Source organism: Pseudorca crassidens, chromosome Y (assembly GCF_039906515.1).
Source record: "Pseudorca crassidens isolate mPseCra1 chromosome Y, mPseCra1.hap1, whole genome shotgun sequence".
In the NCBI taxonomy this organism is placed as follows: Eukaryota; Metazoa; Chordata; class Mammalia; order Artiodactyla; family Delphinidae; genus Pseudorca; species Pseudorca crassidens.
This window is the reverse complement of record NC_090318.1, coordinates 18324380-18396468: the sequence shown is the minus strand read 5'-3', so window position 1 is coordinate 18396468 and position 72089 is coordinate 18324380. Positions and strand designations below refer to the sequence as shown.

Genomic DNA, 72089 nt, shown 5'->3' with positions numbered 1-72089 from the left:
GTTTAAGCTCTCCTCCATGTTTGGTGCCATTCCTTACATTTGGTGCCGAAACCCGGCAGGGGTACCCAGCCCCACAAATTACTGCGGGGCCACCCCTCCCGACCAGGGACCTCTGCTCACCCACCCGATCCGGCAGAAATGGGGTAAGTTCCTCCTTCGTTCCCCTCGAACCGCGGGGTCCCTGCCCACCGGACTCCCTGTCCTTAACCGCGACCATGTCAGGGACTCCTCCATTTTCCCTCCGAGCATCAGGTGGTTGCGGAGACGTCCCAACCGCCTGACTGCTCTCCGATCCGCCGTGACCAAAGATTGAGACCAGAGAGTCTCTCTCTTTCTCTGTTCACCCGGGGACAAACTGGAGGTCATGGGGACTTCAGAATCCAAACCAGATCCGAAGGCACCCCTGGGGTGTCTCCTGGCCAACTTTACAAAACTCGGCTTTACTCAAGATTCCGCTGCAGGCGGCTCATATTTTATTCCACCGAGGCCTGGCCATGGTACCCTCTAGACAATCAATCTAAATGACCTCCTGAAGGGACTTTCAATTTCAACACCCTCCATGATTTAGATAACTACTGCCGCAGGACGGGTAAACGGTCCGAGGTGCCCTACCAGGCCTTCTGGTATTTACGCTCCCGCCCTTCCCTCTGCCTCGATTGTTCCACCTCCCAGATCCTCCTTGCCAAACAGACATCTCCTACAACCAAGCCCCTAATTTCCTTTGACGATGACCCCTCTCCACTAGCCGACCCACCCGAATCTCTCATCTCTCCCCCCTCCAGAGCTCCTCTCCAACCCCCACCCTACCCTGGGCCGGCCCCTCTCCCTCCCAAGCCTACTCCATCGCCCCCCACCGCTCCCCCACTCCCCCCGGCAACCTCCCCCTGTCTCCTCCTTCCCCTGCTTCCTCTCCCTCCATCTATCTCTCATCACCCCTCTCCTCGCCAGTCAGCTCACACACCTGCTCTCACCACCATGACTCCCAGGACACAGACCTTCTCGGTCCCTTAAGAGAGGTGGCCAGAGTGGAAGGATTGGTTAGAGTTCATGTTCCCTTTTCCCTCCAAGATCTCTCTCAAATAGAAAAGCGATTAGGCTCCTTTACTGCCAACTCCTCCCGCTACATCAAAGAATTTCGCTACCTCTCTCAAGCTTACGATCTAACCTGGCACAACATCTTTGTCAACCTATCTTCTACTCTGACCCCCAATGAGAGGGAAAGAATTCAAACTGCTGCCCAAAACCACGCAGAACAGGTCCACCTCACTGATAATTCTATGCCCCTCGGAGCCACTGCCATTCCTGGCACCGATCCGGGCTGGAGTTATCAGGACGGCCAAGACGGTCGCCGCAAACGCGATCTAATGCTTTTCAGCTGGTATGCAGGCTGCCTCCCACAAGATTGTCAACTTTGAAAAGCTAAAAGAGATAACCCAAGAGCCCAATGAAAATCCGGCCGTTTTCCTCAACCAACTTACAGAGGCCCTAACTCTCTACAACCGCTTGGACCCTGGCACCCCCGCAGGCGCAACGGTCTTGGCCACCCACTTTACCACCCAATCAGCCCCTGATATCAGAAAAAAACTTAAGCAGGCAGAGGACGGCCCCCAGACTCCCATCGGAGACCTGGTAAAAATGGCCTTTAAAGTCTATAATGCCCGTGAAGATTTGGCAGAATCCAGCCAAGAGGCTCGGATGCACCAAAAGGTGGCCCTCCAAACCCAAGCCCTCAGAGCCACCCTGCAGCCGGCCATCTCCCATGGACAGCATCCACGGGACCTGCCGAAGGAAACCCCACCAGGGGCCTGCTTCAAGTGCGGAAAAGAGGGGCACTGGGCTCGTCAATGTCCCAATCCCCGGCCTCCTTCCAAGCCCTGCCATGGCTGCGGGCTACCAGGCCATTGGAAAAGTGACTGCCCTACGGCCGGTCCTCCCTCAGCACCTCCACATGGAGGGTGGACTGACCCGACGGCTCCACCACTCGAACTCCTGGGATTGGCTGACGATTGACAACACCCGGACTCGAAGACCCCCATCACCCTCGCCGAGCCCAGGGTAATGCTACAGGTAGCGGGTGAGTCCATCTCATTCCTGGTGGACACGGGGGCTACCTATTCGGTCTTGCCTACATATTCCAGGACAGTTTTTCCTTCCCAGATCTCGGTTATGGGCACTGACGGTAAGCCGTCCTTCCCGCTCCAGACCGGCCCTCTCTCATGTTACATCGAGAGGCTCCCTTTCACTCATTCTTTCTTAGTCATACCGTCCTGCCCGGTTCCTCTGCTAGGTCGTGATGTTGTCTTCCAATTAGAGGCCTCTCTCCAAATTGCCAGACTTGATCCTAAGGCCTCCTCCTCTCAACTCCTGCTCCCCCTCCTCAGTCTGGCAGTGGAGCCCTCTCCCTCCTCTCTTCCTCCTCCCATCTCCCCCAACCGGATAGACCCCCAGGTCTGGGATACATCAAACTCTACAATAGCGACACACCACACCCCTGTCCTAATCTGTCTTAAAGACCCCCTCCAAGTTTCCATCCAGGCCCCAATTCCCCATTTCTGAAACTCAGCTAAGGGACTTATGACCTATTATCACCAAACTCTTAGACCAGCGGCTCCTCAACCCCACGGACTCTCCCTGCAACACCCCCATCCTGCCTGTCTGCAAGGCCTCAGGTGATTACCGCCTGGTCCAGGACCTCCAACTAATCAATGAGGCGATAATTCCCCTCCACCCAGTTTTGCCAAACCCATACACTTTGCTCTCCCATATCCCCCCACCCACCACCCATTGTTGGTCCTAGATCTCAAGGACGCCTTCTTTTCTATCACCCTGCACCCTGATTCCTACTTCCTTTTTGCTTTCACCTGGACAGATCCGGATATCCAGGCTTCCCGCCAGCTTACCTGGACAGTTCTTCCCCAGGGCTTCCGCGACAGCCCCCACCTCTTTGGCCAGGCTCTGGCGCGGGATCTTGCTTCCTGCCCTCTCATGCCCACTATAGTCCTCCAATATGTGGATGACCTCCTCCTCTGTAGCCCATCTCTCAGCCTCTCAAAACAGCACACTGCTGACCTCCTCAATTATCTCGGCTCTCGCGGCTATCGGGTCTCTCCAGCCAAGGCCCAACTGTCTACACCCTCAGTAACCTACCTGGGGATTCACCTTACCCCCACAACAAAGAACCTGACAGCTGACCGCACCCAGGCCATCCGCAACCTCCAATCTCCAGTGACAGCTGACCAGATTCTCTCCTTTCTGGGCCTAATAGGATTTTTCCGACACTGGATCCCTAACTTTGCTATTCTTGCTAAGCCCCTATATTTAGCTGCTAAAGAAACCCCCCAAGGACCCCTTACCTCTCCCTCCACTGTTTGACTGGCCTTTCTCACCCTCAGAGACACCCTGATATCCTCCCCTCCCCTTTCTCTGCCTAACCCAGACCGTCCTTTCCACCTCTTTGTAGATGAACGGATTGGAATAGCTACTGGACTTCTTGCCCAGCCTGTAGGGCCTTCCTATCGCCCTGTGGCCTACCTCTCCAAACAACTTGACCCAACCATTCGGGGACGGCAACCATGCCTCTGAGCTTTGGCAGCAGCAGCCGAGCTGTCCAAACAAACACTCAAACTGACCCTGGCCCGCCCGCTGACTGTATTTTCCTCCCACCGACTGGCCGACCTCTTCGGCCATAAGTCTCTCTCTTGGGCCCCTCCCGCATCCAGGAATTCTACCTGCTGTTCATTGAAAACCCTGCTATCTCCCTCGACCTCTCCCCGCGCCTAAACCTGGCCTCCCTCTTGCCTATCTTCGATTCCGGGACCTCCCCTTTCCACTCCTACCCCCAAGTCATAGAGGCCCTCAGCCCACCGAGGGAGGGACTCTTTGATACTCCACTGTTAAACCCGGACTGCACCATCTTCGTAGATGGCAGCTCAATACTCGGTCCCGACGGACACCACCAGGCAGCCTATGTGGTCGTAACCATCTCAACCATTATCGAGGCCAACCGCCTCCCAGAAGGGCAAAAGTGTCAATATCTATACAGATTCTAAATACACCTTCCTGATTGCACACAGCCATTCAGCTCTTTGGAGGGGGCACGGACTTTTGACCACCAAGGGTTCCCCGGTGGTCAACGCCTCCCTCATCGCAAAATTCTGGAGGCCCTCCAACTGCCTGAGGAGGTGGCAATCATCCACTGCAGGGGCCACCAGTCTCCTTCTAACCCAATAGCACAAGGTAACTCAAAGGCCGACTCCGTGGCCCGTGAGCTCACTAAAGAGGCCCCTCCAGCTCCGATCTTGCTCCTCACCACCTCAATCTGACCTGCATATGACCCCCACGAAGAGACAGCCCTACTATCCAAAGGGGACCACCAGGCCGAAAAAGGATGGATTTTTATGGACAACAAAGTTGCCCTCCCTTCAGCCCAAGCGGCCAGCCTCCTATCAGACATTCACAAGTCCCTACACATTGTCCCGAAGGTGATGTTCCATTTCCTAGATCCCCTCTTTTACATGCCTGGACTCAGAGATGCCATCTCAAAAACTCACGTGGCTTGCCAGACTTGCGCGTCTGTCTCTCCACAAGGAGGTCTATGGCCCCGAATCCCTACTCACCAGATGTGCGGACACCAACCTGGTGAGGACTGGCAGATTGACTTCACCCACATGCCCCCCTGTAAATGCTTCTGATATTTGCTCACTCTCGTTGACACCTTTTCAGGTTGGATCGAGACCTTCCCAACGGCCCGAGAAATGGCAGATATGGTCACCACCATCCTTCTCCAACATATCATCCCCCGATTTGGCCTGCGGATCTCCATCCAGTCGGACAACGGACCCACCTTCGTCTCTCAGGTGGTTCAGCAGGTATCCGAGGCTCTTCAGATCACCTGGAGACTCCACATCCCCTACCACCCCAAGTCATCCAGTAAGGCTGAGCATGCCAACAGAATCTTGAAAGACCACCCCACCAAGCTGTCCCTTGAGGTCTGTATCTCATGGCCCGATCTGCTCCCTCTTGCCCTCACCCGAATCCGAGCCTCACCTCGGACCCCTACTGGTCTCAGTCCATTCGAACTGCTCTATGGCTGCCCTTTTCTCCTCCATAACCTACCAACCCCAAACCCACCCCTAGCTTCCTACCTCCCCTACCTGTCTCTGCTTCACCACCTTCTCCATGAACATGCTGACCACAACCTGCTGACGGTCACTGCCTCTGAAACTTCCTCTCTCCCTCTACAACCCAGCGATAGCATCCTCCTCAAAGAATTACACCCCCAATCTCTCAAGCCATGGGGGACAGGCCCCCATACGGTGACCAATCCCATGACAGCTAAACTCTTGGGACACCCCTCCTGGTACCATGTCTCCCGCCTTAAAATGGCCCCAGCTCCAGAGGCTTGGATGGCCCTACTGCTGGGTCCCACGAGACTACAGCTTGTCCGTCACCCTGTCTCTCCTCCTGCTGCTCCTCCTGCCACCCAGGACTCACCAGATATCTCTATGGCGCTTCCAGGTCCACGGGACATGGCAAGCTAAAGGTCAGACCCACGCCCGAGTCCTGGGCACGGGAGACTGCCAACGAGATGGGTGCCAGGCCCTGGTGACAGTCCAGATCCCCATCTCTAACATTGAAGGTGTTCCCCTGGGTTGGTCCACCCCCACTGTCTGCTTCACTTACGATCAGACAAGAGACTACTGTCAATGGTGGGGTGAGACCTATGGGGGGTGCCCCTATCACTCATGTAACATCCATGTGGCAAAACTAGATACCAGGAGCTCGCTCCGAAAATCCCACCTGCTCACCACAAATGGCAAGGGTCAATTATTCATCAACATCAAAGATCCCTGGGACACCAGATGGGTAAAAGGGGTACAAGGAAAAATCTATCAGTGGGCAACTGATGCCTACCCCCGTGGGCTCTATCAGGGTCTTCCGCTCATATGTCAGAGTGATACCTGAAATTATCCAGCACTTGAGCAAACAGGCCACCATGGTCCAGGAGATGGAACAGGCCCTAGAATGCCAACTACCCCACCCTGAGCACAAGACGGACCCTTTTCCTTGGTTGGCCCTCATCTGCCAAGGGGTGCAAATGCTTAATCACACCGGAATAGGCAACATCTCTCACTGCTTTCTATGTGCCACACTTGCCCGACCACCATTAACTGCTGTCCTACTCGATCAGCCCTTCACCTCTACCCTCCCTAGTTCCTCCCAGAACTTATCTTTTCCCCCATTAAGAGTCCCCATATTCCTTGATTTAGGAAAAAAGAACCTCACAATTTGCTATGGCAGCCGCCCAAACTTAACTGATGATGCACTCCCTTGCAATTCATCCCTCCCTGTAACTACGCCAATGGGGGCCCCACCAGGCTTGTTCTTTTGGTGTAATGGCTCCCTTACAAAAGAGGTCAACTCTTCCTCCCCCTTCCCACGTATCCCTGTCACCCTTGTTCCACAACTCACATTATATGGCCACACCGAATTTCTCTCACTTACCACACAAATTTTTGGCTGACAAAAAAGGGCCATCTTTCTCCCTATGGTCACAGGCATTTCCCTCGCCTCCTCTCTCGTCGCTGCGGGCATCGGGGGAGGAGCCCTAACACACAGTGTCTCAACATCCCGCGACCTAGAAAAGAAACTCCAGCTAGCCATTGAGAACTCTGCCACCTCCATCACCTCCCTCCAGTGTCAGATCACCTCAGTAGCCCGAGTTGCCCTCCAAAATCGACGCGCCCTGGACCTTCTGACAGCCGACAAAGGAGGTACCTGCCTCTTCCTACAGGAAGAGTGCTGCTACTACATCAACGAGACAGGGGGCGTTGAAGACAATGTAGATGCTCTCCGATGCTTAAAAGAAGAACTCTAACGCAGGCAGTGACAATCCACCTCCCCCATCCCCGTTTGGTGGCAGTCCACCCTCTATACCTGGCTGACACCAATCCTAGGCCCCTTAATCCTTATCTGCATCCTATTCATGCTTGCGCCCTGTTTCCTCAGGGTTCTCTGCAGTCGCATACAAGAAGTCTCTCGGGTCGTGGTAAATCAGATGCTCCTCCACCCGTATACCTTACTACCCACAGAACCCCCCGTGGCCGCCCTCCCCTAACCTCCAGACCGCTGGCCACCCAACTCCCTTACGGCACCCCTGTACGGCAGGAAGTAGCCAGAGACAAAACGTTGCCCCATTACACCAAAGAAGTCAGGATGTAAGGCCAGCAGGTCCAGGGAAGGGCCCAGGGAGCCAGACGGAACCCCCACCAAAGTGGCTGATGCAACCGACACCTGACATTGCCACACCACTCGGCCCCGGTCTTCCCACTTCCCGAGGGGCAGAACCAACGGCTCTGAGGCTGATGCAACCAACACCTGACATTGCTACAACACCCGAGAGATTACCAAAAAAGGGCTGCTTCACACAGCAAGCGCCTCCCCTGCGTCCACCCCTATAAATTTTGTTTGTGCCTGCACCCGGGCGCGACTCCTCTGGCCCCTTTCTCTCGGACCAGTGAACCTCGCCTGGGAGCATTCCCAAATAAAGCTTGTTTAAGCTCTCCTCCGTTTTTGGTGCCGTTCCTTACAATCAATATGTATGCTCCTATTCCCATTTTCTTAATTGTTTTGGGTTTGTTATTGTAGGTCTTTTCCTCCTCTTGTGTCTCTTGCCTAGAGAAGTTCCTTTAGCATTTGTTGTAAAGCTGGTTTGGTGGTGCTGAACTCTCTCAGCTTTTGCTTGTCTGTAAAGGTTTTAATTTCTCCATCAAATCTGAATGAGATCCTTGCTGGGTAGAGCAATCTTGGTTGTAAGTTTTTCTCCTTCAGCACTTCAGATATGTCCTGCCACTCCCTTCTGGCTTGCAGAGTGTCTGCTGAAAAATCAGCTGTTAACCTTATGGGGATTTCCTTGTGTGTTATTATTATTATTTTTTTCCCTTGCTGCTTTTAGTATGTTTTCTTTGTATTTAATTATTGATAGTTTGATTAATATGTGTCTTGGCGTGTTTCTCCTTCGATTTATCCTGTATGGGACTCTCTGTGCTTCCTGGACTTGATTAACTAGTTCATTTCCCACATTAGGGAAGTTTTCAACTATAATCTCTTCAAATATTTTCTCAGTCCCTTTCTTCTTCTCTTCTTCTTCTGGGACCCCTGTAATTCGAATGCTGGTGCATTTAATGTATTCCTGGAAGTGTCTGAGACTGTCCTCAGTTCTTTTCATTGTTTTTTCTTTATTCTGCTTTGCAGTAGTGATTTCCATTATTTTACCTTCCAGGTCACTTATCCGTTCTTCTGCCTCAGTAATTCTGCTATTGATCCCATCTAGAGTATTTTTAATTTCATTTATTGTGTTGTTCATCGTTGCTTGTTTCTTTAGTTCTTCTAGGTCCTTGTTAAATGTTTCTTGCATTTTCTCTATTCTATTTCCAAGATTTTGGATCATCTTTATTATCATTATTCTGAATTCTTTTTCAGGTAGACTGCCTATTTCCTCTTCATTTGTTAGGTCTGGTGGGTTTTTATCTTGCTCCTTCATCTACTGTGTGTTTTTCTGTCTTCTCATTTTGCTTATCTTACAGTGTTTGGGGTCTCCTTTTTGCAGGCTGCAGGTTCGTAGTTCCCATTGTTTTTGGTGTCTGTCTCCAGTGACTAAAGTTCGTTCAGTGTGTTGTGTAGGCTTCCTGGTGTAGGGGACTAATGCCTGTGTTCTGGTGGATGAGGCTGGATCTTGTCTTTCTGGTGGGCGGTTCCATGTCTTGTGGTGTGGATTGGGGTGTCTGTGGCCGTATTATGATTTTAGGCAGCCTCTCAGCTAAAGGGTGGGGTTGTGTTCCTGTCTTGCTAGTTGTTTGGCATAGGGTGTCCAGCACTCTATCTTGCTGGTCGCTGAGTGAAGCTGGGTTTGGTGTTGAGATGGAGATCTCTGGGAGATATTTGCCATTTTATATTACGTGGAGCTGAGAGGTGTCTTGTGGACCAGTGTTCTGAAGCTGGCTCTCCCACCTCAGAGACACATCACTGACTCCTGGCTGTAGCACCAAGAGCCTTTCATCCACACAGCTCAGAATAAAAGGGAGAAAAAGTAGAAAGAGAGAAAGAAAGGAAGAAAGAAAGGAAGGAAGGAAGGAAGGAAGGAAGGAAGAGGATAAAATAAAATTGTGTAATATAAAATAAAATAAAGTTATTAAAATAAAAATTATTAAGAAAAAAGATTTTAAGTTAAAAAAAATGAAAATAAATGGATGGACAGAACCCTATGACAAATGGTGAAAGCAAAGCTATACAAACAAAATCTCACACAGAAGCATACACATACACTGTCACAAAAAGAGGAAAAGGGGAACAAATAATAAATCTGTTCTCAAAGTCCACCTCCTCAATTTGGGATGATTCGCTGTCTATTCAGTTATTCCACTGATGCAGCGTACATCAAGTTGATTGTGGAGATTTAACCTGCTGCTCCTGAGGCTGCTGGGGAAAATTTACCTTTCTATTATTTGTTTGCACAGCTCTCCAGGTTCAGCTTTGGATTTGGCCCTGTCCCTGCGTGTAGGTCACCTGAGTGTGTCTGTTCTTTGCTCAGACAGGACGGGGTTAAAGGAGCAGCTGATTCGGGGTCTCTGGCTCACTCAGGCCAGGGGTAAGGAGGGGTACAGATGCAGAGTGAGCCTTCAGTGGCAGAGGCCAGTATGATGGTGCATCAGCCTGAGGTGTGCCGTGCATTCTCCCAGGGAAGTTGTCCTTGGATCACGGGACCCTGGCAGTGGTGGGCTGCACAGGCTCCTGGGAGGGGAGGTGTGGACAGTGACCTGGGCTTGCACACAGGGGTCTTGGTGGCAGCAGCAGCAGCAGCAGCTTTAGCGTCTCCCCTGATGCCCGCAGCGTCCCTGGGGTCTGCGCTCTTAGGCGCGGCTCACACCCATCTCTGGAGCTCCTTTAAGCAGTGCCCTGAATCCCCTCTCCTCGCGCACCAGGAAACAAAGAGGGAAGACAAAGTCTCTTGCCTCTTTGGCAGGTCCAGACTTTTTCCCGGACTCCCTCCCAGCTAGCTGTGGTGCACTAACCCCTTCAGGCTGTGTTCACGCTGCCATTCCTCTCCCTGCGCTCCGACTGACGCCCGAGCCTCAGCTCCCAGCCCTGCCCACCCTGGCGGTGAGCAGACAAGCCTCTCAGGCTGGTGAGTGCTGGTTGGCACCGATCCTCTGTGCGGGAATCTCTCCGCTTTGCCCTCTGCACCCCTGTGGCTGCTCTCTCCTCCGTGGCTCTGGAGCTTCCCTCCTCCGCCACCCACAGTCTCCGCCCACGAGGGGGCTTCCTAGTGTGTGGAAACCTTTCCTCCTTCACGGCTCCCTCCCACTGGTGCAGGTCCTGTCCCTATTCCTTTGTCTCTGTTTTTTCTTTTTTCTTTTGCCCTACCCAGGTACGTGGGGACTTTCTTGCCTTTTGGGAGGTCTGAGGTCTTCTGCCAGCATTCAGTATGTGTTCTGTAGGAGCTGTTCCACATGTAGATGTATTTCTGGTGTATCTGTGGGGAGGAAGGTGATCTCCACGTCTTACTCTTCTGCCATCTTTTCAACGTCTTCTCTGAGTTCACTCAGTTTTGACAACTTTTTTCTTAACTCTAACTACAAGTGGAATTCTCTTTCTTTAGTAATTTCTTTGCAGTGTAGTTTGTTCTAATTAGCCATGGCAGTATGACAGCTGCCATGTGAAACACTTTACTCTCATTACATTAAAAATCTTTTAATTACATTACCCTGTCAAATATGAACTGCTAGATTAGAAAGATCAATAGGTTAGAAATTACTCCTTCCCAGAATAATATTATAACCTGAAAGACATTTAGGAATCACTCTTTTATTCTGTTCTTTGTATTAAAAATATGTCCTGAATACTGGAGATTTCATTAATTACCAAGATAAACATATCTTGAAGTTTGAAACAAAAAAAGCACATCCAATTGATTAAGAATATAATGTTGATCTAAAGTAGTCATATTTTAAAGATTGTTGAAGAAACTCCATTGTTCTCTTCCACAGAAATTGCATCATTTTATAAGCCCAGGAACAGTGCAAAATGGCTCCAATTTCTCCACAGCCTCAACAACACTTATTTACTGTTTTGTTTTGTTTTATAAGAGCCATCCTAGTGGTTGTTAGGTATTATTTCACTGCAGTTTTCACTTGCACTTATCTGATTATCAGGTGTTGAGCATCTTTCCTTAAGCTTGCTGGACATTGTATATCATCTTTGAATGGATATCTTTACAAGTTTTTTGCCCATCCTTTAATTGGGTAATTTGATTTTTTGTTGTTTACTTCTGAGTGTCTTTTGATTGGGAAGTTTAATCCATTTCCATTTCAAGTAATTTCTGAAAGAGAAGGACTACAATTGCCATTTTGTTGTTTCTTAGTTGTTTTGTAGCTTTTTTATCCCCCTTTTCCTCTTATTGCCTTCCTTTGTGTTCCATTGATTTTTTATAGTGAGATGATTTGATTAGTTTATTCACTTTTGTGTGTATTCTGTAAATATTTTCTTTGTGTTAATCACAATTACAAAAAAATCTTAAAGTTACACTGATAACAATTTTAAATGGATAACATTTATTTTAAACTGATAGCAATTTCAATCACAAAAACTCTAATCCTTTTCATTTCTACCACTAACCTCTTTTTATTATTGATGTCATATATTACATCTTTATATAACTATCAACATATTTATCATTTTCAAAATATTTCTATCATTTTATCATTCTATGCAGCAAAATTACAATATTTGTCCACGTGTTCACATTTACTGAAGAACCTTATATTGATATTTATACTGAGTTGCTATATACTATCTTTTTGTATCATCTTGAAGGACTCTCTTTGACATATTTTGTAGAGGAGCTCTAATGTAATGACACCATCAGATTTTGTTTATGTGGTGAAAGTCTTCATTTTTTAAGGGCAGTTTTGCCCTAAATAGTATTCTCTGTTTACAGATTTTTCTTTCAGTATGTTGAATAGACCATCCTACCCCCTCAGCATGGCAAAGTTTCTGCTAAGAAATTCACTGATAATTTTATGGAATCTCCTTTGTGATAGGTCAATTATTTTCTTGCTGCTTTTAAGATTATCTCTTTAACTTCCAACACTTTGATTACACTGTGTTTTGTGGGAATCTCTTTGGATATATCCTACTTATGGTGCATTAAGCCTCCTAAATTTGTGTCTCCATTTCTTTCTTCAGATTTGGAATATTTTCAGCTATCATTTCTCCAAATAAGTTCTAATTTCCTTTCTCTCTTTCCTTCTGGGATTCCAATAGTGCATATATTTGCCCACTTGATAATGTCCCATCAGCCCTTTTTAATTTTCCTCATTCTTTTTTGTTTTGCAGATCTGATTTAATTACTTTAAGTGATCTGTCTCAAGTTCAGTGATTCATTTACCTGATCAAATCTGCTGTTGCTCCCTCTAGTGAATTTTTTAGTCCATTTATATTTTTTAGCTCCAGAATTTGTTTGGTTCTTTTTTAATCACTTTGTTGATATTCTCATTTCATTTGAGCACCATTTTCCTGATTTCATTTTGTTGTCTACTTGTGTACTCTACTAGCTCACTGACTATTTTAAGACAGCTGTTTTAAAATTTTTTGTGAGGTATTTTGGGGTCTGAGTTTCTTTAGGTTTGGTTTCCAGAGTTTCATTTTGTTACAGTGACTGGGCCATATTACCCTGTTTCTTTGTGTTCAGTGTAATCTTTTGCTGACTTTGAGCATTTGAAAACTCAACCCCTTCTCCTGACTTTGTGCAAATGAAAACTTTCACCAATGTCTTTTCTGATTTCTTGATCTTCTTCTGATGTCTGCCTGTGGAACTGTGGCTTTAAAAGGGGGTGGTGTTTGTCTCTATTTTCATTTGTCTTCACAACTATGATTCCCACATGGTCAATTGGCCTCCCAATGCTCCAAGTCAGGTGAGACAGGAATCAATCCCTGGTGAACACCCAGTCAGAATGTTGGATGCAAGGTCTACTTTGTTGTTTCCATTCTGATGGAAAAGCCTTAGTATGAGTAGTTTTCTCCCAGTTGCACCATGCTGTGCACCACCTAGGTGGATTAGTCCACACAAAACAGGACTAATTTTCTACCTCTTCAGCTGGAATTTCTTCTTGATTTTACACTGGTTTGGGTACCATAGCTTCTCAAGTCATCTCTAGAGCATTCATAAAGTTATTCTTTTTCATACATTGTTGTTAACTCACTGTCTCAGTGGGGGAACATGAACCCATATATTCCTACCTTACCAGCTTGCTGATGTCACCTTTCAGCACATAATATTGAGAGAAGATTATTTCATTAAATCGCTTACTATGCCTATTTTAGAACCCAAACTTTAATTAGATAATATCCAGGAAATAACTAAATGATGAGGAAATGTCATTCAAAGGTACAGATTAGAAAATGAACTGCATACTAGAAATAGAATAGTTACTTCATACTTGGATCATAGTTATACCCCCTAAAATAAAATGGAAAGAAATAATTCATAAAATAGTAACTAAAACAAACCAATAAAATATGTGAAAGGAGTGAATTTAATAAAATTAAAATATTACATAAAGTTTTAGAGTTCAAGGCTAATAACTGCTATGAAAATGTTTTAAGAGTAAGAGATTGGTTAGCATGTATGTATCTACTGTATCATTGGCTTAATCTGGAGTGGTGGGAGGAACCCTGTTAAACAACCTTACTTCTTTCCTTTCTAGAAAGCTACCTTTTGAAAATGCAACTAAATTTGAGAAAAATATCAATAAAAATATTTAAAGCAACTCCAACTTATCTAAACACTACAGTAATAAATAAAATTTTATTGATATTGACTAATTTTGTAAGTAACAGAAAATAGTAGCAAATAAACTAAATGTATTTGCTTACCAGGTATATTGACAGTTATCTGGTACAATGGATCAAGAATTTTTTTCAAGTGTTGATTTTGAATACTAAGCAAGATTTAGTAAATAAGGAAAAACACAACAGATATTTTTACCCTATTTTTCTCTGTTCATAGATGCTAATGCACGAGACAACAGTATTATACATTTCACTGACACATTCTCCCTCAGAAATTAGAATTTCAAAAGTTCTTATAACAAGAATAATCATCAAGATAATTAGATTCTAGTTCAGTTCAGTAGGTAGCAGTTATGTAGAAAACCTAGTGTTACAATTTCCTATAAAAAGGTATATAAAAATTGTAAATTTTTAGACTCCAAGATAACTATTTTGTGTAAGCTTCAATCAAAGTGTGCTATAGCTGTCACATGTGATTATATAGTTTAATAAGGACATGAAAATTCAATTTTATAAAACAGTGACTCTGGCTATTTATTTTCATTAAAAAAATTACTGAATAACTGTCATCATAAGAAATTTACAAGCTAAAACATTAAAAATTTTAACAAATATCTGGTATTTTGAGTCTACCTACAAATTAGTTTATAAAATGGTTATTACATATGGTACAAATATATGGTGAATCTTCACAAAAGATACCCTGAAAATGGTAATTGCAAGGATAAATTTGTGAGATATTTTTCCTTTTGTATAAATCTCACAGAATTGACTATTGAAGAAAATATACTAGCAATGTATTGTGTATACATAAAGTAGAAAAAGTAAAATGCATGTCAATAATACAAACTGAGGGGAAAACTAAATATACAATTTTTTTAAACATCTTTATTGGAGTATAATTGCTTTACAATGGTGTGTTACTTTCTGCTTTATAACAAAGTGAATCAGTTATACATATACATATGTTCCCATAACTCTTCCCTCTCGTGTCTCCCTCCCTCCCACCTTCCCTATCTCCCTCCTCCAGGTGGTCACAAAGCACCGAGCTGATATCCCTGTGCTATGAGGCTGATTCTCACTAGCTACCTTACGTTTGTTAGTGTATATATGTCTATGCCTCTCTCTCACTTTGTCACAGCTCACCCTTCCCCTTCCCCATATCCTCAAGTCCGTTCTCCAGTAGGTCTGTGTCTTTATTCCTGCCTTACCCCTAGGTTCCTCATGACATTTTTTTTCTAAATTCCATATATACGTGCTAGCATACAGTATTTGTCTTTGTCTTTCTGACTTACTTCACTCTGTATGACAGAATCTAGGTTTATCCACCTCATTACAAATAGCTCAATTTCGTTTCTTTTTATGGCTGAGTAATATTCCATTGTATATATGTGCCACATCTTCTTTATGCATTCATCCGATGATGGGCTCTTAGGTTGTTTCCATCTCGAGGCTATTGTAAATAGAGCTGAAATGAACATTTTGGTACATGACTCTTTTTGAATTTTGGTTTTCTCAGGGCATATGCCCAGTAGTGGGGTGGCTGGGTCATATGGTAGTTCTATTTGTAGTTTTTTAAGGAACTTCCATACTGTTCTCCATAGTGGCTGAACCAATTCACATTCCCACCAGCAATGCAGAAGTGTTCCCTTTTCTCCACACCCGCTCCAGCATTTATTGTTTCTAGATGTTTTGATGATGGCCATTCTGACTGGTGTGAGATGATATCTCATTGTAGTTTTGATTTGCATTTCTCTAATGATTAATGATGTTGAGCATTCTTGCATGTGTTTGTTGGCAGTCTGTATATCTTCTTTGCAGAAATGTCTATTTAGGTCTTCTGCCCATTTTTGGATTGGGTTTTTTTTGGTTATTGAGCTGCATGAGCTGCTTGTAAATTTTGGAAATTAATCCTTTGTCAGTTGCTTCATTTGCAAAGATTTTCTCCCATTCTGAGGGTTGTCTTTTGGTCTTCTTTATGGTTTCCTTTGCTGTGTAAAAGCTTTGAAGTTTCTTTAGATCCCATTTGATTTTGTTTTTATTTCCATTTCTCTAGGAGGTGGGTCAAAAAGGATCTTGCTGTGATTTGTCATAGAGTGTTTTGCCTATGTTTTCCTCTAAGAGTTTGATAGCTTCAGGCCTTACATTAGGTCTTTAATCCATTTTGAGTTTATTTTTGTGTATGGTGTTAGGGAGTGATCTAATTTCATACTTTTACATGTATCTGTGCAGTTTTCCCAGCACCACTTATTGAAGAGGCCGTCCTTTCTCCACTGTACATTCCTGCCTCCTTTATCAAAGATAAGGTGACCATATGTGCGTGGGTTTATCTCTGGGCTTTCTATCCTGTTCCATTGATCTATCTTTCTGCTTTTTTTGCCAGTACCATACTGTCTTGATTACTGTAGCTTTGTTGTATAGTCTGAAGTCAGGGAGCCTGATTCCTCCAGCTCCGTTATTCGTTCTCAAGATTGCTTTGGGTATTCGGGGTCTTTGGTGTTTCCATACAAATTGTGAAATTTTTTGTTCTAGTTCTGTGAAAAATGCCAGTGGTAGTTTGATAGGGATTGCCTTGAATCTATAGATTTCTTTGGGTCGTAGAGTCATTTTCACAATGTTGATTCTTCCAATCCAAGAGCATGGTATATCTCTCCATCTATTTGTATCATCTTTAATTTCTTTCATCAGTGTCTTATAATTTTCTGTATACAGGTCTTTTGTCACCTTAGGTAGGTTTATTCCTAGATATTTTATTTGTTTTGTTGCAATGGTAAATGGGAGTGTTTTCTTGATTTCACTTTCAGATTTTTCATCATTAGTGTATAGGAATGCCAGAGATTTCTGTGCATTAATTTTGTATCCTGCTACTTTACCAAATTCATTGAGTAGCTCTAATAGTTTTCTGGTAGCATCTTTAGGATTCTCTATGTATAGTGTCATGTCATCTGCAAACAGTGACAGCTTTACTTCTTATTTTCTGATTTGGATTCCTTTTATTTCCTTTTCTTCTCTGATTGCTGTGGCTAAAACTTCCAAAACTATGTTGAATAAGAGTGGTGAGAGTGGGCAACCTTGTCTTGTTCCTGATCTTAGTGGAAAGGCTTTCAGTTTTTCACCATTGAGGATGATGTTGGCTGTGGGCTTGTCATATATGGCCTTTATTATGTTGAGGAAAGTTCCCTCTGTGTCTACTTTCTGCAGGGTTTTTATCAGAAATCAGTGTTGAATTTTGTCAAAAGCTTTCTCTGCATCTATTGAGATGACCATATGGTTTTTCTCCTTCAATTTTTTAATATGGTTTATCACATTAATAGATTTGCGTATATTGAGAAATCCTTGCATTTCTGGAATAAACACCACTTGATCATGGTGTATGATCCTTTTAATGTGCTGTTGCATTCTGTTTGCCAGTATTTTATTGAGGATTTTTGCATCTATGTTCATCAGTGATATTGGCCTGTAGTTTTCTTTCTTTGTGACATCATTGTCTGGTTTTGGCATCAAGGTGATGGTGGCCTCATAGAATGAATTTGGGAGTGTTCCTCCCTCTGCTATATTTTGGAAGAGTTTGAGAAGGATAGGTGTTAGCTCTTCTCTAAATCTTTGATAGAATTCGCCTGTGAAGCCATCTGGTCTTGGGCTTTTGTTTGTTGGAAGATTTTTAATCACAGTTTCAATTTCAGTGCTTGTGATTCATCTGTTCATATTTTCTATTTCTTCCTGACTCAGTCTTGGCACTTTGTGCATTTCTAAGAATTTGTCCATTTCTTCCAGGTTGTCCATTTTACTGGCATAGAGTTGCTTGTAGTAATCTCTCACGATCTTTTTTATTTCTGCAGTGTCAGTTGTCATTTTCCTTTTACATTTCTATTTATTTCGGTCTTCTCCCTTCTTTTCTTGATGAGTCTGGCTAATGGTTTATCTATTTTGTTTATCTTCTGAAAGAACCAGCTTTTAGTTTTATTGATCTTTGCTATTGTTGCCTTCATTTCTTTTTCATTTATTTCTCATCTGATTTTTATGATTTCCTTCCTACTGCTAACTTTGGGGTTTTTTTGTTCTTCTTTCTCTAATTGCTTTAGGTGCAAGGTTAGGTTGTTTATTCGAGATGTTTCCTGCTTCTTAAGATGGGCTTGTATTGCTATAAACTTCCCTCTTAGAACTGCTTTTGCTGCATCCCATAGGTTTTGGGTCATTGTGTCTCCATTGTCATTTGTTTCTAGGTATTTTTTGATTTCCTCTTTGATTTCTTTAGAGATCACTTTGTTATTAAGTAGTGTATTGTTTAGCCTCCATGTGTTTGTATTTTTTACAGATATTTTCCTGTAATTGATATCTAGTCCCATTGAGTTGTGTTCAGAAAAGATACTTGATACAATTTCAATTATCTTAAATTGATCAAAGCTTGATTTGTGACCCAAGATATGATCTATCATAGAGAATGCTCCATGAGCACTTGAGAAAAATGTGTATTCTGTTGTTTTTGGATGGAGTGTCCAATAAATATCAATTAAGTCCCTCTTGTTTAATGTATCATTTAAACCTTGTGTTTCCTTATTTATTTTCATTTTGGATGATCTGTCCATTGGTGAAAGTGGGGTGTTAAAGACCCCTACTATGAATGTGTTACTGGCGATTTCCCCTTTTATGGCTCTTAGTACTTGCCTTATGTATTGAGGTGCTATGTTGGGTGCATAAATATTTACAATTGTTATATCTTCTTCTTGGATCGATCCCTTGATCATTATGCAGTGTCCTTCTTTGTCTCTTCTAATAGTCTTTATTTTAAAGTCTATTTTGTCTGATATGAGAATCGCTACTCCAGCTTTCTTTTGGTTTCCATTTGCATGGAATATCTTTTTCCATCCCCTTACTTTCAGTCTGTATGTGTCTCTAGGTCTGAAGTGGGTCTCTTGTAGACAGCATATATATGGGTCTTGTTTTTGTATCCATTCAGCCAATCTGTGTCTTTTGGTGGGAGCATTTAGTCCATTTACATTTAAGGTTTTATCGATATGTATGTTCCTGTTCCCATTTTCTTAATTGTTTTGGGTTCGTTATTATAGGTCTTTTCCTTCTCTTGGGTTTCTTGCCTAGAGAAGTGCCTTTAGCATTTGTTGTAAAGCTGGTTTGGTGGTGCTGAACTCTCTCAGCTTTTGCTTGTCTGTAAAGGTTTTAATTTCTCCATCAAATCTGAATGAGATCCTTGCTGGGTAGAGTAATCTTGGTTTGCAGGCTTTTCTCCTTCATCACTTTCAGTATGTCCTGCCACTCCCTTCTGGCTTGCAGAGTTTCTGCTGAGAGATCAGCTGTTAACCTTGTGGGGATTCCCTTGTGTGTTATTTGTTGTTTTTCCCTTGCTGCTTTTAATATGCTTTCTTTGTATTTAATTTTTGACAGTTTGATTAATATGTGTCTTGGCGTATTTCTCCTTGGATTTATCCTGTATGGGACTCTGTGTGCTTCCTGGACTTCATTAACTATTTCCTTTCCCACATTAGGGAAGTTTTCAACTATAATCTCTTCAAATATTTTCTCAGTCCCTTTCTTTTCTAAATATACAATTTTAAGCTTTTTATATAGTATATGAAAATATAAAATACCTCCTGAAGGGAGATTGTGATACGTTAAAGATGTATACTACAAACCTCAAAGCAAGAGCTAGCATAATTAAACACAGAGTTACAGCTAATAAAAGAGAAAAAGAGAATAAATGGAATGAAACATACTTGCTTCATTTTAAAAGAAGAGAGATTATGAGGAAAATGGGAAAAACAACAAAAGGAGAAAACAGAAAATTATATGAATAAGCACATTAAGTGTAAATGGTCTAAATGCCCTGATAAAAAGGCAGAGCTTTTTGGATTGGATTTTTTTTAAATCAAAATATATACTGCCTGCAAGAAGCATACAATACATATAAAAACGTGGATAATTAGTAAGGATTAAGTAAAAAAAGAAACACGGGTTAATAATAAAGGCATAGAAGGCAAAGCATGTCCTCCTAGTCCTAGTCATTAAAGAGTTGGGTGGTTATATTAATATCTAAGTAGATTTCAGAGCAAAAAAAACCCCTGAGAATAAAGGATGTCAATTACTAATAAAAGAGATCAACTGATGCTCCCAAATCAGCTCTGGTAAGAAGTGCAATCTTCTGGATTAGAATGGCTTTGTCACTTCTTTGGGTTACTTAACCTCACGAAGCTATGGTCTCCACACCTATAAAATTACTATGATATGAGAACCTACCTGAAAAAACCTGAGAAAGTGGTGTAAATAAACAATACACCAACGGCATGTAGAAGTTTTGGGGACGTAGTGACATCACCATCACCATCATCACCATCTCTTCATCTCTTTGTCAAACAGAATGGATGGGACTGACTGATTAATAGTATCTGGCAGTGGGATGAGGGAGAAGGAATTGCCTTAACTGACACTGGGTATCTCATTGGTGAAGGTTGAAAGAATGTTTTTCGAAGCAGCATGTGGGGAGAAAAATAAAACATAAGTGTAAACGTGTTAGGTGTTTTTTTTTAAGAGATAACATTTTATTTTATCTTAATTTTTTAACATCTTTATTGGAGTATAACTGCTTTACAATGGTGTGTTGGTTTCTGCTTTATAACAAAGTGCATCAGTTATACATATACATATGTTCCAATATCTCTTCCCTCTTGCATCTCCCTCCCTCCCACTACTGGGCATAGACCCTGAGAAAAGCATAATTCAAAAAGAGTCATGTACCAAAATGCTCATTGCATCTCTATTTACAATAGCCAGGACATGGGAGCAACCTAAGTGTCCATCAGCAGATGAATGGATAAAGAAGATGTGGCACATATATACAATGGAACATTACTCAGCCATAAAAAGAAACGGAATTGAATTATTTGTAGTGAGGTGGATGGACCCAGAGTCTGTCATACAGAGTGAAGTAAGTCAGAAAGAGAAAGACAAATACCATATGCTAACACATATATATGGAATCTAAAAAAAAAAAAAAAAAAAAAGAAACATCTTAGTTTTGAGATGTCTGCTGACAAAGAAAAAACAGAAGGGTGCACCTTGTTCCTTTAAAATTTATTGATTGATGTTTGCATTACAACAGAGTTATAAACTTTTACTCTGAAACACTTAGAAAATACAGATCACAAAAAGAAGGAAGCTAAGCATTGCCTAGTCCCCTCCATCAATAAAAACAATAGTAATAAGAAGTCTCTCAACAATTTATAAAAATAAACAGGGTGATCAAAAAGTAAATGAAAGAAAGTTCTTTTTCTAAAACATAAAAATTCCAACTAATAGATGAGTATCAGAATTAACATATTAGCTTTTAGCAATTTTGATGAAATATAGATCCGGAGCAGCATCATCAAAGTCTGCTAAAACTAGTGGCTGAGAAATTCTGAGGAGAAACAATAATTGTGAACAACAATATTTGCCTCTTGGACTGATTAGATAGACATGCCCAGATAAACAAAAGGACGGAGATAATTGCTTGCTAGCCAGCCTGATCTACAAGAAATACAAATGGAATGTATCTTTGCAACGAATAGATCAGAAAGGTAACATCTGAACTAATCAACTATACTATCACAAAAGAGAGAAAATAATGTATCTCCTAAAGGGATGAGACTGAAAGTACACTGTAGCTACAAGTAGAGAAGAGAGAAGACAAATGAAACATCCACATCTACCTACAAAGTAGTATAAATATGGAAACAGTAGTCATTTGCAGATGATGTAGCTACTCACCCAAAAATATCACAAAAACATTCTTTCCAAGTAATGCAAGCTAAGGATACATGTTAGCAAAAGAAGAATCTTATTTAAAATAACTTTTTAAAATGTCTATTAAATACCTAGTGACTAAGTGAATACGAAAAACAGAAAAGGAAAAAAAAAATCCAGTACAGAAAGAGAGAAGAGAACAGAGAAGATTGGATTGAGAGAGGGAGAGATAGACACTATTAAAGTAGATGAAGAACACAATGTAAGCCACAAATCATTATACAAAAGTCTTTCTGAGCTTCAGAGAAGAGAGAAATCAGTATGATAAGAAACGAAGGGACTTCCCTGGTGGCGCAGTGGTTAAGAATCTGCCTGCCAATGCAGGGGACCTGGTCCAGGAAGATCCCACATGCCACGGAGCAACTAAGCCCATGTGCTACAACCACTGAGCCTGTGTGCCACAACTACTGAAGCCCAGGTGCCTAGAGCCCGTGCTCTGCAACAAGAGAAGGCAGCACAATGAGAAGACCACACACCACAACGAAGAGTAGCCCCTGCTCGTCACAACTAGAAACAAGAAAAAAGCCCGCGTGCAGCAACAAAGACCTAACACAGCCATAAATAAATAAATTTATGGGAAAAAAAAAGAAATGAAACACTTTCTCTCCCAAGCCATCCATAAATCAAAGTAATGTTAATGTAGATTATACCTTTCTGTCTAGTCCACCCACTCCATTATCCTCAGAACACATAGGCTAGCCTCTAAAGTTTATTTTTGGAAAACATTCATGAAAACATCTACATACGGAAGAGCCTTGGAGGTTAGAAGTGGGTTATCATTAGTCAAAAATTTACGGTGGAATACTAAAGAGAAGTCAAGTCACAGAGCAATGGACTTCAGATATACATGGTAATAGTACTTGTTTACACCGATATAGCCCATGCCTTAGTACATCTGAATAATTCAGAATATGGTTCACTTGCTGCTTTGATTGAGACTTAGCTTGATATTTAACTCTGAAATTTGTAATAAATTAACACTTCACCTTTCTCCAACTCCACTGCTCACTAGCCTTCTTACTTCTCTTGGTATCAGAATTGAGGTCTCAAGCTTCCAAAAAGCAATCCCTTAGGTCACCAGATTTATGCCAGACTCAAGTACAGTGAAATATCTGGGTTTAGGCAGAGAGAGAATGGGAGAGGTAGAAGTAGCTGACCCAAGAAAAGTAAAGGAGCTGCTCTTGCATGTTTACAGGAAGATACACCTTGTTTATTTGCTGCTCCATGTTTTTGGAACATGGTAAATGTGATTTTACTCTCAACCGGAAACTTCCTAGGACTTTTATTGAAATGGGGGACTTTACTCATCTCCCTTAAGCACCACCATTCTGGTCTCCTATTTTCAGCTTGCTAACTTACCATCTCCCCTGTGGTTTCCCCTTCCCATCCACATTCTGTCCGAAGGTTAAAATTTACACATATTGGAGAAATATGATAAAAACAACATCTCCATCCAATCTAGAAAACCTTCTCATAAAGAGAGAAAGGAAAGAAAACAGTTTTATTATGGAATAAGTAGATACAACATATTACAGTCATGTTTTCAAGATAAAACTGTTCATTTTCTCCTATCATTATGACTCAAGGTAAAGTTTGTAATTTGGAGCCAGGAGACAACTGAATTAGGCCATCTTCCCCTGAAGTCCATAAAGCCGCCTTCTTTCCTACATGATCCACCCATTCTAGCTTCCCAAAATTCTCAGCCACAATTTTGATGAGACATTTTTACATTTAAGTAATGTCTGCTTTCTGTTCCTCCCATTAACTCCCTGTTTTCTACACATGTACCTGCCATTGTTTGCAGTCCTAAGTAATCACTAGTCCCCCACAAAAGCTGTATGTAGAAAATTAAGAAAATGGCCTGAAAATTAAGGAAATTCCCTGAAAAGTGAATAAAAAATCTTTACAATTCTGCAAAAAAAGTTTGAATGAAGTAATTGTCAAAATTCATGAACCTGTATTTCATTGGAGTATCTGTTTTATCTTCACAAAATGTTTAATGATGTGAAATTTTATTACTTACTCTAAATACACAAAATTCTGATTTAAAAACTATATTACACAAAGACATACTCCTAATAATGGCACTCTTTCTAGGTTTGAAAAACTACTCTTAAAATATAATAAATATAAAAGTCATTACTAACTTTTTGTGCACATATTAAACACTTACCAAAGCCAAAGTAGTCAAATAGTCACAATGTTATTATAATAATTCTTTCAGCCATGAACAAAAAGAAATTCTTACTGATAATGGAGTGTTTTTATTTTTCAAAAAAGAAGAAACTTTTTACTCAAAACTAAGATTGTTTCACAGAAATCCTGCTTTATAATGATACCCCTATGTTGTTGGACAAAATATTATTCCACATTTTTTTTTTTTTTTTTTTTTGGTACATGGGCCTCTCACTGTTGTGGCCTCTCCCGTTGTGGAGCACAGGGTCTGGACGCACAGGCTCAAGGCCATGGTTCACGGACCCAGGCCCTGCGCCACATGTGGGATCTTCAAGACCGGGGCACGAACCCGTGTCCCCTGCATCGGCAGGCTGACTCTCAACCACTGCGCCACCCGGGAAGCCCCTCCACATAATCTTTTTTTTTTTTTGACATGACTAATTTGTTTATTAATAGGTAAAGACATTAAAATGGGAAATTTGTATTTCTTAAGCCTTTAAAAAGCTCAATTTATAAATCTTGTTAGTCTATTTATAAATCTTTGCATAAAAATATGGACAATCACTTTCACTTATTCTTTATGATTTAATTAATTCACAAGCATAACAGACTATATACTTCTTGAATATTTAACATCACTTGCATACTCCATTAATTAAATTTTCTTAGATATCTTAAACTACAGTTACAAATGTAATATATCTAACATCTTGGCAGTGAAATTTTATAAGTACTTACATAACTCTTGTAAATCTAATAGCGATAAATCAATCTTATACCAGTGGTCACAAAATTCTCTTAAATGTTTCATAGTTTTTTCTCCCAGTTTTACTGAGACATAATTGACAAACTGCACTGTATAAGTTTAAAGTGTACAACATTATTATTTTTTTATTTACTTTTTGTTTTTACATTTTATTGGAGTATTATTGCTTTACAATGGTGTGTTAGTTTCTGCTTTATAACAAAGTGAATCAGTTATACATATACATATGTTACAATATCTCTTCCCTCTTGCATCTCCCTCCCTCTCACCCACACTATCCCACCCTTCTAGGTGGTCACAAAGCACCAAGATGGTCTCCCTGTGCTATGCAGCTGCTTCCCACTAGTTATCTATTTTACGTTTGGTACTGTATATATGTCCATGCCACTCTCTTACTTTGTCACAGCTTACACTTCACCCTCCCCATATCCTCAAGTACATTCTCCAGTAGGTCTGTGTCTTTATTCCTGTCTTATCACTAGGTTCTTCATGACATTTTTTTTTCTTCATTTCCATATATATGTGATAGCATACGGTATTTGCCTTTCTCTTTCTGACTTCACTCTGTAAGACAGACTCTAGGTGTTCTATCCACCTCATTACGAATAGTTCAATTTCATTTCTTTTTATGGCTGAGTAATATTCCATTGTATATATCTGCCACATCTTCTTTATCTATTCATCAGATGATGGACACTTTGGTTGTTTCCATCTGCAGGCTATAGTAAATAGAGCTGCAATGAACATTTTGGTACATGACTCTTTTTGAATTATGGTTTTCTCAGGGTATATGCCCAGTAGTGGGATGGCTGGGTCATATGGTAGCTCTATTTGTAGTTTTTAAGGAACCTCCATAGTGTTCTCCATAGTGGCTGTACCAATTCACATTCCAACCAGCAGTGCAAGAGTGTTCCCTTTTCAGCATTTATTGTTTCTAGATTTTTTGATGATAGCCATTCTGACCGGTGTGAGATGATATCTCATTGTAGTTTTGATTTGCATTTCTCTAATGATTAATGATGTTGAGCCTTTTTTCATGTGTTTGTTGGCAGTCTGTATAACTTCCTTGGAGAAATGTCTATTTAGGTCTTCTGCCCATTTTTGGATTGGGTTGTTTGTTTTGTTCTTCTTGAGCTGCATGAACTGCTTGTAAATTTTGGAGATTAATCCTTTGTCAGTTGCTTCATTTGAAAATATTTCTTCCATTCTGAGTGTTGTCTTTTGGTCTTCTTTCTGGTTTCCTTTGCTGTGCAAAAGACTTTGAAGTTTCATTAGGTACCATTAGTTTATTTTTATTTCCATTTCTTTAGGAGGTGGGTCAAAACGGAACTTGTTGTGATTTGTCATAGAGTGTTCTGCCTACCTTTTCCTCTAAGATTTTGATAGTTTCTGGCCTTATATTTAGGTTTTTAATCCACTTTGAGCTTATTTTTGTGTATGGTATTAGGGAGTGATCTAATCTCATACTTTTACATGTACCTGTCCAGTTTTCCCAGCACCACTTATTGAACAGGCTGTCCTTTCTCCACTGTACATTCCTGCCTCCTTTATCAAAGATAAGGTGACCGTATGTGCGTGGGTTTATGTCTGGGCTTTCTATCCTGTTCCATTGATCTATCTTTCTGTTTTTGTGCCAGTACCACACTGTCTTGATTACTGTAGCTTTGTAGTATAGTCTGAAGTCAGGGAGCCTCATTCCTCCACCTCCGTTTTTCTTTCTCAAGATTGCTTTGGGTATTCGGGGTCTTTGGTGTTTCCATAAAAATTGTGAAATTTTTGCTCTAGTTCTGTGAAAAATGCCACTGGTAGTTTGATAGGGATTGTATTGAATCTGCAGATTGTTTGGGTAATAGTCATTTTCACAATGTTGGTTCTTCCAATCCAAGAACATGGTATATCTCTCCATCTATTTGTATCATTTTTAATTTCTTTCATCAGTGTCCTATAGTTTTCTGCATACAGGTCTATTGTCCCCTTAGGTAGGTTTATCCTATATATTTTATTCTTTTTGTTGCAATGGTAAATGGGAGTGTTTTCTTGATTTCACTTTCAGATTTTTCACCATTAGTGTATAGGAATGCTAGAGATTTCTGTGCATTAATTTTGTATCCTGCTACTTTACCAAATTCATTGAGTAGCTCTAGTAGTTATCTCATAGCATCTTTAGGATTCTCTATGCATTGTATCATGTCATCTGCAAACAGTGAGAGCTTAATTTCTTCTTTTCCAATTTGGATTCCTTTTATTTCTTTTTCTTCTCTGATTGCTGTGGTAAGAACTTCCAAAACTATATTGAATAAGAGTGGTAAGAGTGGGCAACCTTGTCTTTTTCCTGATCTTAGTGGAAATCCTTTCATTTTTTTCACCACTGATGTTGGCTGTGAGTTTGTCATATATGGCCCGTATTATGTTGAGGAAAGTTCCCTCTATGCCTACTTTCTGGAGGATTTTTATCATAAATCGGTGTTGAATTTTGTCAGAAGCTTTCTCTGCGTCTATTAAGATGATGGTTTTTCTTTTCTTATGGTTTTTCTCCTTCAATTTGTTAATATGCTGTATCACATTGATTGATTTGCGTATATTAAAGAATGCTTGCATTCCTGGAATAAATCCCACTTGATCATGGTGTATGATCCTTTTAATGTGCTGTTGCGTTCTGTTTGCTAGTACTTTCTTGAACATTTTTGCATCTATGTTTATCAGTGACATCTTTCTTGGTGACATCCTTGTCTGGTTTTCATATCAGGGTGATGGTGGCCTCATAGAATGAGAATGGGAGTGTTCCTCCCTCTGCTATATTTTGGGAAAGTTTGAGAAGGATAGGTCTTAGCTCTTCTCTAAATATTTGAAAGAATTAGTCTGTGAAGCCATCCGGTCCTGGACTTTTGTTTGTTGGAAGATTTTTAATCACAGTTTCAATTTCAGTGCTTGTGATTGGTCTGTTCATATTTTCTATTTCTTCCTGATTCAGTCTTGGCACGTTGTGCATGTCTAAGTATTTGTCCATTTCTTCCAGGTTGTCCATTGTATTGGCATAGAGTTGCTTGTAGTAATCTCTCATGATCTTTTGTATTTCTGCAGTGTCAGTTGTTACTTCCCCTTTTTCATTTCTAATTGTATTGATTTGAGTCTTCTCCCTTTTCTTCTTGATGACTCTGGCTACCGGTTTATCAATTTGGTTTATCTTCTCAAAGAACCAGCTTTTAGTTTTATTGATCTTTGCTATTGTTTCCTTCATTTCTTTTTCATTTATTTTTGATCTGATTGTTATGATTTCTTTCCTTCTGCTAACTTTGGGGGTTTTCTTATTCTTCTTTCTATAATTGCTTTAGGTGCAAGGTTAGGTTGTTTATTTGAGATATTTCCTGCTTCCTAAGGTGGGCTTATATTGCTATAAATTTCCCTCTTAGAACTGCTTTTGCTGCATCCCATGGGTTATGGGTCATTGTGTCTCCATTGTCATTTGTTTCTAGGTATTTTTTGATTTCCTCTTTGATTTCTTCAGTGATCACTTCGTTATTGAGTAGTGTATTCTTTAACCTCCATGGGTTTGTATTTTTTTACAGATCTTTTCCTGTAATTGATACCTAGTCTCATAGCGTTGTGGTCGGAAAAGATACTTGATACAATTTCAATTCTCTTAAATTTACTGAAGCTTGATTTGTGACCCAAGATATGATCTATCCTGGAGAATGTTCCATGAGCACTTGAGAAAAGTGTGTATTCTGTTGTTTTTGGATGGAATGTCCTATAAATATCAATTAAGTCCCTCTTGTTGAATGTATCATTTAAAGTTTGTGTTTCCTTATTCATTTTCATTTTGGATGATCTGTCCATTGGTGAAAGTGGGGTGTTAAAGTCCCCTACTATGAATGTGTTACTGGCAATTTCCCCTTTTATGGCTGTTAGTAATCACCTTATGTATTGAGGTGCTCTTATTTTGGGTGCATAAATATTTACTATTGTTATATTTTCTTCTTGGACCAATTCCTTGATCATTATGTAGTGTCCTTCTTTGTCTCTTCTAATAGTCTTTATTTTAAAGCTTATTTTGTCTGATATGACAATTGCTACTCCAGCTTTCTTTTGGTTTCCATTTGCATGGAATATCTTTTTCCATCCCCTCACTTTCAGTCTGTATGTGTCTCGATGTCTGAAGTGTGTCTCCTGTAAACAGCTTATATATGGGTCTTGTTTTTATATCCATTCAGCCAGTCTGTGTCTTTTGGTGGGAGCATTTAATCCATTTACATTTAAGGTTATTATCGATATGTATGTTCCTATTCCCATTCTCTTAATTGTTTTGGGTTTGTTATTGTAGGTCTTTTCCTTCTCTTGTGTTTCTTGACTTGAGAAGATCCTTTAACATTTGTTGTGAAGCTGGTTTGGTGGCGCTGAACTCTCTCAGCTTTTGCTTTCTGTAAAGTTTTTTATTTCTCCATCAAATATGAATGAGATCCTTGCTGGTAGAATAACCTTGGTTGTAGTTTTTTCTCCTTCATCACTTTAAATATGTCCTGCCTGTCCCTTCTGGCTTGCAGAGATTCTGCTGGAAGATCACCTGTTAACTTTATGGGGATTCCCTTGTGTGTTATTTGTTGTTATTCCCTTGCTGCTTTTAATATGTTTTCTTTGTATTTAATTTTTGACAGTTTGATTAATATGTGTCTTGGCATATTTCTCCTTGGATTTATCCTATATGGGACTCTCTGTGCTTCCTGGACTTGAATAATTATTTCCTTTTCCATAGTAGGGAAGTTTTCAACTATAATCTCTTCAAATATTTCCTCAGACCCTTTCTGTTTCTCTTCTTCTTCTGGAACCCCTGTAATTAGAATGTTGGTGCATTTAGTGTTTTCCCAGAAGTTTCTGAGACCGTCCCAGTTCTTTTCATTTTTTTCTTTATTCTGCTCCACAGTAGTGAATTCCACTATTTTATCTTTCAGGTCACTTATCCAGTCTTCTGCCTCAGTTATTCTGCTGTTGATCCCATCTAGTGTATTTTTAATTTTATTTATTGTGTTGTTCATCACTGCTTGTTTCATCTTTAGTTCCTCTAGGTTCTTGTGAAATGTTTCTTGCATTTTCTCTATTCTATTTCCAAGATTTTGGATCATCTTTATTATCATTATTCTGAATTCTTTTTCAGGTAGACTGCCTATTTCCTCTTCATTTGTTAGGTCTGGTGGGTTTTTATCTTGCTCCTTCATCTGCTGTGTGTTTATCTGTCTTATTTTGCTTATCTTACTGTGTTTGGGGTCTCCGTTTTGCAGGCTGCAGGTTTGTAGTTCCTGTTGTTTTTTGTGTCTGTCCCCAGTGGCTACAGGTGGTTCAGTGGGTTGTGAAGGCTTCCTGGTGGAGGGGACTAGTGCCTGTGTTCTGGTGGATGAGGATGAATCTTGTCTTTCTGGTGGGCAGGTCCACGTCTGGTGGTGCGGTTTGGGGTGTCTGGGACTATTATGATTTTAGGCAGCCTCTCTGCTAATGGGTGGGGTTGTGTTCCTGTCTTGCTAGTTGTTTGGCATAGGGTGTCCAGCAGTGTAGCTTGCTGGTCGTTGAGTGAAGCTGGATGCTGACGTTGAGATGGAGATCTCTGGGAGATCTTTGCCATTTGATATTAGGTGGACCTGTGAGGTCTCTTTTGGACCAGTGTCCTAAAGTTGGTGCTCCCAACTCAGATGCACAGCACTCCTGGCTGCAGCAGCAAGAGCCTTTCATCCACACAGCTCAGAATAAAAGGGAGAAGAAAGGAAGGAAAGAAAGAAAGAAAAAAAAAGAAAGAAAGAAAAAGAAAGAAAGAAAGAAAGAAAGAAAAAGAAAGGAAGGAAGGAAGGAAGAAAATAAGAAAGAAAATAAGAAAGAGAGAGAGAAGGAAGGAAGGAAGAAAAAAGAGAGTAAGAAAGAGAAAGGAAGGAAGGATAAAATTGAAAAGATAAAATATAATAAAGGTATTAAAATAAAAAATAATTATTAAGAAAAAAAATTTTCTTAAGAAAAAAATGGACGGATAGAGCCCTAGCACAAATGGTGAAAGCAAAGCTATACAGACAAAATCTCACACAGAAGCATACACATACACACTCACAAAAACAGGGAAAGGGGGAAAAATCATAAATCTTGCTCTCAAAGTCCACCTCCTTTGGGATGATTCATTGTCTATTCAGGTATTGCTCAGATGCAGGGTATATCAAGTTGATTGTGGAGCTTTAATCCGCTGCTCCTGAGGCTGCTGGGAGAGATTTCCCTTTCTCTTCTTTGTTCGCACAGCTCCCAGGGGCTCAGCTTTGGATTTGACCCCGCCTCTGCATGTAGGTCGCTGGAGGGCGTCTGTTTTTTGCTCAGACAGGACGGGGTTAAAGTAGCAGCTGCTTTGGGGGCTCTGGCTCACTCAGGCCGGGGGGAGGGAGGGTCGCGGAGTGTGGGGCGAGCCTGCAGCGGTAGAGGCCGGTGGAACGGTGGAACGTTGCACCAGCCTGAGGTGCACCGTGCGTTCTCCCGGGGAAGTTGTCCCTGGATCCTGGCACGCTGTCAGTGGCGGGCTGCACAGGCTCCCGGGAGGGGAGGTGTGGCGAGTGACCTGTGCTCACACACAGGCTTCTTGGTGGCAGCAGCAGCAGCAGTCTTAGCATCTCATGCCCATCTCTGTGGTCCGCGCTTTTAGCCGAGGCTCGCGCCCGTCTCTGGAGCTCCTTTAAGAGGCATTGTTAATCTCCTCTCCTCGCACACCAGGAAACAAAGAGGGAAGAAAAAGTCTTTTGCCTCTTCCACAGGTCCAGACGTTTTCCCAGATTCCCTCCCAGCTAGCCGTGGAGCACTAGCCCCTTCAGGGTGTGTTCACCCGCCAACCCCAGTCCTCTCCCTGCGCTCCGACTGAAGCCTGAGCCTCAGCTCCCAGCCCCCGCCCACCCCTGCGGGTGAGCAGACAAGCCTCTCGGGCTGGTGAGTGCTGGTCGGCACTGATCCTCTGTGCGGGAATCTCTCCGCTTTGCCCTCTGCACCCCTGTTGCTGTACTCTCCTCCGCAGCTCCAAAGCTTCCCCACTCCGCCACCCGCCATCTCCGCCCATGAGGGGGCTTCCTAGTGTGTGGAAACATTCCTCCTTCACAGCTCCCTCCCACTGGTGCAGGTCCCGTCCCTATTCTTCTGTCTCTGTTTTTTCTTTTTTGTTTTGCCCTACCCAGTTACGCGAGGAGTTTCTTGCCTTTTGGGAGGCCTGAGGTCTTCTGCCAGCGTTCAGTAGGTGTTCTGTAGGAGTTGTTGCACGTGTAGATGTATTTCTGATGTATCTGTGGGGAGGAAGGTGATCTCCGTGTCTTACTCTTCCGCCATCTTCCCGATTCCCCCCACATAATCTTTTAATAAAAATCCTTTGGCTCTTGCAGCAAAAGTAATTTTCCTCTTAGACACATATACAAATTTACTCTACTTATAACACTGTCTTTTTACTTGTTATCTCCCACTGTTTAGGACCTCCTTCATGGTAAACCTACTACTTTCTCTTAAAACCTTATACTTCATGAGTATCAGACATTTACAGACATGCTAAATAAAATCATGTTTATTACACTAATATGAAAATGTTTTTAATCTTGTTTAATGTATAGACTACTTATATAGAATATACAGATTAATAACTTTATATTGTGAAATCAGTGATAACAGATCCAACTCAACTTTAAAAACTGAATTAAAAAACACAATATAAAAATAACTATTTTGAAGTATACAATTCAATGACATATAGTATCTTCCGAATGTTGTGCACCCATCACCTCTCTAGTTCTCAAACATTTTCATCACCCTATAAATAGTATATGCCCTTTAAATAGTACTCCCAATCGCTCCTCTTCCAGGTCCTGGCAGCAATTAACCTGATTTCTGTCTTCATGGCTATGCTTCTTTTGTATACAAGTTCTGCACATATTTCAGTTCCAAACTGACAGAGCTATTTATCATTTGTTTTGCTTTACTCATTTTTTGCATCGTCCATTTACCAGGCCATATGCTACTCTAACCAAGCGGAACCCTATGGGGTCTTCCTGGAACAGACAACCCTCCCCCCGCCCCTCAGTGTCCCCTGCCTGCCTCTTGCCTCTAGAAAACTTTCACCTCCTAGACCTTCCCCAAGTTCCAAAGAGCAAATTTAATCAGAGAAGTGAGAATAATATGGAAACAAAGGAAAACAGTAAAGCAAGACAGAAATAATAATAGCTTAGCCATTAAACAAAGTGAAGGACATTTAGTTCCTCCTCCAGGGCTATAGATAATATTCTGACCCATGTCCTGTGAGCTGTTTTGCAGGTACTGAAACCTCCACCAGGTGGGAGAAGTTAACTTCATGCTGCCCACAAGCACGTAGACCCCAGACCAGTTAGAACCAGAAGCTTGATGATGCCGACTCCCAATTACCTCACCACCAGCCAATCAGAAGAATGTCCACGAGCTGATCACACACCCCACATACTAAAAAAAGCATAATTTAAAGGACTATCTCCAACCTAGCTGAAATAACCCTTATTGAGCATTCTTAAGTACCTCATGCACAAAGACACTGAAGGGAATTAACCCTTAAATTCATATTTCCCACTTAAGAAGGGCCTTTGCATTGGACTGGTCAATAGAAAGGACTGCTGACTCCCAACAACATTCATACCATGAGAAGAAGACAACAGCAATGGTAGGCAGCTGACACAAGAAACTGGGCCAGGCCTGTAAGACCCATCCTATGAATTCAACTGTACTGTTTACCAAATATTTGTCTCCCTATCAACTTTGAAAGTTATTGTTCTACTATAATTTTGTTACCCTCAGTGTTTAAAACAGGAAAATAATTCTCTAATGGAGTTTTCACGGAGTATAACTGCTCACGATGTGTAACACTGATTGCTTTAAATTTATTGCTGGAAGCACGGGTACAGTGCTTATGTGACAACTGGGTATGATTGATAAAATGTATACCCTATAAAATGTTTCCCCATTAACACACTTCTGAACACGTTTGTGATATCTGATTAGTTTTCCCCCAATGTGGATAACTAGGCCAATATGAAGGAGGTCTAGCACCAAGGGACATGATCTGGACCTGGGGCAGGCAGCTCAAACAACCCAGCAACGACGGACAGATATTTTGATCATCAATGCTTTTTCCTGAAAGATTTGCAATCAAAAGGGGGAAATGATGGAGGAAATGTTCACATATTCAGGTAATGTGACTCTGGCTTATACATGATTGAATATGAAATTTAAGCTAACTGAAATATCCTGTTTGTGGCCTATAAAACATGCACTGTGCATTGGTTTTAGCCATTAATGGAAGATACACTTAAAAATCAGAATGGAGTAACTGTGGTTCAAGCCTCCAAAATGGAGCTGGGTGCCCACTGTTGACGTGAGTTCAGACATGTTCTTATACTACTGAGAACCTGAGTTTCCTAAACTTTATCAAATGTAAGGACACTACCAGCCTTTCTCAAAACAGTATCTGTTAGCAGCTGCCAGCTGCAACCTTCTGGTCTCAAGGTCTCTTCATAACTGTGAAACCCATCTCCTACTTTAGAAATAGTAGTGGCAAATGAGCCAACTCAAGATAGAGCCTCCCAGCAAAAGGCGCTAGATTATTCAGCCAGAATACTATGAGCTAATAAAATTGCTTTAAATTACATTGTGGCAAAAAAAGAAGAGAGAGAGAGAGTGACACAGAGAGAGATACTAGTGGCCAATAGCTCCTATTATGTATAAAAACCCTGGAAAAATGAAAAACCCAAATATAGAATAATTTAAAAGCTTACTTGGTTACTGCATATATTTAAAGAGGAAACACTCCAAAGCTTAGTTTTTCTGGTTGCATCTAAAATTAGAGGACTCTTTTTGATCATTATCCTCATTGTAATATGTTGGCTAATTTTCAAATGTGTGTCCAGGTGCTGTAACAAAACAATCAAAGAGAGAAGTAACGTTCTCATACTACAAAATATCGATGCTAAACTTGAAACTCAACATTATTACCAGCTCTGTGTCCATTCCCAAATTAGGCAGGTCTATGCTCCATTTCATTAGGTGGTAGCCAAAGTGGTTGTTGCCCCATTCCCTCAAAGAGTTCAGGAAAATTGAAACAGAAATGGAAACTAAAACTGAGTTCTTCTGCCATGTTTATAATTAACCTCTCTATCCAAAACTTTATTCCCTTTCTTTTTCTCTACCTGTCCCTCAAGACTGAGGGGTATCAAAAAAAAGGGGGGCATTGTAACTATGGAGGCTTCCTGGAATAGACACTCCCCACAATGTCCTCTGCCTGCCCTTGTCTGTAGAAAAACTTTACCCTCCTTGACCTTCCTCAAGTTCCAAAGAGCAAATTTAATCAGAGAAGTCAGAATACGCAGAGAGGCAAACAGTGAAGCAAAACAGAAATAATAATAGTTTAGCCATTAAACAAAGTGAAGGACCTTTAGTTCCTCCTCCAGGGCTATAAATCATATTCTGAGCCATGCCCTTTGAGCTGTTTTGCAGATACTGAAACCCCCACCAGGTGGGAGAAGTTAACTTCATGCTGTCCACAAGCACACACACTGCAGACTGGTTGGAACCAGAAGGTTGATGACGCTGACTCACAATGACCTCACCACCAACCAATCAGAAGAATGTCTATGAGCTGATCATGCAACCCACAACCCACCCCCCTCACCCTGTCTTTAAAAACCTTTCCCTGAAAGCCTGCAGGGAGTTCAGGCCTTTTGAGCACTAGCTGCCTGGACTCCTTGCTTGGCACCTGCAATAAAGGCTACACTTACCTTCACCACAACCGGGTGTAAGTAGATTGGCTTTACTGCACACAGGCGAGCAGACCGAAGTGTGGCTTGGGAACACTACTGGCGCTAAGAGTATGTGTGTAGAAGGGAGAGAAATCACTTTTATTTCAGAAACGAAATGGATTTATTTATGTGATGTGTTTATTTAAGACTCTTTAGGAATGAGATTTTGCAGATCTCATTTTTTTAAGTTACTGTTTAAGTAAGCAGCCCATATCTTACTTTACCTGGATAAATTTCATAGAGAAGTAAACACTGGCTGAATGTTACACTTTAATTGCTAGGAGACCAGTCATCTTGTGGTGTCACAGCTACTCAGGTTGAGAACCACTGTGATGGTCTAGACGGTTTATCTGTGTAGGTCTGCCAAAGCAGCATGTGAACTCGCAGGGTTGAAAAACAAGGTGAGAAAAGTAGCTGAAGAAAATTTTATTTGAGATGGCACATATTTCTTCTGAAATTCAAGATGTGTCTCCTACAGATGTGCCAATTGCTCCAGAAACCTCCATTAAATCTCCCATTGTGGGGTCACACATTCACCGGGGACTCAGTCTTGAGATCTATGATTGAATAAAATGAATTTCAGGCTCTGTCCGAAGGATCCTTGATTAAAAGACCATGTTACATGTTTTGTGTCTCCAAACAAGAGGAAGATAATGATTTTCTTTCTCTGACCTTTCCCAGAAAACTTTGGATGTATAGGAATTTTGTAACAAAGAGCAGGTAGTTAGAATGTCAAAAGATTACAGTTAATTAAAGAAAACCAGACATCTCTCGTGAATGAATTTAGCACTTTTCTACGTATGGGAAGATACAACAGCCTAGGTTCATTGAAAGCATTCGTTTGATATGCACCTTAGCTATCTAGGGTCAGAATCATGTTCTTTCCCATCCTGAGTCCCCTCTGGGTGCACCACTGGGGGCGGCTGTAGTGGCTGAGGGCTTGATGGTGGGCTTCCTGTTTTTATCTTGAGTTCCTTCTGGGTTCACCTTCAGGGACAGCTGCAGTGGCTGATGGCTTGAGGGCCACAAAATCCTTTGTTTACTGATCTGGCTGGCAACACTCTTACTTCACAGTGTGCTCTTCTCTCTATTCCCTCAGGAAAACAGACTGTATGTAGAGACCATTCTTAATCCTGATCACAATACCACCATGGGCGTCTACCTCAGCAAGACCTAAAGTGGTCCTGCTAGCAGTCTGCATGTATAAAGTTTGGCCTGCAAACTTCTTTAGTTTTGCTAAATAAACTAGAGCACCCAACACCCTTTGAACTGCTGTACATCCTCTGACCTCAAAGTCCTTCCTCATACACCAAACACAACGAGAATGAAAGGGACAGCACATCTACAGAGAATGAGTACACAGGGACTCATCAGTTAAAATATCCTCCAGCTTCCAATTTCTGGTTATGGTGGGCAAGGCTTTTTTGGATCAAACTTCCTGCTTTTGAAAAAAACTACAAGCAATGTATGAAAACATTTCTTATGAGGGAGGTCCCTGGTGGTCTAGTGCTTAGGAACCAACACTTTCACACTTTCTGGGCCTATAGGCACAGGTTTAATCCCTGGTGGAAGAACTAAGATCCCGCCAAGCAGTGTGGCCAAAAAGAAAAAAGAAGAAAAAAACTTACCAATTCTCCTAAAAGGACCTAAGGGGTGAGAAGACAGAAAGGAAATTCCAGACTCAAAACCAGGAGCAAAAAGAACTCAGAGCAAGGTAATTAACTTCTCCTTCTTTCATAAAGGCTATCAGCTTTCTTTTTTTTCTTTTTCTTTCTTTTTTTGCGGCACGTGGGCCTCTCACTGCTGTGGCCCCTCCCGCTGCGGAGCACAGGCTCCGGATGCACAGGCCCAGTGTCCATGGCCCACAGGCCTAGCTGCTCCGTGGCATGCGGGGCCCTCCCGGACCGGGGCATGAACCCACATCCTCTGCATCGGCAGGCAGACTCTCAACCACTGCGCCACCAGGGAAGCCCTATCAGCTTTCTTTTTGATGACCTCTTAAGGAAACAGGAATAGAAATCAAAGCCCAAAGTTAAGTCTCAGGGTAAAGTTCAGTCTAATAGGAGACCCTGCCCACAACTAGCTGGGCCCCAAAGGGCCATAGCCTCACAAACAGCTGAGCTGAAAACAATCCCATCTTCCTTAAAACTTAAAAACAAATGAATTTCACACTGCCTGGTCAGCACAGGGAATCTCAAGCCTTGATCAAGGGGATTTCAGGCTGACAGACACCCCAGAGACCAGAGAGATCAGAATGCACATTATCTAAGAAGGAAGCCATTGTCCTAGGCCTCTTAATATTCTTACTAATTATATTTTGCATACACTGTCCAGCACAGATGGAACTAAGACAGCATGATAAAGAACCAGCACCCGCAGAAGTCAGGCTCAAACAGACTTCAGAATTTGGAACTTCACTGAAAGTATCTACAAGGATAAAAGACAATCTTGGCAAAGCGACCAAGCAGATTTGAAAAACAATCAAGAAGAACTTTTAGGAATGAAAAATGCAGTAGCTGAAATTAAAAACCAAATAGAATGGGTTTAAAGAATGTATTTACATTCAGTTGAAGAGCAAATTAGAAAAATGGTGGATGATGAGAAAAAGTTGCTCTAAACTCACCACGGAAAGACAAAAAGGTGAAAAACAGAAGTATGGATGAACGTGACTAATGTGGAAAGACCTAACACAGGCTAAATCCAAGTCCCAGAAAAGAGTGGAGAGAGGAAGGAAAACCTAATTTTCCAGAACATGGCCAGAAACCATTCAAGCTCCAAGAAGTTAAAGAGGAGAGGGGTGTGGTATTCTCAAGACCTATTTTCCCAGAAGAGGAGAAACAATTTTGAACTTTGGTGGTTTCAATATGCATGCTACAATTTCTACAGTTACCTTTTAAATAGCAGTATCAGAAATGGCTAACATTTAAAATCATTGAGGAAACATAACTACCGTATGACCCAGCAATCCCACTACTGGGCATATACCCTGAGAAAACCATAATTCAAAGAGTCATGTACCAAAATGTTCATTGCAGCTCTATTTAAAATAGCCAGGACATGGAAACAAGCTAAGTGTCCATCATCAGATGAATGCATAAAGAAGATGTGGCACATATATACAATGGAATATTACTCAGCCATAAAAAGAAACGAAATTGAGCTATCAGTAATGAGGTGGATAGACCTAGAGTCTGTCATACAGAGTGAAGTCAGTCAGAAAGAGAAAGACAAATACCGTATGCTAACACATATATATGGAATTTAAGAAAAGAAAGTGTTGTGAACAACCTAGGGGTACGACAGGAATAAAGACACAGACCTAATCGAGAACGGACTTGAGGATATGGGGAGGGGGAAAGGCAAGCTGTGACAAAGTGAGAGAGAGGCATGGACATATACACACTACCAAACATAAGGTAGATAGCTAGTGGGAAGCAGCCGCATAGCACAGGGAGATCAGCTCAGTGCTTTGTGACCGCCAGGAGGGGTGGGATAGGGAGGGTGTGAGGGAGGGAGACGCAAGAGGAAAGAGATATGGGAACATATGTATATGTATAACTAATTCACTTTGTTATAAAGCAGAAACTAACACACCATTGTAAAGCAATTATACTCCAATAAAGATGTAAAAAAAAAAAGTTTTGGTTATAGACAGTGCTGATGGTTATGCAACACTGTGACTGTATTTAATGCCACTGAACTGTATATTTATAAATGGTGAAAATAAATATGCTTTATGTGTATTTTACCACAATACCAAAAGAGGAATATAAAAAATTTTTTAAAAAGTTGGAACATTACAAAATAATCAATCCAGGAAAGCTATGAAAGGGAAAGGGAGTGGGGGAAATAGCTGTACACAGAAGAGGCAGGACAAGCAGAAAGCACCATAAAAAGTGATACATATATGTGTGTGTGTGTGTGTGTGTGTGTGTGTATATATATATATACACACATATAAATATATATCTCAAACCTTAAATGGGCCACACAAAAAGCCAGCATCAAAAAATAAAATACAGGTCAGGTTTACCTACGATCTACAGATATCAAATATCTGGAAAGAAACTGATACGCTGCATGAATGCTAAACAAAAGGATGCTATAAGAGGTGAACTACCAGGGAGATACTGTATTTTAAATTTGTGTGTTCTAACAAGCTTCAAGTAGATACTGCAAAAACTGACAAATATAAAAGGACATATAAAGAATATCACACCCAACATTCCTGGACCCTATATCTAATTAAGCACCAAGACTGTCTCCACCATGCCAACCTTCTAGTGGGTCAAGCATGAGCTTTGAACTTGTTTCTACTATCATGAAAGAAATTACTGGAAATACAGTTTGGTAGAAAGAATGGCAGATCAGGATCAAGAACCCACTTCCTTAGATGAAACCTATTTTAAAATTTTATTATTAAAATTAAATAAATTTAATTTATTAAATTAATAATAAATTTAATTGGATCTTTGTTGCTGCGCACAGGCTTTCTCTAGTTGTGGCGAGCGGGGGCTACTCTTCGTTGTGGTGCACGGGCTTCTCGTTGCAGTGGCTTCTCTTGTTGCGGAGCATGGGCTCTAGGCCCGCAGGCTTCAGTAGTTGCAGCACACCAGCTCAGAAGTTATGACACATTGGCCCTAGAGCACACAGGCTTCAGTAGTTGTGGCGCATGGGCTTAGTTACTCCAGGGCATGTGGCATCTTCCCAGCCCAGGGATCAAACCCGTGTACCCTGCATCGGCAGGCAGATTTTTAACCACTGTGCCATCAGAGAAGTCCTGAAACTTTTTTGATTATACTTTTCCATACTGTTTTCTTCACTTCTGATCCAATCAAATTGGTCTTACATAGTCAAAGGATGTGGATGAACAGGGAAAAAAAAGAGGAACACAACCTCATACTGCAAACAGAAGCAAACAAGCCTATCCAACAACACGCTGTTAACTAAGCATAGAGAAAATGGTGAGTAGTAAAGAGACTTCTAGTCTTTGCCTTCCTCAGCCCCAAGAGGTGACCTCTTAGCTCTTAGAACATCCAGCCTGGTAACAGTGTTTCTGGTGACCTGGGGGCTTCCGGCTACACTTGACAGTCTAACAGTGTGATATATGGTAGGGACTTGGGGCCATTGGGTATTAGCTCTACCACTGAAGGGACCAGAGGCTAGGATCAGCCACAGGGGTGGTCAGCCACATGGCTGAGCCCCAATAAAAACTCTGGACACTAAGGCTTGGGTGGGTCTGTCTGGTTGACCAAACTTCATGTCTGCTGTCACACGTCACAGCCAGGAATACTTAGCAATATCCATGACTTCACTGGGAGAAGACAATTGGAAGGTTTGTGTGTGTAGCTTTCCTAGACCCTGCCCTACTGCACCTCTTCCCTTGGCTGACTTTAATCGGTATCCTTTCCCTATAATAAATTGTAACCGTGAGCGTAACAGCCTTCAGTGGGTATTGCAAGTTGTTCTAAAGTGTTATTAAATCCGGGTGTGGTTTGGGGAACCCTCCCACCCACAAACTTGCAAGTGGTATCAGATATCAGGGTGTGGTATTGAGGATGACAATCTAACACTGCCACTGCTCGTAATCTACCAATACCACGTTAGTAATACCAGGAATATAATTCCAGGGTCAAAAAGAACTACAAAAACACCTTTGTCTCCACTCAGTGGATTTCTTGTCCCTAGGAAAACTGGCTTTGCAATTTTCATGTTATTTTATGTGTACTGTTTATAAAACTAAGTAACTTAATTAATACCAGGAGTTTCATCACAAGAGAAAGAGATACAGATATATGTAAAACAAAGTTAAGTTGGGGGGAAAATCTGTAAAGTTAAATTTTAACTGGAAATTTAATTTAATAAATAACGTTTACTTTAATTGGAAATAGGACATACAATTCAACTTCAAAAATTATTTTCAAAGGATTGCAAAAGTTGAGAAAATAAGAATAACGAGTCCCCATGTACGCACCCCCAGCTTCAACATTTTCTAACCCACGGCCAGCCTTGATTCATCTTTACCTAAGCAGTCCTGCACTGGGTCATTCTGAAACAAATGCCCAGCCACAGATCATTTGAACCTGAAATATTCTGGTACTCCTCTCTAAAAGGCAAGCAACTGCATCGGACTGCTAGGTTTCTTAGTCTCTTCCGATTTATGCTCTCCTCTCTCTTTTCAACCACGTTTGAGTCTGTTCTCCTTTTTGACAAGAATTCCTCACGAGAGGTATCGTGTACTGCCACTGGGAGGCACATCATGTCTGGTTATCTGTTTTGTTGTCATGTTGAAATCAAGCAACAGGTTTAGGTGTCATAAGCGTGACCCCCAACACTAATATCCACTTGCAATGTTTTCACTTAAGGAAAAGAACTTTGACATCAATGAAGTATTCTGGTCTACAATTTCCAGGTGAGTAGTAAATAATCAGGAGTGCAGGTAGCACAGGTGCAAAGTCCTTATGGTGAAATAATACTTGAACAATCCCAGACTGTGGAGTACTGAATTAGACAGGAAGCCTGCACTCTTTAAAATTCAAAACAGGGAGGCAAACTCAGGTTAAAAGAGTCCCAAAGAGACACTACAGAAAACTGTGTGTGAGAACATTGGCTGGTCCTTGGATCCACGTGGGGAAGGGAACACAGGCACAGGAAAAGAAAGAAAGAATATAAAAGCAATAGAACAAGATGTTAACAATCATTTGCAGGTAGGCAGAAAATAAGCTGCCATCGGTTATTTGTCCTATTTTTTCAGTCTTTCTATATTTTGTGGTATTTTTGTTAAAACCAGTTGGGGAAAATATTGTACTTCATTAGCACATCAGATACCAGCTAACACTGGATGTGAACCTCTGTCAGAGGAATCTGAGGAGTGGAGAGGGGAAACAACTCTGCAGAGAAACATTTCATCAACACTAGGTTAAGGTTATTCGGACACCTTTAGCCCTTTACCTCAAGGAACTCACCTAAAGTCATCAGAGTCGAAACACAAAGTTTCCCTCTCGTGGCCAACTGTAGTTTATATAGCTAACCTGCAGAGACTGGGCTGATGGATGCAGCCCAAAGGGAAGTCTCACAACTGTTTAGCGTCAAGTTCAAGAGACCGTCTGGCAACTTCTCGTCCTAAATGTGTGGACTGGGATGAGAATGGGACTCAAGGAGAACATCTCTGCCAGAAGCAACCGTCACTTATCTCTCTGACTTCCACATTGCAGTTCTATCTAATCAAGGTAGGGTACAAGTAAAATAGAAGGAGCAACAGGAAAAAGGAAGAAAGAGAGAGAAGGTTGGGAGGGAAGAAAGGAAACAAATACTTACCTGTGTCCAATTTGATAAAGTTGGGTATCTTGCCAGTCCCTAAATCAATCAGTACTGTGTCGTTCACCTTGATGAGACAACCTGGGTATTGAACGGTACAAGCATATGAGTTACCAAGTGCAGGATTCCCTTTGTACCCACAGTTAACTTCCTCACTTCGTGTACTATCTCACACAGCAAAGAAAACCGATATAAAGTGTAAAAGCAAAGCCAACTGAAACCACCACCTAATTATTATCCCATCTGCATGATCAGATCCCCCAGATGGCTGTCCTCTTGCTCTCTGTACATCCCCTGCTGGACCAGTGCCTGCTTCGCCTACACCCTACTCACATGATTGACTTTGTCCTACATACCTGCCCCTGCCCCAGCTAGTGATTGCTGTAGCTTTAGATCAGAACACCTTTACCAGGATAGCTTAACAAAGGGGCAGTGAGGGTGTGCCCCTCTACTAGTTTCCCTGGTAACTAATGAGCCAACCTGGTGTCAATTCCACCTATAACTGGTAACCTTCCCCCTACCCCAGGAGTCCTGCCTGCTGTGAGCTGCACATAATGGGGTGTTGCTCCAGGACCTTGCTTAGATGTGTAAGCCCCGCCCCCAGCCATTAAACCACTGATGTCTACCTTGCTGACCCCAGGCTCTTTCTTTGGTCTTAAAGCTGGGCAAGTGCAGGGTTTGCAGGCCTAGGGCTTGCAGGCCTCTGGCCTGCAGCCCAAGAGTGAGACAAAGGAAATCTCACAGGGATGAAAGATTCAGGATATATAAAATTTAAAAAATAATAAAGTAAGATAAAATAAAGTAAGGTCAATAGAACGCTATGATAGTTTGATTTAAAATAAGAAATATGTTACTTTGGTCTTCATCCAAGGTTCTTCCTAACACAGAAATCAGTGAAAAGGTGAAATCAATGTCTTTTTTTATTCCTAACAAGCTTTTCAACCATGAGTTTAATTTAATGAGGAGACTTTTGGAAAACCCTGGATTACTATAGGATGGCAGCTGAAATATTTACAGACAAAATGATATTGTGTGTGGGATTTGCTTCCAAATATGAGGAGAAGTGAATGGAAGTGTAAGAGAAACAAATTTGGCCATGACTGATCCATGATGAAATTTGGTCAGAGGACCATAGGGATTTATTTTACTATTTTTATACATTTATAGTTCTCCAAAACTTAAAAGGAATTTTAAAATATATTTCCACTCTGTTTTAAGAACTCTAATTTTAAGAAATACTTTCAAACAATACAAATCGGAGGAAATGGTGACATAAGCAAAGAGAGGAATATTGATTATTACTTATTCCCACAACAGAAGAATATTTATTTAAGGAGTTTTCAACCGAAGTTTGACAACTCAGTGATCATAGGAAGAAAAAATTAGTTTACTTGTAGCTCTGTTTTAAAAGAAGCTGGTGGCAGCATTTTGACAGTTTCTTGAAAAGGGATATCAACATTTGCAATCTACCTCTGACTACCCTGAGTAAGACTGCCAATAAAATAGGGCAGTTTTCTTAATGACAAAGGAAACATATAAACATATTATGTCATACAGTTTATGATGCTCCCACGACGTCAGGAATTTATTCTAGGGCCTACAATAGTGCCAGGTAAGTAGCAGGTGTTCAGTAAATATGTTTTATTAATAAAGGAATGAATACATGAAAAAACATACGAATGACTGAGTTCTAAATTTTAATTGAGGAAGATATAGTATATCACTTCATCATGGGGACACAAAACTTAAGGATATACAAAGATAAACATAAGGCAACAGGACTTAACTTTTCGTTCATGTGGGATATGCTCCTGACAGTCTTAATTGATCAGAAGTTGCAAAATCAAGCCCACCATCTGCTCCACCACAGCCTCTAACACAGACCATTTGTCTTTTCCAGCATGAACAATGAACACTCAAAAAGGGGTCCTCCACAGGCAGCACAGAACTTTTCTTCATTGGTCTCGATTTTACTTCCTTACTATGATCTTATAAAAGCAATCACATGCAAGGCAGAGCATGGAGAAGTAAAACAGAGAAGTGGCAAATGTAAGAGGCCACTGCACGGCCATAGAAGCTGCATTTGGCTAAGATGGGATTTAAAACAACAAAAATCCCCCAGCTCTCTATCAGGGAAACACTTCCAAATGGAAATCTGTTTGAGCTGGGGATAGAGGGTGGAGAGGGGTATGTTATTCAGTGTTATTCAAAAGCACCTGTCTGGGGCATTTCTATGCTGGCACAGCTGCTAAGAAGAAGCACAGAGAAAATGCATTCTGCAAGCCTCCCCACATGAATGGAGACTGTACCTCAGATATAAATAACTTGCCATTTGCATCCTCTAGAGTCCCGTGGTAGACAGTTCTTTGTTTGATTTTAAAGTTTCAAATAGCTCAGGGAAGTTAGAGAGGGCCTAACTGTCCTCACTTGCGTACCCATGCTGTCTGCTTGGCTGCTAATTCTACTAAGGAATGTTTTGTGAGTCTCTACTTCCACTGCCAGTACATACACTAAGAAATTGACGAGGGAAAAAAAATCAAAACAAAGATTAGAAACACATAGCAACAGATGGCAACTGTGAATAGCATAAAGTTTTCAGTCTTAGTACTACTTACAAACTCTATTGTCCATATTTTCAACGGAAAAGAGGGAGAAGAAAGCTACAGGAAGAGTTGTATGTTCTTTCTGTCTTTCTTTCTTTCACATTTTGTGACTGATCTTGTTTACTCATCCAAAGCTTCATGAAGAAGAGTGCCTTTTAAATATAGTAAGTATATATTAGGCAAAATATTTATATCACTTGGCAATTCAAAGAATAGTTGTACCCTTTTATTGAATAAAAATATTTTTCCTCATGAGCTAGTTCTAAGATTTCTTAAGAAATGTTGGCAAGACTCCAGCATGGGGCGGGGGGCCTTCTGAGCGAAAGCACACGCTCTCCTGTGAGTGACTCGCCTGGTAGCTGTAGTTCCCACGGAAGCTGGCTTCCTCAAGAAAGCGCCTTCAAAGGTTATCGTGTCCATGTCGTGACTGCTCTATCCATCAGCGGATCCAGTGACTCAGTGAAAACACACCTTCCTTCTTCTATTTTCACTTTCCTGCAGGGCAGAGCAGCAGAGCAGAAGCTCCACCACTGCCCTCCTTGTCGGTCAGGATCAGATGGGGCGGACTGGAAAGGCAGGCGGGGCTGCCGAGGCCGGGTGAGGGTGGGCTGTGTGCCTGCCGGGGGCTCCGTGACCAGCCTCAGACCCGGGGTGGGCACGGAAAGGTGCACGGAAACCAGGGGCTATGGGTGCCCAGCCCGCGCGGGAGACCAAGCTCCGCAAAGCGCACCCCGCACTGACTTAGGACTGAGCCCCTAAGGTGGCATCTTAACAGAACATAAAGGGTGCGAAAGTGTACACTATACATGATAAATGCACACAGGAGAAACGGGACGAGTGACGAGTTCAGCACATAGTGTTTGCATTTCCGATGTCAGAACACAAAACCGGCCCCAAAGATCCATTCTAGCACATGGCAAATACTGAAGAACCAAGTTTCAGTCTTAAAATACATCTTAAAGTCAGTATTCTCCTTCAAGGAGGAAGAAAAGAACCATGAATAAATGACAATAGAGTGAATTTGCCTGAGTTTCTGTCTTCCACCCTTCAAGTCAAAGAAAACAGCATGGAAACTGTCGAATCTTCACACAACAGCTACTCTTTTATAAAATAACCTGTTTGAGATGTTAATTTAACAACAAGGAAAAGCCAAGCCCTGCTCCTGTCACTATCAAAAAATACATATTTATAGACTTTCGAAAAAAAAATTGTATATTAATAACTTTGCACACATATTTGAAAGACAATTTTAGCTAGACAATTTTAGAACTTCGCAGAAATAAAATAGGCAGATAAATACTCCAGCAAACAGCATCAACCGGCAGCAGGGGTATGTTAGCCCGTGGTCTCGTGAAAAATGTTATCTTCTCCCTGGGTGGGCATGGAAAATATGTTAGAAGGTGATATGCAGACACTGAAAGCTGGCGGGAAGCTCTCATATCAATGATGGCTTTCCTTGTTCAAAGAACAATCAGAATTTGAATTTCCATAATATATGTTCGTATACAAATTTTCAAAATTTTAATAGAAGTTATGATACTCCTAGGAGGGCAGGGACTTATCTCCAGTGGCTGGAAGAGTGCCTGCTACATAGTGTTAACTCTTGTTCTATCAACAAATGAATACATTTTAAAAATATATCAATAGATGAATTCTAAATCAAAACTGAAGGAAGTGGTTATAATATCTTGTGTTATTTTATGATAAGGACATAAAAATTACAGGTATAGACAAAAACAAAGCTAAAAGTCAGGCACAAAGTAGTATGGATAGAACTGTGTTAACTGCGGCTGTATAAAAGAACAAAACCATGCAAAACTAATTAATGTCATTAGAATTCAACACAGTGTTTAAGGAAATTTGCAGAGTAATCTGGAAATGCTGATAATGTTTTGATTTCTGTCATGTTCAGTTTATGAGAACTCACTAAACTATCTTGGTAAGAAAAGAACATTTTCCTGAATATAGAGTATGCTTCACTCTAAATTTTAAAAAGCAAAGATAACACATACTGTACATATGTAAATTGCTGTTATTTATGATCATAAACATAAAAAGATGTTACAAGAGCCGGTAAGTGATTTATGTTTATTAGATGAAATCAGTCATGAAAAAAATAACAGGTTAGGTAGTAACATGTGGTATGTTAATTCTTAATAAGCTGAATGCAAAATTAAACAAAAATGATCATACCTGGCCTTAATTAAAGCTCCACAGAAAATAAATCAGGAGAAAAATCGCACAATGCTAACAGCAGTGGGGATTCCAGCTTTGTTCTCGACTTCCTTGTGGGTCTCTCTCAATACTTACTTTACTCTTCATAATGACAAAGGTATGACAGTAAAAATCAAGCGCGAGAGTGAGGCCTGGGCTTCTCCCCACCTGAACGCCTGCACCCAGCTGGATGGGCTCTTTGAGGTTCCGCCCGCGCAGCTGGCACACCCCTTTGGAGGCTTTCTTCAGCGTCTTCTCAGCTGCCTGTTCTTGAATGCAAGTCAAGTTTGGTCTGTCTCGTCTGGAACAGCAACGCGGGGTGAACCAGACGGGTTTGCTTCCAGTTTTAAGGAAGAGCGATGGAAGCCCCTGCCAGCTCCGGGCACCGGGAGGAGAGAAAGGCCCGGCCGCCTGCCCCCTCCCCGCGTTGGCGGGCCGGGGCCTCACCTGCCTCTCGGCCTCCCGCAGCAGGCTCCGGAAGCGCTCGTCGCGCAGCAGCCAGGCCGGGGGCTCGGCGTGGCCGCGGAGCTGGGCGTCCTCCAGGCGCTGGCGCAGCTCGCGCAGGTCGCACAGCTCCTCGGTCAGCTGCCGCTGCCGCGTCCGCGACGCCTGGAGGTCCAGCTCCAGGTCCAGGGACGTGCGCGCCGCCAGCGCCGCCACGGAGGACCTGCAGGGCTGCGAGACCGCGGCCGTGAGTGCCTCCACCCCGCCCGCGCCCTTCCCGCGGCTTCTTCCCCGAGTGACCGACCCCACTGGAGAGAGACAGCCGCAGCGTGGCCCGACGCCAACACAACACGGATGTGGGCCACACGGGTTCAAACCTCCACTCCGGTAACGAGCCAGTGACAGCAAGCTGTCCGCTGTAATGACGACCTAGGCTTTGGCTAAAGCGCAGAGAAACAGACCCTCTCACACGGGGCAGGAGGGCGTCATCTTTCTCAAGTGCTACTTGACACTATAAGCAAGAGCCACAAAATGTTGTGTTTTCTTTGGTTCTGAAATTTCATGTGACTTGCACCTGAAAGGCACAGCTGATGATGTGCAAAAGCTTTATGACAGAAAAATTCTAAATACCTGACAAGAGAAAAGTGATCAAATACATTATAAGGCCCGCAGAAAACGCAGCTACTGTAGAAAGATGAAAAATAGACCGACATGGCAAAATCTTAATGGCCTACTGTATAACGGGAAAAAAGCACGTTATAAACCACGTTGAGGGCTTTCTGGTTAAACACACACAAGCTGTCAAAAACGTTCCTCCCCAGGGAATTCCCTGGTAGTCCGATGGTTAGGACTCCCCGCTTCCAATGCTGGGCTGCAAATTCAATCCCTGGTCAGAGAACTACAACTGCAAGCCGCGCAGCGAGGCCGAACATCAACAACAACAACAACAAAAAACGCTCCTCCCCACACACGCCTGAAGTAAGCAAGTCTCCTGTTTTCAAGAAAGCTCTAAGACGACAGTAGAATTTTGTACACGGAGCTGAGAGCAGTACTTCCCACGCCACGGCTAACAACGCTGGGGAAGGCAGTTAGTGCAACAAAATCACAAATCCACGAGCGTTGTTGGGAGGACTGAATAACTGTGTGCGTTTTACACACCCATAACGCTATTTTGCACATATACAGAAGTTAAATGCAAATCTAAGTGACTTAATAAACACAAACTCATTTAAAAGCTCTCCTGAATTCATAGTAGGATAGTAGGTTCCCAACCACGGGTGACTTGGGCCCTCCGGGGACATTTTTGGTCGTCACAACTGGGGGAGGGGGTGATACCGGCAACTAGTGGGTCAAGGCCAGGGATGCAGCTCAACAGCCCACAGTGCACAGGACAGCCCCCAACAAAGACAGACCTAGGCCAAAATGCCAACAGCATGGCTGCTGAGAAATACTTTCGTTGCTGAGTTATGTATTTTCTTATCACTCTCAGTCAGCGGCTACTCTAAATACAACCACCACAAGGAGATCTGGGAATTTCTTTTTCTTTCAAAGAATTCTTGCCCGGGAAAGTCAGGGAACCACTACCTTACAAATTAAAAGGAGCAAAACTGTGTACACTGGCGTGACGTGGAGAAAAAATCCGGTGTATATAAAGGAAAACTGTAGAACAGTCCTATGTAGGAGAATGCGCCACGGTGAAAGACCCAAATTTTCTAAACTGTATATACTCCCTTGTCAAAAAAGAAAGAAGAATCTCTTATACAGAATGGCTGTTTATTAATTTATTATATTTTAAAATGTAAAGATCATGTATTATCTTAGATTACGACATTATCTTAGGAAATTAACAAATACTGGTAACATTGACATTATATACACTTTTAAAAATTATATCTAAGTAAACAAGGAAATAAACATATTACCTTTCAATTAATCTTACCTAAAATATTACCCCTTCAGGTTTGTGGAAATAACTCCCAGCGTACATACAGACGGCAGATTAGTCTACGTGGCACATACCTGCTTATAGCGAAGGGTTCGTCTTTCCAAAGTGTTTCGGACAAGGGGGGACTTGCGGGCCAGCATTGAACTGTCGCTGTCACTACGATAAAGCTACACCAAATGACGGCGGTTCAGAAACACTTCCTCAAGAGTTCAACATTCATTCTCTGTGTACTCTGAACTGGATTATTTTGGTTCTCGTGCAGGTACTCAAACAGTTATGACGTTTAGAGCTTTTACCAAGACTTCGGGTTTCGCGTACAAGAAAACCCCACACAAGAGTTTCAGGCCAAACAAAGACAAACCAAATAAGCAGACCAACCCCCGGCCCCACCCCTGCTTCAGGTCCATCAACCGAACCAGCTGAGGTTTTCCAGGCTAATCGCGCAACACAATTTCGGTCCTATCAATGCCAACTGCCACTTGGTACGGTGTGACGCTCATGAAAACCCGCACTCTCCTCAGCGCTTTTCACTTTTTATCAGTCATTCTCATTTGCTGTGTTTCTAGCTTTGGCAAGAGCTGGGAAGAGTGGCGTTCCAGATAAGAGCCTCGTTCCTGGCAGGAGGACAAGACCACACCACTAACACCCACCCTGCCCGTCAAGGGAAAAGGCCTGTCTTTAAAAAGAAAAATAAATAATGCCGACTTCACGGGAGCCGAGACGTTACGTATTTCATTTGGCGGCAGGTTTTCATTTCAGGAACAACATGTATCTGTGTGAAAGCAAAGTCCTGGCCTTCACGGCCTTACTTTCCATGCCAGTGAGCCCCAGATAGCAGGAAATGTTGCAGCACTGCACTTACGTGCCTCCCAGTCATCACAAACATATATAAAAACAGAGGCCTCTAGAAGCATCGCCGGTCAGTGCGTGTGCCTTTGTGCTGGGCGCAAAGCACAGTGCAGGGGCTGGAGGCCTGTCTCTGGGGAGGTGAAGGGCTTCCTCCTTCACCGCCCCGTCCTCCTCAGCAAGCAGGCAGGAGGCTGCTCCACAGGGGTTCGGCAGGAGTCTAGGATAAGGAAGGATGGCCTTCGATCAGGCACCTCCAGCTGCGTGATGAAGCATCAGGCCCCACAGGGCCGCAGCCTGATGGGGCGGGAGTGCCCCGCCTGACCCTGGGCTGCCCGGGGCAGCGCGACCGGGACACCTCACTGCGTGGGGAGAGGAGCTGCAGGCCTCGCAAACGTGGCCACCCGGGCCCCAGCCCCTGTTGCTCCCTCCTGTGAGTAAAGGATTCCCTGCCCAAGTATCCATTGACAGACGAATGGATAAAGCAGGCGTGGCACATATATACAGTGGAATATTCCTCAGCCATAAAAAGAAACGAAACTGAGTTACTTGTAGTGAGGTGGATGGACCTAGAGTCTGTCATACAAAGTAAAGTAAGTCAGAAAGAGAGAAAGAAATACCCGTATGCTAACACATATACATGGAATCTAAAAAAAAAGGCTCTGAAGAACCTAGGGGCAGGACAGGAATAAAGACGCAGACGTAGAGGATGGACTTGAGGACATGGGGAGGGAGGGGGAAGGGTGAGCTAGGACAAAGTGAGAGAGAGGCGTGGACTTATATATACACTACCAAATGCAAAACAGATAGCTAGTGGGAAGCAGTCGCATAGCACAGGGAGATCAGCTCCCTGCTTTGTGACCACCTAGAAGGGTGGAGTAGAAAGGGTGGGAGGGAGACGCAAGAGGGAGGGGATATGCGGATGTATGCACACATATAGCTGATTCACTTTGTTATACAGCAGAAGCTAACACAACAATGTAAAGCAATTATACTCCAATAAAGATCTATTAAAAAAATACCACAGACTAGGGAGATTAAACAACAGAAAAATATTTTTTCACAATTATGGAACTCAAGTCCTAGGTCAGGAGGGCTGTCAGCAGGGTTGATTTCTATTTTATTTATGTCTGGTTTAATCATTGTTTCCTTCCTTGTGTTAGTTGTCATTTATTTGCTCCTCTTTTCTAGTTCTTTAAGTTGTAAGGTTTTGGTTTGTTGATTTGAGATATTTCTTCCTTTGTAAGGTAAGAGTTTATAGCCATTAATTTCCATCTTAGTAGAGAGGAGGAAAACTTGCCACAATTTGGCAATGATGTTCTAGATATGACACCAAAAGCACAGGCCACAAAAGTAAAAAGGGCACAATCAACAGACCTCAAAGACAACCCACTGAATGGGAGAAAATATACCCAAATCAGGTATCCAGTAAAGAATTAATATCCAAAGTATCTGAAGAACTCCTACGAGTCAAAAACAAACAAATCTGATTTTAAAACTGGCAAAGAACTTAAAGAAGATATACAAATAGCCGTTAAGCTACATGAAAATATGATCACACTATGAATCCCTAGGGAAATAAAAAGCAAATCCACAACAAATACTACTTTACATCCATTAGGATAATTATTGTGACAGAAGCAGAAAACAACAAGTTTTGGCAAAGACTGGGAGAAAATGGAACTTCAAGTGCACTGCTCACAGGAATGCAAAATTGTGCAGCCACTGTAGAAGAAAATATGATGGATTCTTAAAACATTCACTGTTGAATTACCATATGATGACCCATTTTTATCTCTAGGTATATACCCAAAAGAAATGAAAGCAGGGACTGAAACAGATATTTGTATAACAATTTTCTAGCAACATTATTCATCATAGCCAAAAGATGGATGCAACTCAAGTGTACATCGACAGATGAATGTATAAACAAAATGTGTCACATATGTACAGAGGAATATTGTTCAGCCTTAAAAAGAAAGGAAATTCTGATGCAACCAACATGGATGAACGCTGAAGACATATGCTAAGTGAAATAATTCAGACACAAAATGATAAATATTGTATGACCGCATTTATAGCAGGTAGCCAAACTAGGCAATCTCATAGAAACAGAAAGTGGAACAGTGTTTACTAAGACCTGGTTTGGGAAGAACTGGGAGTTACTATTCAATGGGTACAGAGTTTCAGTTTGAGATGACGGAAAAGTTCTGGAAATGTAATGGCAATGACTGTACAACATTATGAACGTACTTAATGCCACTAAATTATACACCTGAAAGGGTTAAATAGGTAAATTTTATGTTATATATTTGCCACAATAAAAAACTTAATAAAGCTTTAAAAGCTCAAAAAAATCAGTATTACACTTTACTGATTTATTTGGTCTCTTGCATGCATGCTCTTGAAAGCAGGGCTGTTTCTTTTCTGTGCTGTTGCATGTGCAATCGGTGGTACATAACAGGTGTTCAATAAATACTTGAGGAAAGAATAGATATGGAGAGTAGGTACTGGTATCTACAAAAATTAAAGAAAACTATATATTGTCCCTGCTATCAATAAATGTATCATCCATTGAGCAGATCAGTTACACACATTAAATACCTGAAGAATTCCAAAGAAACATGAAAACAATATGCAACAGTGTAGTATTGACTGTAATATGTAAATACTCACGGAATTCAGGATGAATTACTACGGGAAAATCATCAAGAAGAAAATCTGAGTAATGTGTGACATAAAAGGAAAAAGAACGCAGTCTGAAATGGCATAGAGTGGGCACAAAACAAATGTAAAAATTCAGGAGAAAACTTTAAAGTGGCACCAAGAAGACTAGGGGGTTGGGGGAAGCCATAAAAAGCCTATTAGATCTATTTAGCTAATAGCAGGTCTGCAAGTTAGGATAAAGTACCTAGGTTTGCACTGATGAGTCAGAAAAAAGATACAGCATCCTAAGCAAAGTGATGACCTAAGGGAAAGATGTTTAAGGGAATCAATCTGAGGCTGAAATGAAAAATAAACTAATGTGGGTGGAAAATAAAGGCAATTTATGCAAAAAGTTCCCATAATGATCCGTTAAAGATATACTGAAGCCTATGGATCCTCTCCCCAAGAAAAAAATCCATATACTTTGTTTGGCATATGATTATCAGGTTGAGGACCTCAGACCTAGGCTAAAGAACTGGCTGTGAAAAGAGAATGGCATGATTAAATCTAGGAGTTTACAATAAAGTAATGTAAAAAAAACTTAAAATCAGACACTTGTACTATGGATCCATTCACATAAATCAAATAGGACTAAAATTGACCGATATTTTGATTTTTAGATCTATAAACTGTTTGCTCTCTAGGGACATGGTTTCCTAGGACTGCTTCAGGATTTTTAGTGAAGACTGAAACTCACAACTTCATGTTTTCTTTTAAAAGCATAAAACTAGCATCAAAATAAATGACAGTGTTGGATTATGATACAGAGGACAGGAAAACAAAGCTGTGATTCCAAACTTATAACAAAAAATTTACTTTTAAAAATTAAGGGGGACGCTCTCCCCCCAAGACACTTATTAACTACAAGGGAAAAATATTAATTTTATTGTGGAGAAACGCTGACAGACGTCATTTTAACAACATAAATAAAGCTGACTTCTTTAGCGGTATAGCAAATTCACAACATGTGTCTCCTGATAGTATACATATGACTCAACGTCACTTCTAGATATTTCTGCCAAAAACACAAACCTGAATCTAATGAGGAAAAATCAGACAAAGCCACATGGAGGGACATCCCACAAAATAATGGGCCTGAATTTGTCAAACATGTTAAGGTCATAAAAGACAAAAATGTTCCAGAATAATGAAGATAAAGGGACTTGAGAGGTAAAAGCAAAGCATAAACCTTTATTGGAACCTTGACAAATTTTTTTTTCTTTTTCTTTAAACCACATTTGTGTTTCAATTGGTTAAATTTAAATATGTCTATAGATTTGAAAATAGTACTAATTAGTTAATTTTCTGATTTTGATTACTATGGTAATGAGGCAGAATCATTGTTTTTAGGAAAATACACTGAAGAATTTGACTGGAAAAGGGTATGATATCTATAACGTATTCTCAAAAAAATCAGAAAAGAAATTATATTATGTTAAGTAAATGGAACACTTGATTGTTAACTGGATCCCAAATAAACAACAAAAGAAACAAACCAAAATGTAACTAAATAATAAACAAATAGGACTTCAAAGGAAATACCTAACTTTTTAAAAATACTTATGAAGCTGTGGACTAAGGATGCCACCTGCCATATCAGTGAACAACAGCCATCAGCCACTACAGCTGCCCCCAGTGCTGAGCCCTGAGGGAACTCAAGATAAAAACAGGAAGCCCACCATCAAGCCCTCAGCCACTACAGCCGCCCCCGATGGTGCACCCAGAGGGGACTCAGGATGGGAAAGAACATGATTCTGACCCTAGATAGCTAAGGTGCATATCAAAGGAATGCTTTCAGTGAGCCCAGACTCTTGTATCTTCCCCTATGTAGAAAAGTGCTGCATTCATTCACTTGAGATGTCCGGTTTTCTATAATTAACTTGCAGCAGTGGTGGAGGCAAGTCCTTGTACTGTGCAACCATCCCTATGCGGAAACCCACTCATTTTAACGAAAGCTTGCTCTGCTGGGAGCACGGATAAGTTCTGAGCATTGTGGTGGTTTTACACTACCAGAGGGAAAACCCAAGACACGTAAAAGGAGCTAAAACGACTTTAGGGCAAAATCCCGGAGGAGTTAGACTCACAAGCAGCACACTGGCCCACCCCACAATTTCACTAGAAAATTTTATCCCCAACAAATTCAACTTTAAAATGGGAAACAGATACTCTCAAACAGAGAAACATGGAGTGTCAGAAAGCCAGCCTCCACGCTAACACTCTAGCCAGATTCACGTGCAATACGTATGGAGCTCACGCTTACAAGCACCAACCGAATTAGGGCAATTACACTAAGAGATCTCAACCTTAAATGGCCAAATTGGGTCTGTTTTGACATGTGAAAACCGGGGGATTTTTTTTTTGCATATGCAGCTAGAAAAAGATCAAACAGAAATGGAATGCTTATTTCAATTGGTATTTAGAAGCTTCTAAAAGGGGAAATGATAAAGTAACTTCTTCGCAAAAAATCAACAAAAGGTTGCTCAAAATGATACTAGAATTTTTAAAAGCCAATAGCGTTAACCTTGTCTCTCACTCCGTTCCTTCTTTATATCCTCCTTTATCCAAACTGCCTAACCCAGACGCGCTCTCTCTCTCTTCCACCAACCCATTCTCCTGCTGCTTCCCCCTCCCCGGGAAAGGAAGACATAAGATCAGAAGTACTCATAGCTCCCTTGAAGGAGAAACCTATTACAGGAAGAGGTGAACTGTACTCTGCGCTTACGTACACATCCTGGACCCGAGCAGAACTTAGTTTAGCTAAGGACTTTCTCGAATGTAGTCAAGATCCATTGGGATTTGCTAAGGAATTTGAGCTAATCGTCCAAACCTATGAGCTCAGGTTTTCCGATTTATATCAAGTAATACAGCTATTAGTTTCTAAAAGTCAAACAAAGGAATAAGTAGAGAAAGCAGGATGGAGAGACCCCTTAACAAATTTTGATTTATACAACCTACAGGCTCAAGGTGAATGCAAGGAGTTAGCTCATAAATTACTCAGAATTATCACAGAGCTTTTTCCAAAAACTGCCGACTGGTCAAAGATTCAGCAAGTAAACAAACACGAGATGAATCAATCCTGGATCACTATGAGAGGTTCAAGGAAACTTTTAAACAATATTACGGCATGACACCCGAATCATTCTTTAACCACCAAGATGATTCTTTGCTTAACTCCATCTTTTTAGAAGGTCTGGATGAGGAATCGGCTGCTCTAAACGACACGATTTAGGCATGTTAATCATTTAGACATGATTTGTCTGTATCACATACAAATGCCCTTGTCATGCTGGCTGACCAACTTTTCAAAAGTACTAAAAAGAAAAAGATGCCTCTATAAAAATTATGAACATTCAGTTGCAACAATTAAATAATCAATGTCAGTCTAAAGTTAACCCAACCCTATTCAATCTGCGACTGGTAAATTCTGAAATTTGCTTTTACTGAAAAACACTGGGTCATTACTGGGGAAACTGCAAGACAAGAAAAGAGAGACCTAGAAGGGAAACCAGATACAGACTGTAATTTCAAGTTAAACAAGAGTAAGGCTGATCTGAGGGAACATGGGGAGTCTTTCCCCTTCTCCTCTCTAACACCCTGGAAGAAATAGAAATGATTATATGAGAAGAGAACAATTAAAGCAGTAATAGATACAGGAGCTACCTTTTACATTTTGAACCCTATCAAAATTAAAGGCTCTCTCTCTCTAACACCTCAGGACAGATGGTAGGGGTTTCTAATGCAAATATTAAGACGCTCAGATCATTACCTTTAGAATTATAACTAGGAGAACTTAAACAAAGGAACTCCTTTTTCCTAGTAGAATATACCCCTATGAACCTGAAAGGTATAGATTTATTAGGAACTTATGATGCTCATATTTCTTTTACTGTTAAGGGAGAAATGGTTTTAGCCCTAAAAGATTACTCAGATTTCTTCATCATATAATGTTTGTGACTGAGAGTGATGCTGAACAAGAAACTGCCAGGCTTAGTACCTGAAGAATTGGGGTCACTTGATCCTACTGACATAGGGAAAATACATTCTGCAGCAGCCATTAAAATTACCACAGACCAAAATATACCCCTGTCCAATATCAGTCAATACCTATCGAGGCGGGAAGCCACAGAAGAAACAGAACTTTTGATATCAGCTTACATTAAGAAATGGCTTACTGTGCCTTACAGTAGCCCCTGTGACACTGCCATTCTGCCAGTTAAAAATCGAATGGCAAGAAAATTGAAATTGTCTGAAGCATCTTTTCCGACCACAACGCTATGAGGCTAGATATCAATTACAGGAAAAGATCTGTAAAAAATACAAACACATGGAGGCTAAACAATACACTACTTAATAACGAAGTCATAACTGAAGAAATCAAAGAGGAAATAAAAAATACCGAGAAACAAATGACAATGGAGACACGATGACTCAAAACCTATGGGATGCAGCAAGGGAAGTTCTAGGAAGGAAGTTTGTAGCAATACAATCCTACCTTAAGAAACAGGAAACGTCTCGAGTAACAACCTAACCATGCACCTAAAGCAATTAGAGAAAGAAGAACAAAAAAAAACCCCAAAGTTAGCAGAAGGAAAGAAATAATAAAGATTAGATCAAAAATAAATGAAAAAGAAATGAAGGAAACAATAGCAAAGATCATTAAAACTAAAAGCTGGTTCTTTGAGAAGATAAACAAAATTGATAAACCATTAGCCAGACTCATCAAGAAAAAAAGGGAGAAGACTCAAATAAATAGAATTAGAAATGAAAAAGGGGAAGTAACAACTGACACTGCAGAAATACAAAAGATCATGAGAGATTACTACAAGCAACTCTATGCCAATAAAATGGACAACTAGAAGAAGTGGACAAATTCTTAGAAAGGCACAACCTGCCAAGACTGAATCAGGAAGAAATAGATAATATGAAGAGCCCAATCACAAGCACTGAAATAGAAACTGTGATTAAAAATCTTCCAACAAACAAAAGCCCAGGACCAGATGGCTTCACAGGCGAATTCTTTCAAACATTTAGAGAAGAACTAACACCTATCCTTCTCAAACTCTTCCAAAATATAGCAGAGGGAGGAACACTCTCAATACCATTCTATGAGGCCACCATCACCCTGATACCAAAAGCAGACAAAGATGTCACAAAGAAAGAAAACTACAGGCCAATATCACTGATGAACATAGATGCAAAAATCCTCAACAAAATACTAGCAAAGAGAATGCAACAGCACATTAAAAGGATCATACACCATGATCAAGTGGGATTTATTCCAGGAATGCAAGGATTCTTCAATATAAGCAAATCAATCAACGTGATACACCATATTAACAAACAGAAGGAGAAAAACCATATGGTCATCTCAATAGATGCAGAGAAAACTTTCGACAAAATTCAACACCCATTTATGATAAAAACCCACCAGAAAGTAGGCATAGAGGGAACTTTCCTCAACATAATAAAGGCCATATATGACAAACCCACAGCCAACGACGTCCTCAACGGCAAAAAACCCAAAGCATTTCCACTAAGATCAGGAACAAGACAAGGCTGCCCAATCTCACCACTCTTATTCAACATAGTTTTGGAAGTTTTAGCCACAGCAATCAGAGAAGAAAAGGAAATAAAAGGAATCCAAATCAGAAAATAAGCAGTAAAGCTGTCACTGTTTGCAGATGACATGATACTATACATAGAGAATCCTAAAGATGCTACCAGAAAACTACTAGAGCTAATCAATGAATTTGGTAAAGTAGCAGAACACAAAATTTAATGCATAGAGATATCTGGCATTCCTATACACTAATGATGAAAAATCTGAAGGTGAAATCAAGAAAACACTCCCACTTACCACTGCAACAAAAAGAATAAAATACCTAGGAATAAACCTACCTACGGAGACAAAAGACCTGTATGCAGAAAATTATAACACTGATGAAAGAAATTAAAGATGATACAAATAGATGGAGAGATATACCATGTTCTTGGATTGGAAGAATCAACATTGTGAAAATGACTCTACTACCCAAAGAAATCTATAGATTCAATGCAATCCCTATCAAACTACCACTGGCATTTTTCACAGAACTAGAACAAAACATTTCACAATTTGTATGGAAACACAAAAGACCCCGAATAGCCAAAGCAGTCTTGAGAATGAAAAACGAAGCTGGAGGAATCAGGCTCCCTTACTTCAGACTATACTACAAAGCTACAGTAATCAAGACAGTATGGTACTGGCAGAAAAACAGAAAAATAGATAAATGGAACAGAATAGAAAGCCCAGAGATAAACCCACGCACATATGGTCACCTTATCTTTTATAAAGGAGGCAGGAATGACAGTGGAGAAAGGACAGCCTCTTCAATAAGTGGTGCTGGGAAAACTGCACAGGTACATCTAAAAATATGAGATTAGGTCACTCCCTAACACCATATACAAAAATAAGCTCAAAATGGATTAAAGACCTAAATGTAAGGCCAGAAACTATCACACTCTTAGAGGAAAACATAGGCAGAACACTCTATGACATAAATCACAGCAAGATCCTTTTTGACCCACCTCATAGCGTAATGGAAATAAAAACAAAAATAAATAGGACCTAATGGAACTTCAAAGCTTTTGCACAGCAAAGAAAACCATAAACAAGACCAAAAGACAACCCTCAGAATGGGAGAAAATATTTGCAAATGAAGCAACTGACAAAGGATTAATGTCCAAAATTTATAAGCAGCTCATGCAGCTCAGTAACAAAAAAACAAACAACCCAATCCAAAAATGGGCAGAAGACCTACATAGACATTTCTCCAAAGAATATATACAGACTGCCAACAAACACATAAAAGAATGTTCAACATCATTAATCACTAGAGAAATGCAAATCAAAACTACAATGAGATATCATCTCACACCAGTCAGAATGGCCATCATGAAAAAATCTAGAAACAATAAATGCTGGAGAGGGTGTGGAGAAAAGGGAACACTCTTGCACTGCTGGTGGGAATGTGAATTGGCACAGCCACTATGGAGAACACTGAGGAGGTTCCTTAAAAAACTACATATAGAACTACCATAGGACCGAGCAATCCCACTACTGGGCATATACCCTGAGAAAACCATAATTCAGAAAGAGTCATGTACCTGTAAAAGTATGAGATTAGATCACTCCCTAACACCATACACAAAAATAAGCTCAAAATGGATTAAAGACCTAAATGTAAGGTCAGAAACTATCAAACTCTTAGAGGAAAACATAGGCAGGACACTCTATGACGTAAATCACTGCAAGATCCTTTTTGACCCACCTCCTAGAGAAATGGAAATAAAAACAAAAATAAGCAAATGGGACTTAAAGAAACTTCAAAGCTTTTGCACAGCAAAGGAAACCATAAACAAGACCAAAAGACAACCCTCAGAATGGGAGAAAATATTTGCAAATGAAGCAACTGACAAAGGATTAATCTCCAAAATTTATAAGCAGCTCATGCAGCTCAATAACAAAACAACAAACAACCCAATCCAAAAATGGGCAGAAGACCTACCTAGACATTTCTCCAAAGAAGACATACAGACTGCCAAAAAACACATGAAAGAATGCTCAACATCATTAATCATTAGAGAAATGCAAATCAAAACTATGATGAGATATCATCTCACACCAGTCAGAATGGCCATCATCAAAAAATCTAGAAACAATAAATGCTGGAGAGGGTGCAGAGAAAAGGGAACACTCTTGCACTGCTGGTTGGAATGTGAATTGGTACAGCCACTATGGAGAACACTATGGAGGTTCCTTAAAAAACTACAAATAGAACTACCATATGACCCAGCAATCCCACTACTGGGCATATACCCTGAGAAAACCATAATTCAAAAAGAGTCATGTACCAATGTTCACTGCAGCTCTATTTACAATAGCCCGCAGATGGAAACACCCTAAGTGTCCAACATCAGATGAACAGATAAAGAGGATGTGGCACATATATGTTCACTGCAGCTCTATTTACAATAGCCCGCAGATGGAAACACCCTAAGTGTCCAACATCAGATGAACAGATAAAGAAGATGTGGCACATATATACAATGGAATATTACTCAGCCATAAAAAGAAACGAAATTGAATTATCTGTAATGAGGTGGATGGACCTTGAGTCTGTCATAGAGAATGAAGTCAGGAAGACAAAGACAAATACGTATGCTAACACATATATATGGAATTTAAGGAAAAAAAATGTCATGAAGAACCTAGGGGTAAGACAGGAATAAAGACACAGACCTACTAGAGAATGGACTTAAGGATATGGGGAAGGGGAAGCTGTGACAAAGCAAGAGAGAGGCATGGACGTATATACACTACCAAATGTAAGGCAGATAGCTAGTGGGAAGCAGCCGCACAGCACAGGGAGATCAGCTCAGTGCTTTGTGACTGACTGGAGGGGTGGGATAGGGAGGGTGGGAGGGAGTGAGACGCATCAGGGAAGAGATATGGGAACATATGTATATGTATAACTGATTCACTTTGTTATAGAGCAGAAACTAACACACCATTGTTAAGCAATTATACTCTAATAAAGATGTAAAAAAAAAAAAAAGAGTCATGTACCAATATGTTCATTGCAGCTCTGTTTACAATAGGCAGGAGATGGAAACACACTAAGTGTCCACCATCGGATGAATGGATAAAGAAGATGTGGCACATATATACAATGGAATATTACTCAGCCATAAAAAGAAACGAAATTGAGCTATTTGTAATGAGGTGGATGGACCTAGAGTCTGTCATACAGAGTGAAGTCAGTCAGAAAGAGAAAGACAAATACCGTATACTAACACATATATACGGAATTTAAGGGAAAAAATGTCATGAAGAACCTAGGGGTAAGACAGGAATAAACACACAGACCTATCTTGACACTTTAAACCTATGAATGGTCAGTTTTCTCTGAGTAAAACGGTTGGGAGTTGACATCGTGGAATTAAAGACATAGCTATTTCCTAGATTCTGCAAGCACACCTGGACAGGGAGAGCGCTTCAGGACGGCTTCCAAAACGCGGTGCAGCCCCACCAGGGAACAGTATTTGGCAACGAAAGGGAATGGAGCCCTGATCCACTCTGCGACTCGGACAAATCTCGAAAACATGATGCTGAGTGAGATAAGCCAGACGCAGAAGGCCACAGACTGCACGACTCCAAGTACATGAAATGTCTAGAACAGACAAATCTATAGAGACAGAGAACAGATTCGTGGTTGCCAGGAGCTGAGGGAGATGGGAGTTACTGCTAAAGGGCACAGGGTTTCTTTTTGAGGCAATGAAAATGTTCTGGAATTAGATAGTGGTGATGGGTGCACAACCTTGTGAGTGCACGAAAAACCACTAAGCAGGGCACTTTAAAATGGCACATTTTATGGTATGTGAAGCATATCTCAATTTTTAAAAACCGCGGTAATTTTCAGGACAAACCCAGTTGACCCGTACACTAGAGGGCTGCCCCACACTGCAGACAGGCACCTTTGCACAGGACGGAGCTCACCTCCTGCAGTGGTTCTCTGGTGTCCTGCCTGAGCTCCAAGTGGCCTGGAAACGTCACACTCACCGGGGCAGTGCCCGATCTCCTGACAGCACTGAGGCTGGTACACAGGAGCCCTCTGCCTGGCTCGATGTCCCACCCACTGAACTGTGGGGCTTGTCCCCCAGGGGTTGGCCCAGCCAGCTCCCTTCTTCTTTCCCTCTCCCTCCCTGAACCCCTTGAGCTTTAACGAAATAAAAAGAGGGCCCTCCAGACGGAAAATGTTGAGGATTCCACAGCTCCACAAGCAACCTTTCAGGATGCCCTTGCCCTGTCTTTCTACAGCTTCTGAGCAAAGGCAGAGGCCATCCTCTCACCGGTGGCTCCTCTGTCCACAGAGGATGGGGATGTCTCTTGGGGGCATCCCAGGCAACCTGATCCCTGTCTCTCTCTCCGTCTCCCTCTCTCTCTCTCTCTCTCTCTCTCTCTCTCTCTCTCTCTCTCTCACACACACACACACACACACACACACACACACACACACACGCGCGCGCAGAAGGCCAGGCCAGCTCTCTCTGGGTTACTGCGGAACACTGAAGTATTAACATTCATTTTCTTTCTTCGGCTGTGTTGGGTCTTCGTTGCTGTGCGTGGGCTTTCTCTAGTTCCGGCAAGCGCGGGTTACTCTTTGCTGTGGTGCACGGGCTTCTCATTGTGGTGGCTTGTCTTGTTGCGGAGTATGGGCTCTAGGCATGCGGGCTTCAGTAGTTGCACCACTGGGAGTAGTTGCGGCTCGCAGGCTCTAGAGTACAGGCTCAGTAATTGTGGTGCACAGGCTTAGCTTCTCCGCAGCATGTGGGATCTTCCCAGACCAGAGCTCGAACCCGTGTCCCTGCATTGCCAGGCGGATTCTTAACCACTGCACCACCAAGGAAGTCCCAAAGTTCATTTTCTTCTGTTCCACTGCATATACACTTGTATACACTTGACATTCAGTATCTACCCATTGATTGAGAATATTCTACAAATTGAAGAATACATTCATACTACTTTTCCAAAGTTTCATGTACTCGTATCACCATTTGCATGGTTAGTAAATTCAGGGGTTTTCACATAAATATGTTTAACGTCCGTTCTTCATGGAAAAAACAGACAGCAGGTCTCTGTGGTCTTACCCCCTGTTATGGAACATCTTAGTAACCACCAATCTGCTCGAAACAAATTCAGCTCCTAAATGTGAATCATTGCAACCAGGTAGATAGAAGGAGCTCAGCGAGTCTCCATCAGACCATCTGGCCCCCAGAGGAAACTTGGCAATGTCGGAAGACACTTTTGGTTGTCATGACTTGGAGGGGTGTGCTACTGGCAGGCACTAGGTAGAGACCAGGGACACTGCGAAATATGCTACACTACACAGGACAGCGTGACAATAAAGAATTACCCACCCCCAAATATTAATAGTACCAGGGCAGAGAAACCCTGCTCTAAAGTAACACCTGCCCAGTTTGGATACCTCTTAGGACACTGCCTGTCAGCAATACAGTAAGTTGAATGACTCCACATGTTTCTCTATGTAACCAACTCACTGAACATACACCATCAACAACAACGGTGGCAAAAACAGTGAAGGCTTATGAGTGGGGTTAACAGGAGGCCTCAGATGGCCCCTGGTGAGTCCCAGCTACTCCTAAGGTGTCGGAAAGATTCCTTTGACACCCTCCCCCCACCCCGCTCCTGATTTCACCTGCCTTAATTCAAGCATCAGCTAAGTCCTGTGCACTATTTGTACCCTTCACAGTTTCTCTGATATAATCCCTGACTTTTCTAGTCCTAGTGCCCCAGATATCTCTAACTTAGGCCCGTCAGTATCTGTTGAAACCTCCGACAATTTCCAAGTGGCCTCTTCTCTCAGAATTCCACCCTGTCCATCACTCATATTTGGCTAGCTCAACAAGTAAGAGGTGGTGCCTAACGTGAGTGAAACTCTAAGCTCAGTCCACAAGGTACAGGCCTCCCAGGAGTGCGTAGGGAGGCAACAAGAGAACGGATATAAAACGCCTGGCGCAGTCCCCCTGAGCGCCCGACAAATACCAGCTAGCGTGGCTGTTATCAACGGACACCAAGCTGACCACATGCTTCCACTGTCTCTGGGAGAACAACACATGGGGCGAATCGGTTTCCTACTGCTGCTGTAACAAACTGCCACAAACCAGGTGGCCTAAAACAACACACATTTATTACCTCACAGTTCCGGAGGTCAGAAGTCAAAAATCAGTTTCATTCTGCCAAAATCAAGGTGTCAGCAGGGCCGTGTCCCATCTGCAAGCTCTGGAAAAATACACCTCCTTGGCTCTCGCAGCTTCCAGAAACTGCCTGCATTCCTCAGCTCGTGGCCACATGACTCCAACATCTGATTCTGCTGGCACATCTTCTTCTCTGACTCTGACCCTCCTGCTGCCCTCTTGTAAGGATTCTTCTGATGACACTGAGCCCACCCAGATAATCCAGGATGATCACCTCATTTCAAGACTCTTAACTTAATCCCACCTACAAATGCCATTTGTGTTGGAAGGTAACTTACTAACAGGTTTAGGAGACTAGGACATGGCCATCTTTGGAGGGCCATTATTCTATCGGGGTGGCGGGGGGCAGGTGTCTGTTAAATATCAAACAACAGTGAATATAAGATAAAAGTAACCAGTGGGTATAACACAGTACAAGGGGCACACAGTTACCTAGCCAAGGGAAGGAAGGTCAGGTTAGGTAGTGGATTTGGGCTCAACTCCGGAGTCAGACAGACGCCTCCTTGTTGGCTCTGGGAAGCGAGGTTACTAAGTCAACCCCCTTGGCCTCAGCTCCACCACCTGTCCACCTACAACTCATGCAGCCCCCGTGGGCTTTCAGGGAGAGCATCCACCAAGTGCCTAGAGTGCCTGGCACACGATAAGCACTCCACGTGGTCCTAAGACCCAAGGGATCCCAGCGGGGAGAACAGGAGGCAGGAACAGCACGGTGAGGCCTCAGGGAAGAGGACACGGGCACGTGTGAGCGCCATGGAGGCAGGGACCTGTCTGCTGGCGGTCACCACTGGAGTCCTGAACCCGGAAGCGTGCCTGAGATGGAGAGGCTGTGCAACAGTTACTGAATGAATGAATGGGTGATCGAATGAACAAACGAACAGAGGCGGTATGCTTAAACTGAGTAGGGACTGGGCAATGGGGTGGCGTACGGGACAGAGCACTGCATCAGGGTCGGAAGACTCAGCTCAAGTCCCTGTCCTTCCCACAGCCGGTGGCGCACATGCCTTGGTTACAGCCCTCAGATACAAGATGAGGGGTTTGAAGGAAGAGGCCCTGGCTCCTCCAAGAACAAAGCTGGAGGATTCAAGCCACGCGTGGTCTTGCCCGAGCCTGACCTGCCGCACACGAAGACTCGGGGTCAGTCAAACTGAACGGTTCGCTCTCTTATTCCAAACGCACCCAGCACTTCCTCTTCCACAGCACTTTCCTCACATTCCCCCTTCTCAGCCCCAGCACTGAGAAAGCACGAGAAACGCTCGACCTAGGAGGTGATGGACAAGGATAAAGAACCCCCAGGCTCGAGTGAGCCCTCCTCCTTTCTCTGAAGCCATCACCACATGAAAATGGTGCCTGGCGACCATCACTGTCTCCATTTTATGTGTCTCCCATCTCCCAGACAAACTTGGTCTCCATCCACCATCCCAGCACACAGGAGGCCAAGAATCTATAACTATCACTTCATTTTACTGGATTTGAATGGGAATAACTGAACTCAGGAAAACTTAGCTCTGCTTTTATGCCATCAGATTAATTTTACTGAATTTACTGGAAAGGCAGCCAATTAGCAAAAGGACCCAGGCTAGAAGCAGCTCACCGGGCTCACCCGGTGACCTTTAACATGTCACTTGACCCAACGGTTTATGCACTAGAACCTGCCAGAGGTGAAACACAGTTTCCACTTCCAAAATCAGAGCAAAAGGGAAGAAAAGGAAACTTAGAGATTTCCAAGCATCCGGGAGCTATTTTTGGAAATGAATGACTTTTCCATTCACTCCTCTTAAAAAAAAAAAAAAAGAAAGAAAGGTATTAGATGGAGAACAAACCAAGAAGTGGTTGTTGATCATCTAAATGGAAGAAGATTCTTACAGAAGCCCACTCCTTATAGCCTGAAAAACAAGACACTCCCCCATGTATACAGAGACTACCTATAATCTTAAAGAATGAAAAATGGAAAAATCATTATTTGCTTATCAGAAAGTTTATATAATCCCAAAATAGACTCTGCGGGGTAAATATAGTAAGCCTCCTATTAATTAACACCAAATAAAGGCTCCAAGAAGGTAGCAATGATGCCATCTGGCCCTGTTATGTGGGGCTCCAACCTGGCAAATTCCGGAACCATGCATTGTTTTCTCCTTAAAGCAACAGCCTGTTCAAAAGACTTTTAATATATCACAGAATTTCTCCATGTGGCACAGGTCAAGCCCCATCTCGTGAACAAATGGATCCCTAAAAGCTTTTGTCATGATATAATCTGGGCCTCCCACCATCATCCTGATCATTTAATACTCTGCTTTGATCTCAAATGTGACATGGTCCACCACTCAGACTGCTCGAGGTTGGCATTTCCAGTAACGTACAACCCCAACTGAGCTATCGGAAACAGAACACTAAGTTTCAACAGATCAGTCCACCTATAGGTTAATATCAATACAACCCTGCAAGAAGCAGACATATACATGTCAAAGGCACTGAATTTTTCCAAAAGAGGCAAAAAAGTTCTTGCCATATTATCCACCTAAATGGTAAATACCTTTTTATAAAGTGGCCATTGAACTCTGAGTTGATGTATGTGGAACACATACGTGTCACTAATGTAAACCACATACAACTCACCCACAGAAACTACCAGTCACAAAAATGGTGAATTAACCTTATTTTTAATCTTATTTGTTTATTTATTTAGCCACGCCATGCAGCACGTGGGATTCTTAGTTCCCTGACCAGGGATCAAACCTGGCCCCCTACATTGGGAGCGAGGAGTCTTAATCACTGGACCACCAGGGAAGTCCCAACGTTATATTTTTTAACAAAGTTTTTGGGTATGATTCCCAGAAAACTAACCACGAAAATTATATGCACAGTACTGATCTGCAGACATAGTGAATTTAAACCTAAGTGGGTTCATACTCCAACTAAAGAAATTCCATTTTGAAAATATTGAGATTTTTTTTACACATCTGTAGCCACATCTGTAAAGATGTCTCCTCACGTTTGCAACCTCTTTGTTGTAACTTGAAAAAGAAAGTACAGCTACAATAATTCACCAACACACCCTGAGCTGGTAAGACCCAATGTTGTTAAATACAACATTGAATGGAATTACTATAAAACCCTAGAAGAGTTTGTTTACAAACCTTGGCCCTCGGTGACCTTGCTTACGGCAGCATATTTTATGCTATTAGGTTTAATAAATTATATAGGAAATGATGTTTTCAGTCGGCAACAATTTTCGCCTAACCGACTACATTCATCTATTCCTCCATAATTTAATTTTCTTTAAAAACCTATTTCTTTGCCTCTCCTGATAGTTCTCCATTTGGAAGCTGTTTGGGGAAAGTCCTCATGTTTTTTTTTTTTCTTTTGCGGTACACAGGCCTCTCAATATTGTGGCCTCTCCCGTTGCAGAGCACAGGCTCAGCAGCCATGGCTCACTGGCCCAGCCGCTCCACGGCATGTGGGATCCTCCCGTACCTGGGCATGAACCCATGTCCCCTGCATCGGCAGGCAGACTCTCAACCACTGCGCCACCAGGGAAGCCCGAAAGTCCTCATTTTTTGAATACCGTTTTCCAGTCATGTGAATCGAATGCAACTCAAAAAGGGTGTTAACTGTCAGATGCACGTGGAGAAAATGCTGTGCTCTGACACACGGTTTTTTCCATATCATAAAAATCAATTACAACTTTAAAGGATAACCGGTCACCTATAAAAATCGGCAGGGTTCTGTTGCGAAAGAAGAAGAATGACTATTACAGCATTTACACCCTTCCGTAGACTCCACTTAAATGTCTGTGGCTCGCTGAGCATTGCATACATATTTCGGGCAAGGTACTATGGGAGCTGAAGTGCAAGCTGTCCCCTGCTGAAATTTCACTCCCTATAAAAACAGTGTCTCATAAAAGTGTACACATTTTTACTTTACACAAAAATGTAAAATGTTCACTTTTGTTCACTCCACCGACAATTTTAGCATTAGAAACAGGGCTTTTTAAAAACCTGTAACATAAGTGATGTATAAAATGTCATTCAATAACACAGATTTCTGGAAAGAGGAACATAGGAAATGTGTATGAAATACATGGAAAGGAAGATTCTGCAAGCTGTCTTCTGTGGGGTCTGCTCACCTATGGCCTGGGTTGTACCATTAAAATGGAAACTCTTACATTTATACTTTTCATCATGAATCCACACTGCAATATAACCACAACTGTTTCATATTACCCTCATAAAATGAGTCTTTGCCTTTTCTAAGCAAAACAGTATTTTTTAATTGGTTCATTTTCCAGTTGTTTGGATTTTTAACAGACACACAGCATAAAAGGGCACCACATTCCAAGCAGTTCTACCAACTCCAGAACCATCCAAGGCTTGATCAGACAGCTGTGGCTCTAGCCTTTGGTTAAAATTATAATATGATCTCACCTGATTTTCAAAATAACTATGCATCTTTTTAAGCCAATAAACTGTGCTATAATCTCTCTAAGTTTCTGAGTCCAGAAGCTTGCCATGTTCAAAGAGAATGTTAGGGAACCATGATCCTTTTGCCTTTCTTTGTTTTTCCCTATCTGAACCCATGCAGCGCTGCCTTTCCAGTGCAGGTAGGAGGAAGCAGGAGCCTCTCACCACGCTGGGCCTTTTCAACTCTCAAAATCACTGGGAAGCTTGCAGTATTTCCTTTCTGGCACTCAGGCCCAGTGTGGAAAGAAGTTGCTCCAGACAGGACAAGATATCAGATCATCATTGTAATCCCTTGGTTTCAACAGAATTCCAGCTCCACAAAAAAATGCCTCTCCCCAAAAGCAGCTGAACCACTGAAACCAACAGACAATCGAACAAAAAGTTAACGAAGAAGTCATTACATGAATTTAATTAATCGTAATCTGGTGGTGCTTTTAGAAGCATCCGTTTTTCACTCCGTAGGATTTATTTACGTGAATAATAAGACAATTTAATGCTCTACTCGGATCTTGCACAAAAAGGAAACCTAAAATTCAACTCTTGTGTTCCCGTTATTCCAAAAGCATATGGGTCTAATCATAGCCCATTCTGACCGCAGTACACAGGCTTTTTCAATCAGATTTTTAACTCAATTTTTAAGGCGCTAAAGAGTAACCGTCACAAGTTTGATGGTTACTCCAAAGAATCGGGAATCCCTGAAGTGTCCCATCTGGCACAGTCTTCCAATGGAAACTAGGTTCAGCCCGCCAGACAAGGAGCCCACACCACGAGGCTGGGGCGCACGTTTGTGCTCCAAGATGACAGCTCATCTGGCCACCGCGAGGTCGGGGGCGCCTGTAGGGCCACAGCCTGGGGACGGTGGGCCGCGGAGGCCCGACAGGGTTGGGCGAGACCGCGGAGGAAAAGGAAGAGAGGGCCATCCGTCAGCCCCTGGAGAGGAAATTCCAGATGCCCAGCTCCCAGGCTTCGGTCAGCGGTTGACGTGAGGGAACCAAGTCAGAGTGTCCGCTCCGCGGTGGAGACCAGAGATCCCGAACTCCTGGGGCTCGAGGCCGGGAGAGGGGGAGCCTCGACCCTCGGCCAGGGGTCGGGGGATGGGGGCGCCCGGATCCTCGCCGGGTGCGGAGGACTCACGATCTTCGCCCACACCCGGAGGCCTCCCGGATCCTCGATCCTCTCCCTGGGTCCAAGGTATGGGGAGCCCTAATCCTGGTCGGGGCCCGCGCCCCCCTTACCGGTCGCTGGGGTCGATCCACGACTTCTGGCGCGTGTAGTGGTCGATGCAGAAGACGCGGCCGTCGTAGTCGCGCGCCTCCTCCCTGCCGGCGGGCAGCGGCAGCTCGGCGCTCTCCCGGGCCCATGGGGGTGGCGGTGCGGAGGGCGCGGGGTCCGCGGCTGGGGGCGCGAGCTGCGGGGGCTCCCGGTGGAGCTGCGCGGGCTGAGGCGGCTCCCGCGGGGCCTCGCGCGGCTGTCCCCGCCGCCGCCGCCGCCGGCCGCCGCTCAGCCACCGCATGACGGCGCGGGCCCCACCGCCGCCCGGCCGCCCCACGCGCGCCGCCTCCTCCGCCAGCACTAAGGCCCGGCGTCCGGGGCGCGGGGGCGGCCGCGGGGAGCCGCCCGCCGCGCCCGGTGCATCCTCCGCCCGGTGCCCGCTCACCTGCGCCCGCCTGCCGCCCGGCCCAGCGCGACGCCTGGGTCACTCGAGTCGCCGCCGTTCGTGGAGTCACAGCCACAGAGCTGCCGCAGCCGCTACCTGCCGCCCCTCAGTTTCCGCGGCGCGCCCGGCCGTCTTCGTTCCTCTGCGTGGGCCGGTAGGGGCGGGGCTTCTCAGGCCCCGCCCCGCGTGTGGCCACGCACCTCCCCATCCCCTTCTCCTTCGGCGGCTCCTCCCCCGCCTGCTGCAAGCCCTTCAATCTCCCTTGGCTGCTCCGCCTCCAGTCTCTCCTGAGGGTTCCTCGGCTCTTGGCTCCTGTGCCCCCCAGCCCCCACCCCCGCCCGCTGCTCTACTTCTGCTCCCCAGCCGGCTGCTCCCACCCCCTCAACCCCGCTCAGTGTTCTTTCGTCTTCCCCTCCTGCTCCGCGCGCTCCTCCCTCTTCTCTCCCGCTCCACCACCTCCTTGGGCCTCGCAGGGAAAGCGCACGGGAGCCAGGATGGGCGCCGCCGCGTCCGTCCGCCCCCGGGCCACAGCAGGGAGGAAGGAGGGCCGGGAGGACGGCGCCCCACCCGGGCTGCAGGCGCGGCCTGCCGGGGGCTGACTCTTGGGGCCCAAACAATTCCCGGGGGAGAGGGCGGTCACCTCACTGCATCCATTCTCAGGCCTTGGATGTCTGGGGTCCTCCTCTCTGCCC

At 42.5% G+C, this 72089-nt stretch overlaps 1 pseudogene; it reads right to left on the bottom strand.

Annotated features, from left to right (window-relative positions):
* Window positions 1–35902: 35902 nt before the first annotated feature.
* LOC137217900 (protein WWC3-like) lies at window positions 35903–69728 on the bottom strand (annotated as a pseudogene).
* Window positions 69729–72089: the final 2361 nt, after the last annotated feature.